This window comes from Paramormyrops kingsleyae, chromosome 1, assembly GCF_048594095.1.
Source record: "Paramormyrops kingsleyae isolate MSU_618 chromosome 1, PKINGS_0.4, whole genome shotgun sequence".
NCBI lineage: Eukaryota > Metazoa > Chordata > Actinopteri > Osteoglossiformes > Mormyridae > Paramormyrops > Paramormyrops kingsleyae.
The window spans coordinates 53,856,649-53,928,737 of record NC_132797.1 but is presented as its reverse complement, the minus strand read 5'-3'; the positions used below and the strand labels follow the sequence as shown (position 1 = coordinate 53,928,737).

The window sequence follows — 72,089 nt, the reverse complement described above, 5'->3', positions numbered from 1 at the left end:
TTTTTTTAGAAATTCTTGATGAGCTCAGAGTTCTGATTCGTTTGACACCTCATTTGTCTGATTTGGTAGGAGAAGCTATGACTTTAAGAGATAAGTAGTATTTGCAAAATATGCAAATTAGCAAAAAATCGAAGTAGGCGGAGCTTAATGGTCCCATTGACTTTTTGGTAGGGCATGGCCGTCTGTATCAGCAGAAAAAACAATTTCGGTTGTAGGACAAACAGGACAGGAGATATCGACCGAAATGTGTTGGGGGGCGCTACGGCGCCCCCCTCTGGCTGAGTCGGACGGGTCGGACAACCTGAGTAGTGGGTAGGAATTCCAATCATCCTACCAAATTTGGTCGGCCTAGGACTTACGGTTTAGGCTGGGCATTCAGTTTTAGGGAAGAAAAATAATAAAAACTAGAAACTGCAGGCAGTTACGAAAGGGTCCAAAGCGCAGGACGATCGGACTGGTCGGACAGTAGAGGAATAACGGCAGTGAACCGGCGGCCATGGTAGTAGAAAGTCAGACAGAATTAGACTGCCATAACAGGATAGGAGATGTAGGACAGACCTGGACGGTCTCAGTAGTAGGCAGACATTAGGATGGAGATGCTTTTAGTGCAGGTGTAACAGGCCAGTCAACATCAGAGAGTACACTGTGCACATCAGGATACCTAGCTGAAATACCAAAATACTAAGCTGGGTTCGAACCGGCGATCCTCTGATTACAGGCACACAGGATTAGCACACTGAGCCACCCGCTGCTGTGGGTAAGATGACTGAGATCAGTAGACACCTTCCCACCTGATCTGGTAACTCGTTTTAGCTCAATGAGCCTAGGTGGGTCTTAGATGTATATAGACAGTGGCGTAGCGCTCCCGATTGACCGATCGACACGGAATTTGGAGGTTATCTCTGGGGTACAGTCCTACATCAGTGAGCCAAATTTTGTAATGATTGGCTGAAGCATTCCTGAGATATAGCTGTCTGATTGAAATGGGCAAGACAACAGTACAGTCAGGGTGTGGCTGGAGGCTGTATCTTACCGAAAGTTTAAGTTTTTTCTCTAAATCTTTAAAAGGACTGTCTCCTGATTTTAATGACAACAGAATTATGTATGTTGGGCAAAAATCTTTGGAGGTTAACAAAACAACCTGTTTTCAAACAACTATAAATCATGCAAAAAGGCAAAGATGTAGAACCAAGTTCTATATGCAGTTGAAATTCGTCATGACATAGTGAATTGGACTGGCAATAAATTTCAACTGTTGGCTTGACAGGTCTGTAGATATAGGCAGAAATGCAAATCGGGGTGCTGTAGCGCCCCCATTTGACTGACTGGGACGCATCAGTGAGACTGAGTAGTGGGTAGGAATAGTAATCTTGTTGCCAAATTTGGTCAGTCTAGGACTTACGGTTTAGGCTAGGCATTCAGTTTTAGGGAAGAAAAATTATTATTGTTCAACCCTCTGTAGTAATGCCTGAGCACATCTAAATTAACAATAATAGAAGTTTCATTGATCCTCGTGGGGAAAACGCCTTCACGTCTCCCCAGCTCACTTCACGGAGGGTATGCTGTGCACATCGGGCTGCCTAGCTCGAGTACCCACCGAAGCTGGGTTCGAACCTGCGACCCTCTGATTACAAGCATACAAGTTTAGCCCACTGAGCCACCCGTTGCTGTTGTTAAAACAGGTGAGATCGGTAGACAACTTCCTACCTGATCTGGTAACTCATTTTACCTCAATGAGCCTAGGTGGGTCTTAGATGTATATAGACAGTGGCGTAGCGCTCCCAATTGACCGATCGACATGAAATTTGGAGGGTCTCTCTGGGGTACCGTCCTACATCAGTGAGCCAAATTTTGTAATGATTGGCTGAAGCATTCCTGAGATATAGCTGTCTGATTGAAATGGGCAAGACACCAGTACAGTCAGGGTGTGGCTGGTGGCTGTATCTTACCGAAAGTTTAAGTTTTTTCTCTAAATCTTTAAAAGGACTGTCTCCTGATTTTAATGACAACAGAATTATGTATGTTGGGCAAAAATCTTTGGAGGTTAACAAAACAACCTGTTTTCAAACAACTATAAATCATGCAAAAAGGCAAAGATGTAGAACCAAGTTCTATATGCAGTTGAAATTCGTCATGACATAGTGAATTGGACTGGCAATAAATTTCAACTGTTGGCTTGACAGGTCTGTAGATATAGGCAGAAATGCAAATCGGGGTGCTGTAGCGCCCCCATTTGACTGACTGGGACGCATCAGTGAGACTGAGTAGTGGGTAGGAATAGTAATCTTGTTGCCAAATTTGGTCAGTCTAGGACTTACGGTTTAGGCTAGGCATTCAGTTTTAGGGAAGAAAAATTATTATTGTTCAACCCTCTGTAGTAATGCCTGAGCACATCTAAATTAACAATAATAGAAGTTTCATTGATCCTCGTGGGGAAAACGCCTTCACGTCTCCCCAGCTCACTTCACGGAGGGTATGCTGTGCACATCGGGCTGCCTAGCTCGAGTACCCACCGAAGCTGGGTTCGAACCTGCGACCCTCTGATTACAAGCATACAAGTTTAGCCCACTGAGCCACCCGTTGCTGTTGTTAAAACAGGTGAGATCGGTAGACAACTTCCTACCTGATCTGGTAACTCATTTTACCTCAATGAGCCTAGGTGGGTCTTAGATGTATATAGACAGTGGCGTAGCGCTCCCAATTGACCGATCGACATGAAATTTGGAGGGTCTCTCTGGGGTACCGTCCTACATCAGTGAGCCAAATTTTGTAATGATTGGCTGAAGCATTCCTGAGATATAGCTGTCTGATTGAAATGGGCAAGACACCAGTACAGTCAGGGTGTGGCTGGTGGCTGTATCTTACCGAAAGTTTAAGTTTTTTCTGTAAATCTTTAAAAGGACTGTCTCCTGATTTGAATGACATCAGATTTATGGATGTTAGGCGAAAATCCTAGGAGGTTAACAAAAAAACCTGTTTTCAAAACATCTGTAAATCATGCAAGAAGGCAAAGATGTAGAACCAAGATCTATATGCAGTTTGATTTGTCAGGACATAGTGAATTGGACTGGCAATAAATTTCAACTGTAGGCTTGACAGGTCTGTAGATATAGGCAGAAATGCAAATCGGGGTGCTGTAGCGCCCCCATCTGACTGACTGGGATGGGTCAGTGGGACTTAGTAGTGGGTAGGAATAGGAATCTTGTTGCCAAATTTGGTCAGTCTAGGACTTACGGTTTAGGCTGGGCATTCAGTTTTAGGGAAGAAAAATAATTATTGTTCAACCCTCTGAAGTAGTGCCTGAGCATGTCTAACTTAAGAATAATATAAGCTTCATTGATCATCGTGGGGAAAACGCCTTCACGTCTCCCCAGCTCACTTCACGGAGGGTATGCTGTGCACATCGGGCTACCTAGCTCGAGTACCCACCGAAGCTGGGTTCGAACCTGCGACCCTCTGATTACAAGCATACAAGTTTAGCCCACTGAGCCACCCGTTGCTGTGGTTAAAGCAGGTGAGATCGGTAGACACCTTCCTACCTGATCTGGTAACTCATTTGAGCTGAATTGGCCTAGGTTGGTCTTAGTAATATAAAAACAGTGGCCATAGCCACTGTTTACAGGGTAGGCTGATGGTCAGAGGACAAATGTACCAGCTAAATTTGATTTAGATTGGTCATCATTAAGCCAGTCAAATTGCTGCTTGATTTTGATTGGCCGATGGCGGCCACTGTTTCAGGACTCATGACTGCCGTTGTATGTGACTGACCTCAGGCTGCGTCCTAGTACATACCTTCCAAATTTCAGTTGGATTGGCCGAGGCAGTCAGAAGATATTGGCAGTTTTTAGTTGTAGCGCCCCCTATGGACGAAATGCGGCCCGCCTTGCACCGTGCCCCCAAAATGGTGTACGGAGGTAGGATTTCAAATTTGGTCAAGGTAGGCCAAGGCACGGCCAAGTTATAGTAGTCAGACCACAATGTGTCAAATTTAGATATTGTTTGGGCTAGGCTAATGGCTGTAGGACATAGAAATGTCTGAAATTTGTGGATGATTCTTGATCAGCTCAGAGTTCTGATTCGTTTGACACCTCATTTGTCTGATTTGGTAGGACAAGCTAGGACTGTAAGAAAAAAGTATGATTTGCAAAATATGCAAATTAGCAAAAAATCTAAGTAGGCGAAGCTTCATGGTCCCATTGACTTTTTGGTAGGGCATGGCTGTCTGTATCAGCAGAAAAAAGAATTTCGGTTGTAGGACAAACAGGACAGGAGATATCGACGGAAACATGTTGGCTGAGTCGGATTGGCTGAGTCGGATGGGTCGGACAACCTGAGTAGTGGGTAGGAATTCCAATCATCCTACCAAATTTGGTCGGCCTAGGACTTACGGTTTAGGCTGGGCATTCAGTTTTAGGGAAGAAAAATAATAATAATAATAATAACTAGAAACTGCAGGCAGTTACGAACGGGTCCAAAGCTCGAACAAGTAGGACAGGTAGGACAGGTAGGACAAGTAATAGAGAAATAACGGCGGAAAACTGGAGGACTGTCACTGGCGGCCAGCATAGTACAAAGTCAGACATAACTATAATATTATAACAGGATGTAGATTAAGTGTAGTTCTAATGATATTGTAGATGAAAGACAGAGCAGGAGTGGTTTTGATGAGATGGTCGTAGTATTAGGTAGAACTTTTGATGAGATGCTTTTAGTGTAGCTGTAACAGGTCAGTAGATGTTGGATAGAATGTTGAACCCTCCGGTGAAGTGCCTTTGCCTGTCTTAATTATAATAAAGAAGCTTCATTGCCTAAATAAACAGTACAGGCATAATTTGCAGAACATAATGTAAGACCTGGAGGAGTGACTGTTACTGGTGGCCACTGTAGTAATATGTCAGATAGTAGTAATCAGTGCTTGGACAGGATAGAGATTTTTGAGTCTAGGCCTAATGTCTGAGGAGATATAGGACAGAATGTAGAAACCTAGCAGCTCCCTCGCTTTGGATGTCTGATTTGGTTGAGATAGTCTGAGTAGCTGAGTAGTACAGTAGGTAGAAATAGTCAGCTTCTTACCTATTCTGGTAGGTGTAGATCATACAGGTTAAGCTTTGTTTGTGCTGCTGTGTAAGCTTAGACTTTCTTGCATATTCTGCACAGCATTGCTCTGTTGGGACATGGCCCATATAATAGCAGTATGATCATACTTTGTCCTTCGTACAAACTGTTCATCTAGACATGAGATGGCCTTAAAGTACTTAATGGCATTCATGAAATGTAGCACTGACTCTGTCTGCTAGCCAATTCACTTACAAGTGTTACATGTCCAACATATTAAACAGTCAGACAGTAGTATTCCGAAATTGACAACTTCCTACCTAATTTGGTAGGTGTAGATGTTACAGGTTAAGCTTGATTTATGCTGGCTGTGTAAACTTAGTCATGCAAATTTACAGCAATATTGCTGACCTGGGGCGTTGGTCAATATAACAGAACTACAGTAATGCTTTGTCGTTTTTGTAGGCTCTTCATTTAGATGTGATTTTAGCCTCATATATGCAGTAGTATGTTAGTTGTGCTGTTACCAGTATTGTGACTATGAAATCCTTTATCAGCTGCCTCAGACAGTAACATAAGCATAGTAGTTTGTTTCAGACAACTATAGTCTATTTTCATTTTACAATGTGTATAATGTGTTTTCCATTATGTCTCTAATGAATAATAATAAATATTATAATCATTAATAAAGTCATCATTCTTAAGCATGTTAAATACACATGTAAATGTCACAATAAATTTCAATTACGGTAGGTGAAACAGGCAGTAAAGGAAATACACATACAGAAAGTATTACAATGTCCTGAGCAACATTTAAAGAAAAACACAATACACTATAATGACATTATATTGTAAATGGCCATAATGTATAAAATTAGCCTGCTGTATGCATGCAGTCCCTGGTGTGGCAGTTTGACTACTGCCATTTGCAGAAGCAGCATTAGTACACCAATATAGGATATAATATAGAACCCTTTGGTGAAGTGCCTTAGCCCAAAATAATGTGTGGTTTGTGTCAGATGGTCTAAGTAGTCGGTAGAAATAGGCACTTGCATACCTAATATTTTAAGTCTAGATCATAAAAGTTAAGCTTACTTTATAATACCTCAATAAACACATGCTGTCTTGTATATTTAAAACAACAGTGGCTTATTCCATTTGTAAAGTATTCTTTTAGACATGAGAAGCCCTGAAATAATTAAATGGCATTAATGAAATAGAGGACAAACTCCACCTGCTGGCGAATCCATAAAAAATAATCCAAAAAAGTGCAACATAAATAGAGCAACATCTCCACCTACAGTACTGGCCAATTTAATACAAAAATGCAAAAAATCTGCAATATATTCTGCCTGGCTTATAAATAAAATCTGATAATTTTCTATAAGGCAAATAGCAGAAAAATTAAAGGAGCTTAAAAATATGGACTGAGGTGAGGAGAAAGTTAACAATTCTTTGAAAGTATTATGAAGGATATTTCAGCTGAATTAGCCAAGGTAGGTATTAGACATAGTAGGACAATAGCTGAACCACTCCCGTTTGACTGATCGCCACCAAACTTGGAAGGTCTGTCTGAAGTCCAGCGATACCGAAGTGAATCAAATTTTGTATGGATTGGATGAAGCATGCCTGAGATTTAGCTGTTTGAATGAAATGGGAATGGAAATGGTGTGGCCAGCAGGTGGAGTAAGCGCTCCATTTTAGAAATGCTATTAAATGCTTTCAGACCTTCTCATTTGAAATGAAGTCTGATAATGCTGTATAAGGCAAATTGGTGAAAAATTAAAGGAAATTAAAAATATGGACTCAGGAGAAGAGAAAGATAATTCTTTGAAGGTTTCATGAGGAATAAGGACTTTTCAGGTGAATCTGCTAAGGTGGGTCTTAGACATATATGGACAGTGGCTGTCGCGCCCCCAATTGACTGATCGGCACCAAACTTGGAGGGTCTGTCTGGGGTCCCCTGCTGCATTAGTCGGTAAAATTTGATGAGGATTTGATGAAGAATGCCTAAGAATTAGCTGTTTGATTGAAATGAGCATGGAAATGCTGTAGGTTCAGTGTGGTTGGTGGCCATACTGTACAGGCAGGTGAAGTTATCTTTATAAATTATAGATAAGGGCAGTGTCCTGATTGATCTACTACCAGAATGACCTACTTCGGCTGGACATTGCAGTAGTGATAGTAATATGTTATTTATTAAGTTTTTAAATATGACAAGGGAATGCAAATGACTATCATGCGACATTGCATATATCTTGATTTGGCATGAATCACTGAAATTGCTGGACAAATGATTTTAACCAGTGAAATGTCACTGGATCAACAATTAGATAAATGTAAGATGAACTGATTTTGCAGGTTTACACAGACATGTTATGTTGCTGTAGCGCCCCTGTTTGACCGATCGGCACAAAATTTGGAGGGCCCTTCCGCAGTAATGTCTTACATTATGGATTTAAGTTTGGTGATGATTTGGTGAGACATGCCTGAGATATAGCTGTCTGATTGAAATGGGCGAGGCACCAGTACAGTCAGGGTGTCCCTGGTGGCCATACCTTACCGAAAGTTTATGTTTTTTCTGTAAATCTTTAAAAGGACTGTCTCCTGATTATAATGACAACAGACTTATGTAGATTGGCCGAAAATCCTAGGAGATGAATGAAAAAGCCTGTTTTTATAAAAATATAAATTGTGCAAAAACACAAAGATGAAGAGAAAAGCTCTATATGTTGTTTGATTTGTCATGACATAGTGGATTAGACTGGCAATAAATTTCAACTGTAGGCATGACAGTTCTGCAGATATAGGCAGAAATGTAAATCAGGGCACTGTAGCGCCCCCATGTGGCTGAGTGAGGTGTCCTTCGTATAGTGGGCTGCGGGTCGTAGGCCAAATATACCACCAAAATTTGGTCTTGATTGGTCATTGATAAGCCTGTCAAATGGCTGCTCGATTTTGATTGGCTGATGGCGGCCACTCTTTAAGCAATAATGACTGCCATTGTATGTGACTGACCTCAGGCTGGGCCCTAGTACATATCTGCCAAATTTCAGTTTGATTGGCCAAGGCAGTCAGGAGATATTGCCAGTTTTTAGTTGTAGCGCCCCCTATGGACGAAATGCAGCCCGCCTTGGACCGTGTCCCCAGAATGGTGTAGGGAGGTAGCATTTCAAATTTGGTCAAGGTAGGCCAAGGCACGGCCAAGTTATAGCCGTTAGACCAAAACAGGCCAAATTTGGATATTGTTTGGGCATGGCTAATGGCCGTAGGATATAAAAATGTCTGAATTTTGTTAATGATTCTTGATCAGCTGAGAATTCTGATTCGTCTGACACCTCATTTGTCTGATTTGGTAGGACAAGCTTTGACTGTAAGGAAAAAGTATGATTTGCAAATTATGCAAATTAGCAAAAAATCTAAGTAGGCGGAGCTTCATGGTCCCATTGACTTTTTGGTAGGGCATGGCTGTCTGCATCAGTAGAAAAAAGAATTTCGAACGTAGGACAAACAGGACAGGAGATATCGTCCAAAACGCATTGGGGGGCGCTACGGCGCCCCCCTTTGGCTGAGTCGGACGGGTCGGACACGCTGAGTAGTGGGTAGGAATTGCAATCATCCTACCAAATTTGGTCGGCCTAGGACTTACGGTTTAGGCTGGGCATTCAGTTTTACGGCAGAAAAATAATAATTATAAAAGAGAACAAGCAGTTACGAAAGGGTCCAAAGCGTAGGACAATCGGACTGGTAGGACAGTAGAGGAATAAGGGCAGAGATCCGGCGGCCAAGGTAGTAGAAAGTCAGACAGAATTAGTCAGCCATAACAGGATGGAGATTGAGCATAGGTCTAATAAGATATGACTATATATGTTACTGGATTTGGCACGACATAGTGAATTTGACTGGGAATAAAATTTAAGTGTAGGACAAGTAGGACAGGTGATATCGACCAAAACGTGTTGTGGGGAGCAATGGCGCCCCCCTCTGACTGACTGGGATGGGTCGGAGAGGCTCAGTAGTGGGTAGCAATAGGAATCTTACTGCCAAATTTGGTCGGCCTAGGACGTACGGTTTAGGCTGGGCATTCAGTTTTAGGGAAGAAATATAATTATAATCGAACCCTCTGGAGTAGTGCATAAGCCTACAAAAATAGATGCTTCATTGACCTTCATGTGGAAAACACCTTTACATCTCCACAGCTTGCTTTACGGAGAGTATGCTGTGCACATCGGGCTGCCTATCTCAAGTACCCACCGAAGCTGGGTTCGAACCTGCGACCCTCTGTTTACAAGCATACAAGTTTAGCCCATTGGGTCACCCGTTGCTGTGGAAAAAATGGCTGAGATTGGTAGGCACCTTCCTACCTGATGTGGTAACTCATTTTAGCTGAATTAGACTAGGTGAGGTTTAGACATATATGGACAGTGGCTATAGCGCTCCCGTTTGACCTATTGACACGAAAATTGGAAGGTCTCTCTGCGGTACAGCCTTTCATCCGAGATAGATATTTGGAAATGATTGGCTGAAGAGTGCATGATATATAGCTGTCTGATTGAAATGGACGTGGCACCAGTAGAGTCAGGGTGTGGCGGGTGGCCATACCTTACCAAAAGTCATTTTTTTCTCTAAATCTTTAAAAGGACTATCTTCTGATTTGAAGGACAACAGATGTATGTAGGTTTGTTGAAAATCAAAGGAGGTTAACAAGAAAAGCTGTTTTCAGACAAATATAATTTATGTAAAAACAGAAAGAGGGAGAACCAAGTTATATATGTTGTTAGATTAGTCATGACATAGTTAATTGTAGTCGCAATAAATATCAACTGTAGGCTTGACAGGTCTGGAGATATAGGCAGAAATGCAAATCGGGGTGCTGTAGCGCCCCCATCTGACTGACTGGGACGGGTCAGTGGGACTGAGTAGTGGGTAGTAATAGGAATCTTGTTGCCAAATTTGGTCAGTCTAGGACTTACGGTTTAGGCTGGGCATTCAGTTTTAGGGAAGAAAAATAATTATTGTTCAACCCTCTGGAGTAGTGCCTGAGCACGTCTAAATTAACAATAATATAAGCTTCATTGATCATCGTGGGGAAAATGCCTTCACGTATCCCCAGCTCACTTCACGGAGGGTATGCTGTGCACATCGGGCTGCCTAGCTCGAGTACCCACCTAAGCTGGGTTCAAACCTGCGACCCTCTGATTACAAGCATACAAGTTTAGCCCACTGAGCCACCCGCTGCTGTTGGTCAAACTGGAGAGATCGCTGGACACCTTCCTACCTGATCTGGAAACTCATTGTACCTCGATGAGCCTAGGTGGGTCTTAGATGTATATAGACAGTGGCGTAGCGCTCCTGATTGACCGATTGACACGAAATTTGGAGGGTCTCTCTGTGGTACAGTCCTACATCAGTGAGCCAAATTTTGTAATGATTGGCTGAAGCATCCCTGAGATATAGCTGGCTGATTGAAATTGGCAAGACATCAGTACAGTCAGGGTGTGGCTGGTGGCTGTATCTTACCGAAAGTTTAAGATTTTTCTGTAAATCTTTAAAAGGACTGTCTCCTGATTTGAATGACACCAGATTTATGGATGTTAGGCGAAAATCCTAGGAGGTTAACAAAAAAACCTGTTTTCAAAACATCTGTAAATCATGCAAGAAGGCAAAGATGTAGAACCAAGATCTATATGCAGTTTGATTCGTCAGGACATAGTGAATTGGACTGGCAATAAATTTCAACTGTAGGCTTGACAGGTCTGGAGATATAGGCAGAAATGCAAATCGGGGTGCTGTAGCGCCCCCATCTGACTGACTGGGACGGGTCAGTGGGACTGAGTAGTGGGTAGGAATAGGAATCTTGTTGCCAAATTTGGTCAGTCTAGGACTTACGGTTTAGGCTGGGCATTCAGTTTTAGGGAAGAAAAATAATTATTGTTCAACCCTCTGGAGTAGTGCCTGAGCACGTCTCAATTAACAATAATATAAGCTTCATTGATCATCGTGGGGAAAACGCCTTCACGTCTCCCAAGCTCACTTCACGGAGGGTATGCTGTGCACATCGGGCTGCCTAGCTCGAGGACCCACCTAAGCTGGGTTCGAACCTGCGACCCTCTGATTACAAGCATACAAGTTTAGCCCACTGAGCCACCCGTTGCTGTGGTTAAAATGGGTGAGATCGGTAGACACCTTCCTACCTGATCTGGTAACTCATTTGAGCTGAATTGGCCTAGGTTGGTCTTAGTAATATAAAAACAGTGGCCATAGCCACTGTTTACAGGGTAGGCTGAGGGTCAGAGGACAAATGTACCAGCTAAATTTGATTTAGATTGGTCATCATTAAGCCAGTCAAATTGCTGCTTGATTTTGATTGGCCGATGGCGGCCACTGTTTCAGGACTCATGACTGCCATTGTACGTGACTGACCTCAGGCTGCGTCCTAGTACATACCTTACAAATTTCAGTTGGATTGGCCGAGGCAGTCAGAAGACATTGGCAGTTTTTAGTTGTAGCACCCCCTATGGATGAAATGCAGCCCGCCTTGGATCGTGTCCCCAGAATGGTGTAGGGAGGTAGGATTTCAAATTTGGTCAAGGTAGGCCAAGGCACGGCCAAGTTATAGCAGTCAGACCACAACTGGTCAAATTTGGACATTGTTTGGGCGTGGCTAATGGCTGTAGGACATAGAAAAGTCTGAAATTTGTGGATGATTCTTGATCAGCTCAGAGTTCTGATTCGTTTGACACCTCATATGTCTGATTTGGTAGGACAAGCTAAGACTTTAAGAGATAAGTAGTATTTGCAAAATATGCAAATTAGCAAAAAATCTAAGTAGGCGGAGCTTCATGGTCCCACTGACTTTTTGGTAGGGCATGGCTGTCTGTATCAGCAGAAAAAAGAATTTCGGTTGTAGGACAAACAGGTCAGGAGATATCGACCGAAACATGTTGGGAGGCGCTACGGCGCCCCCCATTGGCTGAGTCGGACGGGCCGGACAACCTGAGTAGTGGGTAGGAATTCCAATCATCCTACCAAATTTGGTCAGCCTAGGACTTACGGTTTAGGCTGGGCATTCAGTTTTAGGGAAGAAAAATAATAATAAAAACTAGTAACTGCAGGCAGTGACGGAAGGGTCCAAAGCGTAGGACTATTGGACAGGTAGGACAGGTAGGACAAGTAATAGAGGAAAAATGGCGGAGAACCGGTGGCCAGGGTAGTAGAAAGTCAGACAGAATCAGACTGACATAAGAGGATGGAGATTGAGCGTAGGTCTAACGGGATAGGAGATGTAGGACAGAGCAGGACTGGTTTCGGTGAGATGGTCTGAGTAGCCTAGTAGGTAGAAATTAGGATGGAGATGGTTTTAGTAACTGAGGGAATAATTCTATAAGGCTGAAATAGAGAGAATGATTCTATAAGGCCATACTTAATTAAAACAAGGACTGACTGGCGCCGGCAGGGCAGGGTGATTGAAGGCATGGCGGCGGCGCGTGTAGACGCAGTGGCTCGGCGCTCTCGGTACATAAGCAGCGTTCTAGTACTTTCTTGTTTTTTATGTCTTTTTACTCAACATATTCGCGCTTATATAGTCTACGAACATGCAGAACTACTGAAGTTTAACAGATTTCACACGGAACAGGCATATGATGCATCGAACTTCATATTACCAGACACCCCACTGGAGATCCTGCGTTCAACAGGTGAAGTTGGACCCACTATCCCACTAAAGAGGCGGCGCAGGCGGCGCAGGGAGAGGAAGCAAAAGCGGGGAAAGAGAGCAGGCCTACGAGCTAGGCTAACGGCGACCCCCCACAAACCGGACCTTCCAAGTCTCTTTATTTCAAATGCTCGATCATTGATCAACAAGATGGATGATATCAGACTCAGGATTACGTCGCGTAACAGAAACAGCTGTGGGATTATTATTACGGAGTCCTGGTTAGACAGCACAGTTCCCGACGATGCTGTGCAGCTGTCTGGCTACTCTGTCTTTCAAGTGGACAGAACGGCTGAATCGGGTAAGAGGAAGGGCGGGGGTGTGTGCAGTTTTGTTCATAATGCTTATTGTACATCAGTAAAAATCATGGAGAAGCACTATTTGCAAGACGTAGAGTTTCTCATTTTGAAATGCAGACCTTTCTTTTTACCGAGGGAGTTTAAAAGCAGCTTACATTATGTCCAGAAGGAGCTGTTGTTGTGGCTGGCGATTTTAATCATACAGATCTAAGGAAAGTTCTGCCTAAATTTCACAAAAACGTGCACTTTCCCATGAGAGAGAAAAAGACTTTGGACCAGGTGTACACAAATGTTCCAGATGCCTACAAGGCTAAACCAGCCCCACATTTAGGACTTTCAGACCATGTCTCTCTGGTTTTAATACCATCATACAAACCACTTATCGGCAGAACAAAGCCAACTGTTAAGATAGTTCAGGTATGGTTTGAGGAAAGCATATCAAAACTGCAAGACTGTTTTGAAGATACAGACTGGGACATATCTGCTCAGGATACAGATTTAGAGAATTACACCATGTCTGTACTAGACTATATCAATTTCTGCACTGAGTCTGTCCTAGAACAGAAAACAATAAGAGTGTTTCCAAATCAGAAACCACGGATGGATAACAATGTACGTTTACTTTTAAGTGAACGTGACATGGCTTTCAGAGCAGGAGACACACAGGCCTACAGCATTGCACGGAGAAACCTCAAGGCTGGCATTAAAAATGCCAAGCAGAAATAAACAGTATATTGAGCAGCACTTTAATGGCAACAACTACCGTAGCATGTGGAAAGGCATCAAGACCCTGGTGGATTATAAAAATAATATCTCACAGATTAGTGATGACACTACCCTTCCTGATACATTGAACCAGTTCTTCGCCCGCTTTGACGAGCAAAGTAGTGATGCCAGAGCAAGTGTCCTGGTTGAGTTTGAGATAAACCACGAGGCGAATCAGGAGGGAGACCAGATACTGGTTCTACAGTACCACCAGGTGAAATCTACACTGTTCAGGATAAATTCTAAGAAGGCTACAGGACCAGATGGTGTCTCCGGTTGTGTACTTAAAGAATGTGCTGACCAGCTGGCAAAGGTCTTCACAAGTATATTCAACCTTTCATTGCAGCTATCTATTGTCCCCCACTGTCTTAAATCTACCACCATTGTGCTGGTGCCTAAGAAATCAACAGTGAATGAGCTCAATGACTACAGACCGGTAGCCCTTACCCCAGTAGTCATGAAGTGTTTTGAAAGACTCATTCTGTCTCATGTCAAGTCAATCATCCCCCCCAGTCTGGATCAATACCAGTTTGCTTACCGTGCCAACAGGTCGACAGAGGATGTGGTATCGATCGCACTACACACTGCCCTCACACATGTGGACAAACCAAATACATGTCAGGATGTTATTTGTCCATTTCAGCTCGGCATTTAACACAATTGTCCCACATAAACTGGTCTGCAAGCTTGGGAAGTTAGGACTAGGACACTCACTATGTACCTGGATAACAAATTTTTTATCAAACAGACCTCAGAATGTGAAAATAGGACATCTTATTTCCTCTACCGTAACTTTGAACACTGGAGCACCACAGGGCTGTGTTTTAAGCCCAATTCTTTTCACCCTCTTTACCAACGACTGCCAACCAATACACACCACCAATACTATAATTAAATTTGCGGATGATACCACCGTAATTGGACTTATATTGGGAAATGAGGAAACTGCCTACAGGGAGGAGGTGCAACATCTGGTGGAGTGGTGCACAGAAAACAACTTGATCCTGAACACCAATAAAACAAAATAAGTAATTGTTGACTTCAGAAAGACAAAGAAGGCTAACCATCCCGCATTGCTCATCAACGATGAGGAGGTTGGAAATGTGAAGAGCATAAAATTTCTAGAAGTCTACATTACAAAAGATTTGTCCTGGGCTCTTAACACCTCCTACCTAGTGAAAAAAGCTCAACAAAGGCTCTTTTTCCTGAGGAAATTAAAACATGCTCAATTGCCCAACAAACTGTTGATAAACTTTTACCGCTCTACCATAGAGAGTATTCTGTCCTACTGTATTACAGTGTGGTATTCCAGCTGCACTGTAGAGGACCGAAGGGATCTACAGAGAGTGGTGAAGGCAGCTCAACGGGTTATTGGGTCTGAACTTCCAGAGCTGGACTCCATCTATGCTAGTCAGCTGAGACAGAAAGCTAACGGCATTATTGTGGACATGCATCATCCTGGACACAGTCTATTTGTTGCTTTGCCATCAGGCAAACGTTTCAGGACAATTAAAGTGCACACAAACCGACTGAAGAACAGCTTCTTTCCCAGAGCTGTAGTCTCAGTTGTCCCATCACAACCCCACCCCCCCACACTTAGACCATAGTAAACCTGGTTCCATGTAGACTTTTTAATTACTGCTCATACTTTACCATAACTACCTCATTTGCACTACAGCAATTGTTTATTGTTTATCATCCTAACTGTATATGCAATTGAAGGGAAGAACTCACTGTGTTTACACTTTTTGCTCTCTTTTTATTTGATTGGGTATTCCTTTATTGCAATTATTTCTCTACTGTGTAGATTATTATTACTATTATTATTATTACTACAACTTTTAATCACAGTTTTTGCTTTTTTTGTATTTTCTTATATTTATATTGTATATCGCTGCTGCTTAAATGAGAGTTGCCAACTGAATTTCGTTGTTAATTCAAATTACAATGACAATAAAGTGTTTTCTATTCTATTTCTATTGAGACAGATAGAGGGAGCAGACAGAGAACGCAAGCGGCCTTCACTTATCTTTAGCCTTCCAGAAGGATAAGTACTAACCAGTTAACTAGAGCAAATGTCAAACATGTGGTTGACACGTAGTCAGAAGGTACCGAGAGGGGGGGGGGAAGGCCCAAACGAGCTATAAAGGAATCAAGCTGATACATATGGTTGAGCTTCTTACTGTACATGCTGAACGTATGTCAGATGGTCGCTACCTGATTGCAATCTGTCAGAGAATAAACTTGGAACTGCAACTTCTCCACGTCTCGCCTGTGAATCTCTGCCGATCAACGGACCCGGTGGAGACGGCGTACTCCAACATAACACGTCAGTAGATGTCGGACACAATGTAAAATTATCCGGTGCAGTATCTGAGCCCGTCTGAATTAATAATAATTGAAGCTTCATTGATCCTCGTGGGGAAAACGCCTTTACGTCTCCCCCAACTTGCTTTACGAAGAGGGCGCTGTGCACAACTGGATACCTTTCTTAACCCTCTGGAGCCTAGTATGTCATCGACGACATAGAGTACTTTTCGCGTCTGTTTCAGTTTATATCTCGCTGAAATCTTAATGTACAATCATGAAAAAAAACGATGGCTAAATCCGTAATCTGTCTTCTTTTCAAAACGTCCATTGTTGGAAGTATTAAAGCTTTTTAAATTAGGTTAAATCGGCAAAAAAGTAAACCATGTCATCTTACTTTGTTTTACCTGCATTGGGGCGTGTAGTACCGCTCTCACCCGAAGATCGCTATTCACATTCTAAATAGCCGCATTAGCGCGTATTCAGATCGCATTCGCATGGTAATTTGATTAACAGCGCAGCGGTGAAACGTGATCCAGATACGTCCCCATCAGCGCCATAAAAGGAGAAGCCTCTGGCTGCAGCCTGCGGGAGGGCAGGGCCACATCCAACCCAGCCTATCCTACGTCAACCCACGAGCCCGTCAATCATGCTGTTCATTCGTCCTTCGTTTACGCAAATCACGCTGATGTTCTGAAGAAGCATTTTACGGCGCCTGGTTTACGCTTTAAACCAGCAGTTTGTTTTACAGTAACCTTTTTTTCTTTTTAGTAAGTGGAAAGAGTACGCTCTAAAAATATATAAACTACAGTATAGTAAACACATAAACCAGTAACATAACTGTTTATTATCAATTACAGTATTATTACGAATTATGATTTTTTATAATTGTATAGGAGCACCCTCATGTATGCGGTCCGAAACGTCGCTATGCGGTGCATGACGGTGCTTCATTCATGGTCATAACGGTCACATGGTGGGCACATCAGGACAGTATTTAAACGTTTTAGGACTATTTACCCTTGTTTATGTTGCTGTAGGATGTCCATAATATAATTTCAATCCAATATCAATCTAATGCTTGTCTGTGTTGATTGGTTAATATATTGATTGGTGTATTAGTATAGCCGGAGAGTAATAAAACCCATTGCAATCAAGTATACAGTGCCTTATAAAAGTATTCAGTTTTTTACTCAATTACAAAGGATAGTTAAACGTTTTCCAAATGAGCATTTTATTGCATTTCCAAAGGCACTGCAAGTTATTTCTGTGCCAACATTAACATTAAATAAACTTATAATTTAATGTCGATATAGATGACAAATTATTCAATAATGATACAGAGAACAAAAAAAATATATTTTATATGATTTATTCAAATTACATTTCAGTCTTTTCTGAATCTAAGGGCAATTCTTAAGGGCATTTCAAGCAAAAATGGAGCACTCATAGTGATAAAATAATGACTTGAATTACACTATGATAATTATCAATATCGTTTGATATGATCATGATAAAAATATTTTGCTATATTGCACAGCCCTAATGCATGCTACCACAGTGGCTTTGCTAACTAGCTAATGACTAGTAACCCATAGGAAGCATGCTGAACAGTCGTTTGAGCAGACAGTAATATCTGATGACGCATAAAGTCTTTAAGTGTTAAATCTTGTTAACTACACGGAAGCTATATTATCAGCAAGAAGGTCTTTACCTAGTTACCATAGTTTTGGTAGTGAGTCGGCTAGATAGTCAGCTAACCGATGGAAACGTTTAACCAGCAGCAAAACAACCACAAACAACCATGCGGGTCCCACAGTAAAATCTTTGTGCAGTAATTGACAGTCAATAGTGTGTCTAGCAGAAACATTAACAAACAAAATAATAAATAATAGATAGCACTGTTATTACACTGGAACACTAAAGATTTTTAACTTAATGACATAACAGGTACTACAACGATTCCGTTCTGCGAGTTCGCTTTGGCTTCCGCTTTAATTAAGACGTGTTGGACGAGGGCGTGGCTTTCGCGGTACGAATGGGCCGGGTTGGATGTGGGCGGGTTTGGCGCTTTGGCTTCTGCTTTAATTAAAATGTATTGGACAAGGGCGTGGCTTTCACGGTACGAATGGGCCGGGTTGGATGTGGGAGGGGTTGGATGTCCAACCCCGCCCTCCTGCAGGCTGCAGCCAGACATACTTGCATAAAAGGGGGGTAGGGAGGTGGCCAGGTGAAAATGGCTCATTCAGACACATGAAAGTTGCTACATATTCAACGAAAGGAGCCAGAAATAGTTACATGAGTTAGGTTTTTCTTATTTATTTATCCAAATGAATGTCACAACTACACCATTTAGTCATCTTCATGTAGCTAAGACTTTGCTGATTAGATATCTGGGATCAAAACAAACTGACAGCATTGCTTACTATGTACTTTTATAATGCTTCTGCAAGTGTTCCAAACTGCATTTTGCAATGTCTATACTTTGATGTCAAATTACAAACTTAAGAAAAATCTGACATATTTACAATATACATTAAAATAAACATGAGTGTAATGGCAAAACAAGTATATAAAAAATAATTGATTTGCCATGAATTTAAGTTCATGATATTTGAAGAAATGCGTGATCATGCCCCAGTCAGTGAAAGCATATTTTCTGGGTTCCAGAGGGTTAAGTACCGACCCGAAGCCGGGTTCGAACCAGTGACCCTCTGATTACAGGAACACAGGCTTAGACTACTGAGTCACCCGCTGCTGTGGGTGAAAGGGGTGAGATCGGTAGACACCTTCCTACCTGATGTGGTAACTCAATGATCCTAGGTTGGTCTTAGACACATATAGACAGTGGCCGTCTATATGACACGAAATTTGGAGGGTATCTCTGTGGTTCAGCCCTACATTTGCGAGAGAAATTTGGTAATGATTGGCTGAAGCATGCCTGAGATATAGCTGTCTGATTTAAATGGGCGAGGCACCAGTACAGTCAGGGAGTGGCTGGTGGCCGTACCTTATGGAAAACCTGGAAAAGTTTTCGATTTTTGAAATAATTTTTCCAGGCCCTGGATAAGTTTTGGAATTCTTGGATAGAGAGGAAAAGTGATGGAAAAGTTTTGGAAACTAGCCTTGTTCATTTTTGTTTACCGCTAATAGAAATGTAGGAGTGGAAGTCAATAGTTAAATACCTTGGTAAACATTCGTTTCTGCGCAGATTTCACGCATTTGAGATCGCTGTTTTTTTGCTCGCTATTCCAGTTTTTATAGTTTTATTTTTTTTGCACGTATTTGAATTTTATTGATCATAGTTTCCCGTTTTTGACTACGTTTTCCTCTACCAATCGTAAGGTACGTCTCATTTTAATATTGCGATTAATTGTCTTAATACTTGAACGCTATTTGTATATTAGGTAAGCAGATTGGCTATTATCGTACCAAAAATTGTAGTATTACTCTATGCGGGACGCTGAGCGGAGACAGACGAGCGGCAGTCAGGAAATCGGGGTACACAGATTTTTTATTAATTTTTTTTAAAGGGCAGGCAAGAAAACACACAGTTATATTACAATGACTGGAATGGGGAAACAAACTGAAACGCTGACTAATTACAGAGGACAAATGACAACAACCAGAAATAGCTGATCACACGGGGATTCCACGCTAGGTTAACGAGGGGGAGTCAAATCTGTGTCAAATAGTTGGACAAGGGGAGGGGAAAGGTGTGTCTGAGGAGTATAAATGTTGGCATGTTTTACGTGTTGTCCTAATTGCTTTTTTTTGTTCGTGATGGAGAGTCCGGCCAAGAAGCAAAAGATCGACACAGACACGGTGACTGGTTATATCCACTCAGTGTCGGCAGTAAAATTTACCAACAAAAACAAAGGATTTTTCAATGCCGTCTTACAGACTGGCCGAGAAAATTTCCACGATATAATTATGTTCAGTACAAGAAAGCGTCAAATGTTCACGCAAGCTGCGGAGTGTGGCACTCCCGTGAGGCTTACCAATATTCGAAAGGCTTTGAGTGAGTATCGCTTTACGGGGTTCAGTTGTATGGGATTTGTTTGTTACTGTGTATGTTGATGTGTTACATTTTTTTGGTAGGTTTTAAAGGTACGTCTGACTTTGACGTTGTCGGTAACCAGTCAACGGAGATGTCCGTCGTTAAAGTGACATTTCCTTTGCGGAAGCCTGCGGCCCCAGCCAGACAGATGCTGCTGGATGTGGCAGCTTTGCCGGCAGGGAGGAAGGTGCGTTCATGAATGTTTTATGATGGTAATGTAGGACTTTTGTAAAACTTCGAAATTTGTGGATGAGCAGTTTGGTAAAGCAATTACTTTTATTTCCTATAGGTTCACTTGGTGAAGGTGAAAGTCCTGGCAGCATCGTTAGAGAAACTTGTACCTGTAAGAGGGACGAAGAAGGAGGTAAAGCGGTACACTGTCTCTGATGGTACTGCGCAAATGACTCTCTGTGTTTGGGAGAGGCAAATCAATGCCGTGGAGGTGGAGTCGTCGTACTCATTTACGGACGTTTCAACGCGGGTGTTTGAGGGAACAGTTGAATTAACGACAACCACCGAGACCACTATAGAGAAAATTTGTGATCTGGACATTGGAGAGGCAGAAGCTGCAGCGGAGGAGTCGGTGTTGACGGTTCAGGCTTCCATCGTCGGCGTTGAAATCAAAGCCGGCATTAAATGTCGGCTTTGTGGTAGCCGACAGGACGGCTGGGACAACAAAACACGGTTTGTCAGATGCCAGGGTTGTAGAATGCTGCAAAAGTCGGGGTTGTTTGGAAAAGCGCTACATGGGACGCTAAGAGTTGTGAATAACGAAGGGACGTATTATACTCTAAATGTTGGGCATTGTGTATTAGTTGACTTCTTAAAATTGCGAAACATACAGACTGTGATAGATAATGAAGAAGCTGTGGAAGAACATCTTCTTTCCGAGGACGTTCTTGAGTTTGCCTTTGATGATGATTGCAACGTCTGGCATATTAGAGATGTTGGCGATAATGCAGTAGCTAGCTGCAGCAACGCGGCAGGGAGCATGTCTTAGTTTCACCGTTTTTCCCTGTAAAGTTTTTGTTGTTTATTTGACCCTTCATTGTCTGTTATGTGAAGCTAATTTGGATGTTTCTGTTTTGTGTAATAAAAGAGAACCACGACATATTGACTGCATTTTTTTTCTCCAAGTGGTTTGGTTTACAGGCTACCAAGTACACTAACTATGGGAGGTATTTTCTGCAAAAAATAAAATGAAAATAAGTACAATCTACACTTTGCCATTTAGTTTCCAAAGTCTGTGCGCTAAAATTTAAATGAAATAGCACCATTTGCTTTTTGATTTTCCACTTGTGTCATGTGAAATTAATAAAATTAAACCCAATTGGCTATTTTCGATTTCCAATTAGCTATTTTCGATTTCCAATTAGCTATTTTCGATTTCCAATTAGCTATTTTCGATTTCCAATTAGCTATTTTCGATTTCCAATTAGCTATTTTCGATTTCCAATTAGCTATTTTCGATTTCCAATTAGCTATTTTCGATTTCCAATTAGCTATTTTCGATTTCCAATTAGCTATTTTCGATTTCCAATTAGCTATTTTCGATTTCCAATTAGCTATTTTCGATTTCCAATTAGCTATTTTCGATTTCCAATTAGCTATTTTCGATTTCCAAGTCTGTCTCTTGACCATGGTCAACCTTGTCGCCTAAACTAATGGCAAAGTTACACTTAAGTTGGCGACTTATTTGCAACTTCCGATTCGTTTAGCTTTTCATTCGTAGCGTTTTATTTCGGTGCTTAAGTTAGCTTCTTATTCGCAGCACCGCTAGAAGGGAATGTTGCATGATGCAGTTTCCACGACATTTTGGAAATTCAAATTAATGTATTAATAAAAGGTTTGAGCTATAGTACGTACATTTATTTCATATCAAAGTCTTCCTGTATTGAAAATGGTGGAATTACCGGGGCATAATGTGATTTTTCATTTGTAACAGTAAACTGGTTACACATTTGAATAAGAAGCAATATTTCCAAATGGAATGCGAAGGTCTTATTCATTTTGGGTAAGGCAAATATGAAATGCATAGTACACAGCAGGCATGCTACTCTAATGATACTGAAATAAGCCTAAGCCAGATAGCTACCTAGCTGAAAACATGGCAGTCTGACCCAGGCTAATTTCAGTGTTTCCTTACAATGGTATACCTGCCATTATATCGCACTACATATCTTATTACGTATTTTAAAAATGTCTTGGCTAAAAACTGTACAGCATGTGCAGCTGCGAACACTCCCCTATAAAGAAGCTGCAAGTAACTTAAGCCGTGAAATAAGTCGCCACGAATAAGAAGATAAACGAATCGTTAGTTGCAGATAAGTAGCTAACTTAAGACGCGTGTGAATTTGCCATTAGTTTGGGCGACACCATGGCAAGAAGGGGCGCAAAGGATTACTGTAATACTAATTGGTCAGTGTCACAGTAGTAATTCACTACTTTGCATTTTAAGAGTTTGGTTATGTTCTTTGTCAGTGAAATTTGTTTTTGTATATTGAAGGTTTGCTGCTATATGTTTGAAGAGTTAGGTGTGTATAATTTAGCGTAAAGAAATAACTTCATAAAGTGGCAAGCTGATTAAGCATTAATTCAGAATAGCCGTAAAGAGGCGTTGTAGCGGCAGCCATTTTGTTTCTTGGTTTCGCTGAGGTAGGTTGACAAAGAGGCCGGGAGCTGTTTTTACGGTTTTGATTGGCTGACGTACGTGACCACTCCCAGGTCTCAGTCATAGGAAGGCTCCTGCCTTGCATTTCACTTCTGGCCTTGCAACAGGTAAGATGCTACATATGTATAATGGTATGGTTTTATTCGTCTGTTGACGCTTTGCTGTTTTTTTAAATTGTAGGTGGTTTATTTTGGGGTAAGGTTTTTTAAAAAAATATTTTTAGTTCAGTTTTGGGCAATAGTGTTTGAGCACTAACGTAAGCGTTTGTTTCTGTGGTGTTAAATGCGCCACGTAGAGCTGTGGCGGCCATTTTAGGTGTCTTGTTTTTGCTAAGCATGTTCACAAATACAGAATAAAAACAGAATGGGATTAAATTAAATAGGTCTTAAAGTAAAATATACTTTTATTCAGCTTAATTTTATTTGTATAGCGCACTGTCAGAATATTAAATTGTCTGAAGGCGCTTTACATTATCCCCGTTCATATAGGCCTATGTAATTTTATAATGCAGCCTATAAGGATTTGGCAGCAGTAAATCACATGCAAGTGGTCAAAATTAATTTTGGTGCAGAAGCGCAGAGTGTATTTTAAACGCTGTGTGTCTGTGGCATATCCTAGTTTTATGTTTTAACATTTATAATTACGGTAGACTTATCTGTTTAAAGTTAGGCGTATATGTAATCCGACGTTATCGGGGTAAGGAAAAAAATAATGTATTTTGAAAGAGGTAGCTGATGCTCGAAATGCTTCTGTTATTAAAATTTGATAAATGTTTTTTATAATCACAAATTTAAAGCATAACTGTGCGCAAGGCATTACTGTTATAGTGGTTAGTCAGTGTCGCAGTAGTAATTTACTAATTTTGTGTCTTAAAGAGTTGGGTTATGTTGTCAGCCAAATCTGCTTTTACCTGTTGATGGTTTGCTGCTGTGTTTGGGGTGAGGGTAAAATGCAGACCGTTTACAAACAGCGGAATTCATGTTTATAAACAGACGTGTCGCAAATGACGCACGCCGCGTACACAGATCACGTGACATAGAAAGAAACCCATCCGACGTTACCTAATCACGGGGTCCGTTCGAGATGTGTCTGCAGCTGACGTGAGGTGGAGCGCGATCAGCCGGCGGCTGCAAGGGTGGAGTATACGCTGAGCTCCTCCAATGCCCCTTTGTTTACGTCCGGCGGAATCCGCATTTTACCCTCACCCGTGTGTTTGTAGAAAGTTTGTAGAATTTAGCGTAAACAACTAACTTCATTAGTTCTAAGGAGAGGGACTGTTTTTACTCGGAAGTGACCACGCCCTGGCCTGTGCACTAGGGAGGCTAATCCTCTGCATTTTACTACTGGTCAAGCCAGTAAGCCTGCGTATGAATATAATGGTCTATCTATTACTAGTTTGTTGGTGGTATTGTGTATTCTGCTTTTAGGTTACTTTGTTGTAAGTTGTTTATCTTTTTGAGTTCGGTGGTAGATTTATAAATGCGATAGTTGCTGAGGTGCGTAGGCGACTACCGTTGGGAAATACCTGTTAGATACGCGTTCTTATTACAAATTGTTTGTTGGTTTGTGACCGACAGTTTTATGTGTGTGGTGTATTTTTATTTTAAGAGAAAGCAGTACTGGATGTGGACGTGTCTACATTAGCCTGCTTTGAAATATCTATTTTTATTGAAGTGCATAAAGACTTGCGTATAGACACGAGTGGAAATAGACTGTTTTTCAGACAATGGCAGTTTCATTAACTTCTCGTTCGGCATTTGAGACTAAGGAGAGTTTTGTTTGTTGTTCTGCAATAATGTTTTCCAAAGTCAACATATGTAAAATTTAAGTGTGTGGAACAATGGTCCCTTGTAGATCATAATAGTTAAGTTTGTATTTTTAAGTTTTGTTTGTTATTGGTCATTCCATGTCAGATCATCAGTTTTGGACCTCCTCATCACGGATTTCAATGAAATTTGGCATGCTGGTTTGGTCAGATGAGTGACTCGTGAAATTGAAATTGGGAGTGTCTTGGATCACTATTGAGACGTTTTAAATAGTTTTAACTTTTTTCGGGGGGGGGGGGGGTGGAGAATGAGTTTGAATGTAAATTTTCCTTAATGTAAGCTACACAGAAATGGTACTCATCGTTTTAAAGCTAATGTCCAGCTCTATAAATTGAGCAAATTTATATGCCATCCCCATATAACTGATTAAAATATTAGGCATTCAATACCAAAAAAGACCTATTTCAAAATTGATGATTTTTTTGACTGCAGTTAGCTCATAATGTCATGAACATCTCCAGAAAATTTGATTTTGAGTTGTTGCTGAGATACGGTTACTTATCTGAAATGTGTATCAAAACCACAATTCCTCACAATGCTGTTAGCTTTTTTTTTGGGGGGGGCAGACGGACACCAACAGGATTCATGGTGTTCATGGACAGCAGTCAATATAACAACTGAACTAATCACCAGAACGTTTATTTTATGAGATGTTTGTCTGCTTTTCAGGTGGTTGATACAACATATTTCCCGATGTGCGCTTTCTGTCCACTGGTGGGAATGTGCTCGCGTATGTGTGCATGCATCGGAGCAGCACTCCACCATGCACGATACAGAGAGCAGAGAGCAAAGTTAAAACTTTAAGTGTGCCTTAATATTAATCCAAGACATGCCCAATTTCAGTTTCATGACTTGATTATCTGACCAAATCACCATGCCAAGTGTCTTGAAATCCATGACGACAAGGTCCAAAAGTGTTATTTGACATGGAATGACCATTATGTTCACTGTGGCTATAAAAAGGTTTAATTGGACATTAAAATGTTCTGTTTGATCTATTTCATCACTCATGTTAACTTGTATATGCAATAAGCTTCCTTAGTTTAATGCTCATGCTTTGTTTAGTACTGATTATGTTATTACCATTATATTTGGGCAAAATCAGCTCAATCTTTTAATAATGGTTAGTCATACCAAAAGAGCTGTTGAACTAATTAGGTTTTTGCCCACTATTGCCCAAAACTGAACTAAAAATATTTTTAAAAAAACCTTACCCCGCAATATACATCGCAGAAAGAATAAATATTGTGTGTGTCCCCCTTCAATATCATGCAACCCTAACCAGCGTGAAACAAATCTGTGTGGCTGCATAACGTCCCAGCCATGTTTGTTCACTGCTCTTTTGTCAATTTGACTGCTGTGGCTAGATGTTAGTGAGAACCTAATTTGTCCTTTTTTAAAACTTTTATTACTAGTTACGCATGTTGATAAAGTTCATACCAACCACACTGCTATGATTGGTACAGTGGAAAATGTTTCTGTATCTGTATGGGAAGTTTATCACACTGCTGCATATACTAATGAAATGCTTGTACAATAAATGCACGTCAGTCATTAACTGATGCATGTTTTCTTTGTAGACTTTGAAGAGCTGTCGCATCAATGGTGAATATTTTTAAGCCGATGTCTTTATCACCAATTATGTTTTAGCTTAGGTCAGTCAGCTTGAATGACCTTAAAAGGCATATCAAGTTTACATGTTTTCAATAAAGATGACTGGTTTGAAATGTTGACGCAAAGAAACTTGCTTGTCTTTTTTCTCTGCAGATTTCTGGTGGACTTACACACTCGAAGACAGTGATAAGAGGTATGCTTTGTGCACTTGAACCCTGCATTGCTTGTTCATGTCATACTATTTTACTGCATATATTTGTTATAGCAGTAGAATCGTAGTATTCCAATGGTAATTATCTTACTGCTTAACATGAAACAGCTGTGCCATTGTGTGTTGCATAGACATTGGATGTGTAGTGACAGAGAAGCTGTCACACAATATGAGAAATGGCCACGATACTAATGTTAAGCAGCCAAAGTGTATTTGTATCGATGGGATTAGCAATCTGTAGGTCTTTCAATAAATTCTATTAGATTGACGGGACAAATTGGTATACATGTGAAACATTTAGGTCACTGGGTGTTGAGGCAAAACTTGCTGATGTGTGTGATATGGATGTTTGGCAGTGTGACTTACCTGTTGTAGTGTTTTCTGTCTCTGTTTTAAAAAAATCAAGTCATGTGAGACAGATGTATTATAGGTTAAGGAGTGTAAACAGGGCAGAACGTTGTTGGTGTACAGTCTCACAGAAGACCACCATTGGAACCACTCCTGACAAAACACATCCATGTATATGCATTTGACATTATGACTGCAAAGTAAAGTTGGAAGGAGGTGTGTCTTGTATTTTTTTTTTCTCCCACCTGTTCATCTGTAGATGCCTCGCACCAAGGCATCCCGCCGTTCAGCAGCAGCGAAGAAGAGGCTAATGGATAGGCGTCTAGCTACTTGTAGCAATGTTGTGGCTGAGACTGTTGACGGGGTATGCCCTTTTCCCCGACCCAAAATGGAGTTGACCGTGACTAATCTGACGAGCCACAACCAACAGCCTGCTGCTGCCATCCATGTCGTGGCTAGGACTGATGACGGGGTTAACCCATTTCCCCCCTACCGGAATACCAAAATGGTGATGACTGCGACTCGGCGGACGAGCCACGACCAACAACCTGACCAGGCCGCACAGTCGCGGCCTGTGTCTGTCATGGCTGTGACTGATGACGGGGTTAACCCATTTCCCCCCTCTCGGAATACCAAAATGGTGATGACTGCGACTTTGCCGACTAGCCATGACCACCGGGTTCCCGCCCTGGGTGCCATTTATACGACAGTTGACGAGTTTTGTAGGTCTTCTCCTTCCCCTGGTGAAGGAAAGGCACCGACGGACGAGGTACCGCAGCCCCCTCACAAAAGAAAGGCTGTTCTTGTGACGGACCCCCTTGATTTGAAACTTGATTTGAAACTTGATTTGAAACTTGATGTGAAACTTGATGTGAAACTTGGTTGCCTACCCAGTTGCCTACCCGGTTGCAAACTTGAGATGAAAAGTACCCCGGCAGGGCCAAACCATTACCCAACCCTGGATCAGCAACAGCATGTGAACCCTGTAACTATCAGTGTATCTCCTCATTTTCCTCAGGCACCTACAGTTAGAGGCTCATTCCATCAAGGAGACCGACGATTTGGAATCAACGGTAACAAACAGTGTGTGGCTAATAGTTTGATGGCTATACTGATGTGTAAAATAAAGAATGTCTTAAGCTGGTCGGTCACAGACCTTGATCAAGTGCTGCTGAACGGAGACGACCTCTACAGTACCATCAGAGACGCTGGGAGAATTCGAGATGCTTCTGGGTATCTGTTTGTCAGAGATCTACCAACAGAGTACACATTGAATGGTGTTACTTTTGAAATAAAGTACCACGATGACATGTTTGTTGGATTGTTTGGTGTGAGTGAGTATGGAGGTATGCGTGATGTTCTTATGTCTGCTGATGAAGCGGTAAGAAGAGTATTCTCACAGTTTGATGCATGTCTTTTTACCATAAAAGTCAATACCTGTGCTCTCATTAAGCAAGGGTCATGGTATGTGGTGATCGACTCGCATTCCCGACGGGAAGATGGCACAAGCGAAGCGTTGGGCAGAAGCATACTGGCTTACCACTGTAGCCTAGACTCTTTGTTGAACCACATTGCTATCCTGGGCCTGTCTTTAGATGCAACGGGGGAGCAGTTTGAGATTACAGCTGTGAGTGTATCCACCGAAAGCATCCTGCAGCAGCATTCAGAAGGTAACTCCTCATCAGTCACCAGACTCGACCAGTTGACCAGCACACCAGAGACTGGATATGGTATGGTAAGGCTGAATGTGACAGATGATGAAGCGCGTGAGGATGATGTGTATGCTGGTAATGAAGGTGATGTGGTCTTTATTGGTGAGCTGCACAGTGAGCAGTTTTCCTTCAGTCCTTTGACGACGCAGCAGCAAAGACGCCTGTCCTGTAAACTAGGTGTGGTGTACGTCGAGCATGGTCATGTAGACGTGACTGCAGAGTTTCCAATGGGTGATCCTTGCAGAACGATGCCTATCACTGGTGATGGTAACTGCTTTTTCAGGTCTTTGGCTTTTGCTATAACTGGAAGCGAGAGAGAACACAGGAAAATCAGGTGTGCTATTGTTGCCCACATACTTAGAAATGAATCCAGGTATGCCGCTTGTCTGAGAGAAGGTCACTCTTCCGTCACTCAGTATGTCGCCACATCACGGATGAAGTACGTTGGTACTTGGGCATCTGAGTTAGAGATTCAAGCTGCCGCCGATCTGCTTGGTGTGCATATTTTCACATACTCTGATGACAGATGGTTAAAGTACTCCACGTGTCTTGGTTGTGGTAGTGGTCAGATGGGTATATACCTGAAACATTGTAATGAGTCACATTATGAGGCTGTAACTTGTGTGAAAAGGCATGATGCTGATGGTTGTGCTGCGACCTGCTCTCAGATTGCCACTTCTGATGTGCCTTCATCGTGTCGTCGGAGACTGGAACGACAGAAAAGACGGTATGAAGTAAGTAAGGTGTACAAGGAGGAACAACTTGAGAGGAGCACAAAGCGCTACCGTGAGAATGAAGTGTACAGAGATCATGTGAAGCAGTCGAGCATCTGTAAGTATGCCACAGACACTGAGCATAGACAATGTGTGAAGCAGTCGAGCATCTGTAGGTATGCCATAGACGCTGAGCATAGACAATGTGTGAGACAGTCGAGTGTCAATAAATATGCTGCAGACATTGAACACCGGGAGTGTGTCAAGCAGTCGAGTGTGAGTAAATATGCCACAGACATTGAACACAGGGAGCGTGTCAAGCAGTCGAGTGTGAGTAAATATGCTGTAGACATTGAACACAGGGAACGTGTCAAGCAGTCGAGTGTGAGTAAATATGCTGTAGACACTGAACACAGGGAACGTGTCAAGCAGTCGAGTGTGAGTAAATATGCTGTAGACATTGAACACAGGGAATGTGTTAAGCAGTCGAGTGTGAGTAAATATGCTGTAGACATTGAACACAGGGAACGTGTCAAGCAGTCGAGTGTTAGTAAATATGCTGTAGACATTGAACACAGGGAACGTGTCAAGAAGTCGAGTGTGAGTAAATATGCTGTAGACATTGAACACAGGGAATGTGTCAAGCAGTCGAGTGTGAGTAAATATGCTGTAGACATTGAACACAGGGAACGTGTCAAGCAGTCGAGTGTGAGTAAATATGCTGTAGACATTGAACACAGGGAACGTGTCAAGCAGTCAAGTATTGATAAATACAAAACGAACACCAATTTTGCTACTGCAGTAAAAAGCAGAAATATTGAAAAACGGGTGAAAGAGAAGGACAAGAGAAAAGATATTGGGTATGTGATTGAACAGTTTAGAGAGAAAATTAATAGAGGACCTGTGCACATTTGTTCAGTGTGTCATCGAATGCTGTTTAAACATCAAGTTGTTATATGCAGGAAAGATGAGTACTTGAGAAAATCAGAAGGGGTTGCTTTAGTGGCCTTACGTTGTATCACAGATACATACTTGCACAAATGTGTAGATGCCTGTTCTGAAAATTGTAGTGATCTGAGGGGCCCTGCAGGTTCATTGTGGATTTGCTACACGTGTCACAGAAAGATTCTTCATGGGAGAATTCCAGCTGAGAGTGTCACAAACAACCTAGCCCTACAACCAGTCCCTACTGAGTTGCAATGTTTAAATTCACTGGAACAGCATCTGATTGGTATGCATATTCCTTTCATGAGGATTGTGTCTTTGCCAAAAGGTGGACAAAATGGTGTTCATGGTCCGGTGACTTGCGTCCCATCTAGCGTTCCAAATGTAGCCCAAGCTTTACCGAGAGTGAACAACGATGATCTTATGATTCGCGTGAAGCTGAAGAGGAAGTTAACTTACAAAGGACACTACAAATATGAATTTGTGCACCCAGAAAAGATAAAGAAGGCCTTGGTGTATCTTAGAGAGCATAACAAATTTTACAGTGATGTACAGTTTAACAATGATTGGATTAATCCACTGCAGAGAACTGAAGAAGTCCCTGCTGATTTAAGTGACATACATGATGAAGAGCCTGCTGAAAATAATGAAGATGAGGACATGGATGAAACTTTGCATGATAGACAACAACATGGCATGTATATGGATACGTGCCTTCAACCTGTTGACATAGCACAAGAGATCCTGGATCAGCACTTTGACGGAATAATGTCTGTGGCACCTGCAGAAGGAAACAATCCAGTGAGGCTTTTAACTGATGAGTCTAATGAGGCTAAATGTTTTCCAGTTCTATTCCCAAAAGGCACAGGCACTTTTCACGAGAGGAGGAATGAGAAACTGACATTGTCTAGATATTTAAATACAAGGATCCTTAATGCAGATGGACGTTTTGCAAAAAACTTGGACTATATTTTTTATGGGCAGTATTTGTCTGAGCTTCAGCAAGTTGTGTCAAATGTGTCCATTGCTGTGAGAAAAGGGTATGATGTCTGGGACAAAAGCACCATCACGTCAGAAACTTTGACAAACGCGGAGTCTCTACGAAGGATGTTGAATTTTGATGAAGGCTACAAATTTCTGAGACCCATCAGAGGCACCCCTGTTTTTTGGCAAAGTGTTCAGAAAGATTTGTTTGCGATGGTGAGACAGCTTGGTATTCCCACATGGTTTTGCTCCTTTTCCTCTGCCGATTTACGCTGGATGGAACTGATGACGGCAATCTTCAAACAAGATGGTATTGATGCACAAAGCGCCGAGCTAGAGTGGTCAGAAAGATGTGCCCTGTTGAAGAATAATCCCGTAACGGCCGCTAGAATGTTTGATCATCGATTTCACTGCTTCCTGAAAGATGTGATCATGTCAGAAGCGCAACCCATCGGCAAAATAGTTGACTACTTCTACAGAGTAGAATTTCAGCAACGGGGATCACCTCACACTCACTGTTTGTTCTGGGTGGAAGATGCACCAAAGGTTGGTAAAGGTGAGGACGACGAAGTAGCAGCTTTCATTGATCGGTATGTGACATGTGAAATGCCCGAGGATGATGATGAAATGCATGAAATCGTATGTAGTGTACAGCAACATAGTAAGAGACACTCGAAAACATGCAAGAAAAAAGGGACAACTTGTAGATTTAATTTCCCACGTCCACCAAGTAACAGGACATTTCTGTCATCACACAAACTTGGAAATGCTGAGTCAGATGGAAAACACCTCAAAAAAGAAGTAGCAGCGGCCATCATGAAGAAAGTGAAGCATGCTCTGCTGAACACTGAGGCCAACTATGACTCTGTTGATTCTTTGTTTGATGCAATTAATCTAAATCAAGAAGTATTTGAAGCTGCTTACTCGAGACTAACAAAGAACACTAGCATCGTTCTGAAGAGAAGACCATGTGAAGTCTGGGTGAACCAATATAACAGAGACCTCCTACGATGTTGGAATGCAAACATGGACATTCAGTTTGTGGTTGATGCATATTCATGTATTGTATACATCATCTCCTACATTTCCAAAGCTGAGAGAGAGATGGGACTGCTCCTGGCAAATGCTCAGAAAGAGGCCTCCCAGCAAGGCAACCTTGATGCGAAAGAAGCTCTTCGACAACTGGGCAGTGTGTTTCTGCATAATCGTGAAGTTTCAGCTCAGGAAAGTGTGTATCGTCTGACTAACATGAGGTTGAAAGAGGGATCACGCAAAGTGCAGTTTATCCCAACTGGAGAGCATACGGTGAGAATGAGTCTTCCACTACATGTCATACGGAAGAAAGCAGAGTGTGAGGAGGAGGATGAGCAGAACATTTGGATGAACAGTATCACTGACAGATATAAAGGCAGACCAAAAACAGAAGACTTTTCAGAAATGTGCCTGGCGAGATTTGCTTCTGAATACAGAATTTTATCAAAATCTGAGAGCTCGTCTGCTGGCAGTATAGAGTTGGACAGGAAATTAGGATTCGTGAAGAAAAGGACACGCACAGATGCAGCTGTTGTTCGGTATGCTAGGTTTTCGCCCACAAAGGACCTAGAGAAATACCATCAAAGCATTTTGCAGCTGTTCCTACCACATTATTTTGATGGCCAACTAAAACCACCTCCTTTTGGCAGTTACCAGGACTTCTACGAGACTGGCTTTGTGAAGTTTTTCGGTAATGAATTACATTCGGTGAAACGGGTCGTCGACTCCAATATGGCAAGTTTTGAAAAGGAAGCGGATGTGATAGACAAAGCTGAGGAAGATCTACAGTTGCATGGTGTAATGGAGGATGCATGGGCACTGATCTGTCCAGAGACTGAACGTGAACGGTTGGAGTGCCTCGCCAGCAAATCCAGTGTAACACCAGAAATGAGCGAAGACCGTGATGAGATACCAGATTTGTTACCGAGACCGGGTCGCCATATGTTCCAGGACAATCCTTGTGGTATGTCAAGGCAGGAAGCTCTGGCTTTGCTTCGCTCACTGAACAAGAAGCAGTCTGAGATCTTTTACAAAATAAGAAGCTGGTGTTTACAGAAGACACGTGGTGAAAATCCAGAACCATTTCATGTATTTATATCTGGACCCGGAGGTGTGGGCAAGTCTGTCTTGATCAAAGCAGTACATTATGAGGCATCTTGTATCTTGTCAAAGTTGTCAGATAACCCGGATGAGAGGCATGTGTTGCTGACTGCTCCGACTGGGGTTAGTGCCTACAACATCAGTGCTGCGACGATACATGCCTGTTTCCACATTGCAACGGATGTGAAATTGCCTTATCAACCACTTGGAGATGAGAAGATAAATTCATTGAGAGCTGAACTGGGAAACCTGCAGATATTGATTATAGATGAGATTTCAATGGTAGATCACAAACTGCTTTCGTATATTCATGGCAGATTGAGGCAAATCAAGCAAACTGGAGATTATTCTGCTTTTGGTAACGTCTCAATAGTTGCCGTTGGAGATTTCTACCAGCTTTGTCCCGTGAAAGGGAAACCTTTGTATGCTGAGACTAAAGGTGTCAATCTATGGCAGAATCATTTTGCTTCAGTGGAGCTGACGGACATCATGAGACAGAAAGATATGGATTTTGCAGAGTTGCTGAATCGGCTAAGGAAACGCAAAAGGGGTGATGCAATGCTAGAGGAAGACATTGCTATGCTGAAACGACGTGTGACAGGCCAAGGAAAAGACAGTACTGCCCTTCATATCTATGCGACTAATAATGAAGCCGATCTGCATAACCATCTCATGCTGCAGAAGGTATGCTCAGACCCTGTCATCATTCACGCTCAGGACTTTGAAAGGGTCGCTGCAACTGGCCGACTGCAAAAGAAAGCTGGACATCACGCACAAGTTTACAAGACGTGTCTGTCAGAAACACTTCACGTAGGTGTTAACGCACGGGTAATGCTGCTGAAAAACATCGATGTTTCAGACGGCCTGGTAAATGGTGCATTTGGTACGGTAAGTGAGGTGTGCTTTGGTACTGAGGACGATTTCCCATCCGAAATATACGTCACGTTTGACAATGAAGCAGCTGGTAAGTCACTAAGAGCAAAGAAGCCGTGCTTAATCGAAGGGTTGGACAGAGCGACACGAATCAAACCAGAGGAGGAGAGAGTGGGTAACAGCGGTGCAGCACGACGTCAGTTTCCATTGAAATTAGCATGGGCTTGCACAGTACACAAAGTACAAGGTCTGACTGTGGATAAGGCTGTTGTATCGCTGAAGAAGATATTTGCAGCTGGACAGGCATACGTAGCGTTAAGCCGTGTGACTTCTCTGGAAGGCCTCATAATAGAAGACTTCAAGGAAAGTGTTATATACGCAAAACAGGACATTGAGAGTGCAATGCAAAGCATGCCTGCTTTTATTGAACCTGTCACTGAAGTGCCATCATTATGCCGAATTCTCCTCCACAATGTTCAAGGACTCGCATGTCACCTGGATGACGTAAAGCAAGACAGAAGGTATATGGAAGCCGATATCATCTGCTTGACAGAGACGTGGTTATATTCAAAGGAAGACACAGAGGAGATACACCTGAATGGATTTTCATTCTATGGGAAACCGAGACATCTCGCGTACGACGGTGACAATTCAATCTTTGCCGAACTGAAGAACCAACAGCATGGTGGTGTGGGCGTGTATTATAAAGAACATACCAACTGTAGCGTTGTTGATTTGCAGTGTGTCAACATTGAGTTTCTCCAGTTCAATGTGGGCCTACTAAAAACAACAGTCTCTGTACTATACAGACCATCCTCGTATACTGTGTCAATCTTTCAGAAGAATCTCATGCAGTTGATCACTCACATGGACAGCATGGAAGGAGGAAAAATCATCATGGGAGATTTTAATGAAAATCTTTTCACGGGAAGTACGATCGCCACTTTTATGGAGGAACATGGCTATGCTCAACTTGTGAAAGACGCGACCACTGGGAATGGCACTTTGATTGATCATGTGTATGCAAAGGACATTGTCAAAAACGGTATATGTGTTTCTGTAATGCCAACATATTTTAGCCACCATGAATGTGTTATCCTACATTGTCTGTAAAATTGTATGCAAACTGATAATAAAATTTGTGATGGACTGAGTCTTCTGGGGAGGGGTCTACTGGGGCTGGGACTAAGCTTGGGGTGGCTGGCACAGGGGTGAGGTTAGGGGGCTGGGTCTGGGGGGACATCATCATCATTTGTGTTAATGTTCTAGTGCAGGGGTGTCAAACTAAAGTCCTGGAGGGCCAAAGCCCTGCACATTTTTGAGTTTCCTCTCATTTAACACACCTGATTCAACTCCTTGTGCTAATTAACACGTCACTCTTGAACTGAATCATCTGTGGTGGAATGGAAGCAACTAAGCTAGACAGAGCTCCGGCCCTCCAGGACTAGAGTTTGACACCCCTGTTGTAGTGCGTTCCATTTGCTGTCAGAACTCTTTCTGAGTCGTTTTCTGAGGACTGAAGCTGGAAGTGACAACATGCACAACTTATCTGTGGTCACTACAAAGTTTTATGTGTAAAGCAGCCTGACATTTTCAGTTCTGACCTCCAACGTAAATAGAATGCTGCATTCCTCCCCCCAGCCCCAGCCGCAACCATTTTTGTTCAAACCATTTTTGTTTATTTGTAGTCTCTCTTCCTACTAATTACCCAAGACTACCAATGTACAATTATCATGTGGCACTCTGAGGATCAAGCTAAGGGACCTTGTGTGCACGTTTGCATGCATGTTCCCTACCTATGTCCACCTCTGCCTGCCACCAGCCGTCTGTGTATGCTCCCCACCCTAAGCCAGATCACCACCTGCAGTTCTTATAGCATCAGATTGGGACAGTAACGCATCATACTGCCTGCAACCTGGCCAGAGTATGCTGGGCTGGATATGTGAGTTTGCCTCTTCCGAAGGTTTCTTCCTCTTTGAGGCACTTTTACTTGGCCACTGTTAATATTTGCCTAACTGTCATGCAAATTTCTGGTTTTTCTCTTTTTCCAATGCCTGCTGTTTACATCACTCACCCCATGGCCACCACCTGAAGATTACCTTCACCCCTTGTGCTAATAAGGCAGACCTTGTCTGGAGCCTTCAAGGGTAAATGACCACAGACATCTGTAGGCCACGGTAAGCCCTTATACTCACATCTGTCTGTGTAGTGTCTTACAGAAAAGTTTCAGGCTATGGAAGGAAACATTGGATGTAGGTCTGCTTTTCCTGTTTTGTCATAAAGTATGTGATGCAATCTCTAGGCTGGACTTCATTTTGTTTGTGTTTCTGTTCTACAGTTGATAAAGCTGCATTCCATGTTACTTGCTTGTAGTCATACATATGGATGAGTGAGGAACATACCTGGAAAAGCTGTGCAGTGTGTTGCCAAGAATATTCATCTAGACGCAGTGGCTGTGCATGACCGTGTGGGCATAGCAAAGGTGCATGATTCAGTGTCTCCCTTACCGTCGTTGTCGTAGTTATTCCACCACAGTTGATGGTACAAAAGCTGAGACATTAGCCAGCTGAACATTGTCAAAATTATCTGCTATATCCTGGTGTTCCAGATCTTTAACCTGACTTTTTGTACGAATCTCCTCAGGTCACCATTGTAAAATCATCATCTACCACCATGAAGATCAACCCAAGGGACCTTTGTATAAATGTCGCTTGCGTATCTCAATCTCTGCTTGCTGCCGCTCATCTGTCTATGCAGCCTGTAGGCTACTGCATTATCCACTGTTCTTTCTGAGCCAGTTTCACGTCGCATGCTACTGTTGTTGCTGACTCCATGCCCACTACATGAAGTTCCCGTAACACATTGCACTCCCTGCTACCTGACCAGAAGATTGCTTGCCCTTGTGAGTTTTCCTCTTTCCAAGGCTGCTACTTCTCTGAGGTAGTTTGACTTGGCAACTGTCAGTCTCTTGTTCACTGACATGCATGTTTCCTGTTTTTTCCAGTGCCTGCTGTCGATGTCACTGACCTCATTGCCACTGCATCAAGTCTCCCTTCGCCCTTTCTGCCAATAAGCCAAGCCATGTGTGGAGGACTCAGGCCTAGTGTGCAGTGCGCACAAACCTCCTCAATTGAGCACTGATACCTGTAGTGAACCCTGCCACACATAATCTTCAAACACTATAGAATGACACCCAGGCTACCTTGATTATAATGTGCCATTGCTCCTATATGTTTCTTGTTATGGTGTGCCAGTTTTATTTCTTGGGGTTCTATTCTTCTGCCCTTCTGCCTGTGATGTCTTCCCCCTCTGCCCTGCTGCCATACTACTGTTTGCCCCGCCATCTGGAACAGCTCCAGCACTTGCCTACCATCAACTGCCTGCTCTCTGCTTGCATCTCAGGTTTCTTCCTTCTAGGGAGTTTTTCCTTGCCACTGTTGCCTCCGGCTTGCTCACTGTGGGCTTTTGGCAGGGATGCTGTAAAGCGCTTTGACACTATGAAATGTCGCGAGACAATATTACAATTTCAATGTGTATTTGTATATGTCATTTTTTAAATAGATAAAAATCATATCAATGTTTTATATGTCAATGTTCCATCTATCGTATATCTATCAGTTTCATTGTGTATTCATTTATTTCTTTTCACTTTTACTCTGCAATACCAAAGCATTAGTCATGTCTCCTAAGATATTTCTACTTGGGGACATATTGCAAAATTTCTGTGTTTACTTGCACTAACGTGTAGTAAGGTCACTTGTATATTTGGAAGAACATCGCCATGTTGCAGAATGGCACAATTGCACTTTATTTGTAGACTGTTCATTTAGTAATGATTTTATCCTCATACATGGAATATTTTATGTCAGCTGTGCTGCATCCACTGTTGTGACTATGACGTACCTCAGGAGACCCCACAAACAATAGCACAAGCATGGATTTGTAAGACCGATGTAGTATCTTGAAATTTTCAGATGTTTATTATGTGTTATGTGGTTTGCCTTTCATAAAGAATAAGTATGATAACCAGTATTATTGTTGTCATTCTTAAGCATGATGAGTACACCTATGAAACTGAGAATGCTTTTCAACTAGGGTAGGTCCAGTCTGGTTCCTCCATTTCAACATGCATGCATAGTAAGATGATTCACATATGACAAGTATTTCAATGCTGTGCTAAACATTAAGAAAAAGACCCACTGGACTATAATGACATTTGACGGTAAGTAGCTGCAACTTATACTAGCCTCCAATATGCTTGCAGTCTGGTGTTTCAGATTGACTAGTCCCATTAGCAAAAGTAGTCCAAGAATGCAGCAGTAGTCCTATGTTTAAAAATGCTAGCAGACACGGCGATGTAGTGTAAGAGTACCAAGAGCCAAAACTATATAATTCACACAAAATCCCAGGATTAATTGCACTGTCTGTACATCATGAAGGACTTCATGGAAAAGATGGAACAGAGCACATCCATGTGATGCATTATGTTAAAAAACAAACCTAAAAAATCAAAAGATAAGTGTATGACTATGGAATGGTGTTTTTAAAAGCACAAAAAATGGATTGCTGACTACACGTCTGAGCCACCCGCCAATGTATGGAAAAGTCAAACAATACTAAGCACTTCTGGGACAGAATGGAGATTGAGAAGTCTAGGCATATCAAGTCAGGAGATATATAGGACCATATGTACACATCTGTGGTGTCATGCAGTCCAATGGAATGTCTGGTTTGGGTCTGATGGTCTGAGTAGTAGGTAGAAAACAGGATGGAGATTGTTGAGTCTTGGTCGAACAGGTCAGTTGAAGGTAGTAAGACAGAATGTAGAACTGTGTGGTGCAGTATCAGCCTGACTGAATGTTTGTTTTGGGTCTGATGGTCTAAGTAGTTGGTAGAAATAGGCGCCTTCCTACCTGATTTGGAAAGTTTAGATCTTACAAGTTAAAGTTTGTTTGTACTGGCTGTGTGAACATAGGTTGTGTTGCATATTCTTAACAACAGTGTCAAGTTGAGAAACTGCTGCATGCAACAGTAGTAATATCATACTTTGTTTTTTTTTTCTAGGCTGTTCATTTAGACATGAGAAGGCCTGAAAGTACTGAATGGCACTGGTTAATGGAGCACTGACTCCACCTGCTGGCCAATGTATTGAAACATTGAAATTGTTCTAGTCCACACAAGCTGAAGCATCATTGAAGTCTGATAAATTTCTAAGAGTGAAATGGCAGGATAATAACAGTCAATTAAAAACCTGGAGGCAGACGAAGAGAAAGGTAATTCTTGGAAAGTTTTATGAGAAATAAGGACATTTCAGCTGAATTAGCCAAGGCGGGTGTTAGACATATATGGACAGTGGCCATAGCGCCCCCATTTGAATGATCACCAGGAAATTTGGAGGGTCTGTCTCTGGTACACTGCTACATTAGTGAGAGAAATTTGGTAATGATTGGCTGAAGCATGCCTGAGATATAGCTGTCTGGTAGGGCATGGCTGTCTATATCAGCAGAAAAAAGAATTTCGATTGTAGGACAAACAGGACAGGAGATATCAACCAAAAAGTGTTGGGGGCGCTACAGCGCCCCCCTCTGGCTGAGTCGGACGGGTTGGACAATCTGAGTAGTGGGTAGGAATAGGCATCTTTGTGCCAATTATAGTCGGCCGAAGACTTACAGTTTAGACTGGGCATTCAGTTCTAGGGAAGAAAAATAATAAAGGTACTTCACTGATCCTCATGGGGAAAATGCCTTTACATCTCTCTGAACTTGCTTTGCGGAGAATACACTGTGCACAAAGGGCAGACAACTGTTGGGAAGCCTAGGTTAAATACCCATCAAAGCTGGTTTCGAACCGGTGACCCTCTGATTACAGACACACAGGCTTAGCCCACTAAGCCACCCACTGCCATGGACAAGATGGGGAGATCGCTGGACACCTTGCTACCAGATCTGGTAACTCGTTTTAGCTTAATGAGCCTAGGTGGGTCTTAGATGTATATAGACAGTGGCGTAGCGCTCCTGATTGACCGATTGACACGAAATTTGGAGAGTCTCTCTGCGGTACAGTCCTACATCAGTCAGCCAAATTTTGTAATGATTGGCTGAAGCATCCCTGAGATATTGCTGTCTGATTGAAATGGGCAAGACATCAGTACAGTCAGGGTGTGGCTGGTGGCTGTATCTTACCGAAAGTTTAAGTTTTTTCTCTAAATCTTTGAAAGGACTGTCTCCTGATTTCAATGACACCAGATTTATGGATGTTAGGCGAAAATCCTAGGAGGTTAACAAAAAAACCTGTTTTCAAAACATCTATAAATCATGCAAAAAAGCAAAGATGGAGAACCAAGTTCTATATGCAGTTGGATTCGTCATGACATAGTGAATTGGAATCGCAATAAATTTCAACTGTAGGCTTGACAGTTCTGTAGATATAGGCATAAATGCAAATCGGGGTGCTGTAGCGCCCCCATCTGATTGACTGTGATGGGTCAATGGGACTGAGTAGTGGGTAGGAATAGGAATCTTGTTGCCAAATTTGGTCAGTCTAGGACTTACTGGTTAGGCTGGGCATTAAGTTTTAGGGAAGAAAAATTATTATTGTTTAACCCTCTGAAGTAGTGCCTTAGCACGTCTAAATTAACAATAATATAAGCTTCACTGATCCTCGTGGGGAAAACGCCTTCACGTCTCCCCAGCTCACTTCATGGAGGGTATGCTGTGCACATCGGGCTGCCTAGCTCGAGTACCCACCGAAGCTGGGTTCGAACCTGCGACCCTCTGATTACAAGCATACAAGTTTAGCCCACTGAGCCACCCGCTGCTGTTGGTAAAACGGGAGAGATCGCTGGACACCTTCCTACCTGATCTGGAAACTCATTTTACCTCAATGAGCCTAGGTGGGTCTTAGATGTATATAGACAGTGGCGTAGCGCTCCTGATTGACCGATTGACATGAAATTTGGAGAGTCTCTCTGCGGTACAGTCCTACATCAGTCAGCCAAATTTTGTAATGATTGGCTGAAGCATCCCTGAGATATTGCTGTCTGATTGAAATGGGCAAGACATCAGTACAGTCAGGGTGTGGCTGGTGGCTGTATCTTACCGAAAGTTTAAGTTTTTTCTCTAAATCTTTGAAAGGACTGTCTCCTGATTTCAATGACACCAGATTTATGGATGTTAGGCGAAAATCCTAGGAGGTTAACAAAAAAACCTGTTTTCAAAACATCTATAAATCATGCAAAAAAGCAAAGATGGAGAACCAAGATCTATATGCAGTTTGATTCGTCAGGACATAGTGAATTGGCCTGGCAATAAATTTCAACTGTATTCTTGACAGGTCTGGAGTTATAGGCAGAAATGCAAATCGGGGTGCTGTAGCGCCCCCATCTGACTGACTGTGATGGGTCAATGGGACTGAGTAGTGGGTAGGAATAGGAATCTTGTTGCCAAATTTGGTCAGCCTAGGACTTACTGGTTAGGCTGGGCATTCAGTTTTAGGGAAGAAAAATAATTATTGTTCAACCCTCTGAAGTAGTGCCTGAGCACGTCTAAATGAACAATAATATAAGCTTCATTGATCATCGTGGGGAAAACGCCTTTACGTCTCCCCAGCTCACCTCACGGAGGGTATGCTGTGCACATCGGGCTGCCTAGCTCGAGTACCCACCGAAGCTGGGTTCGAACCTGCGACCCTCTGATTACAAGCATACAAGTTTAGCCCACTGAGCCACCCGCTGCTGTTGGTAAAACGGGAGAGATCGCTGGACACCTTCCTACCTGATCTGGAAACTCATTTTACCTCAATGAGCCTAGGTGGGTCTTAGAAGTATATAGACAGTGGCGTAGCGCTCCTGATTGACCGATTGACACGAAATATGGAGTGTCTCTCTGCGGTACAGTCCTACATCAGTGAGCCAAATTTTGTAATGATTGGCTGAAGCATCCCTGAGATATAGCTGTCTGATTGAAATGGGCAAGACATCAGTACAGTCACGGTGTGGCTGGTGGCTGTATCTTACCGAAAGTTTAAGTTTTTTCTCTAAATCTTTAAAAGGACTGTCTCCTGATTTGAATGACACCAGATTTATGGATGTTAGGCAAAAATCCTAGGAGGTTAACAAAAAAACCTGTTTTAAAAACATCTATAAATCATGCAAGAAGGCAAAGATGTAGAACCAAGATCTATATGCAGTTTGATTCGTCAGGACATAGTGAATTGGCCTGGCAATAAATTTCAACTGTAGGCTTGACAGGTCTGGAGATATAGGCAGAAATGCAAATCGGGGTGCTGTAGCGCCCCCATCTGACTGACTGGGACGGGTCAGTGGGACTGAGTAGTGGGTAGGAATAGCAATCTTTTTGCCAAATTTGGTCAGTGTAGGACTTACGGTTTTGGCTGGGCATTAAGTTTTAGGGAAGAAAAATAATTATTGTTCAACCCTCTGAAGTAGTGCCTGAGCACGTCTAAATTAACAATAATATAAGCTTCATTGATCATCGTGGGGAAAACGCCTTCACGTCTCCCAAGCTTACTTCACGGAGGGTATGCTGCGCACATCGGGCTGCCTAGCTCGAGTACCCACCGAAGCTGGGTTCGAACCTGCGACCCTCTGATTACAAGCATACAAGTTTAGCCCACTGAGCCACCCGTTGCTGTGGTTAAAATTGGTGAGATCGGTAGACATCTTCCTACCTTATCTGGTAACTCATTTGAGCTGAATTGGCCTAGGTTGGTCTTAGTAATATAAAAACAGTGGCCATAGCCACTGTTTACAGGGTAGGCTGATGGTCAGAGGACAAATGTACCAGCTAAATTTGATTTAGATTGGTCATCATTAAGCCAGTCAAATTGCTGCTTGATTTTGATTGGCCGATGGCGGCCACTGTTTCAGGACTCATGACTGCCATTGTATGTGACTGACCTCAGGCTGCGTCCTAGTACATACCTTCCAAATTTCAGTTGGATTGGCCGAGGCAGTCAGAAGATATTGGCAGTTTTTAGTTGTAGCGCCCCCTATGGACGAAATGCGGCCCGCCTTGCACCGTGCCCCCAAAATGGTGTAGGGAGGTAGGATTTCAAATTTGGTCAAGGTAGGCCAAGGCACGGCCAAGTTATAGTAGTCAGACCACAATGTGTCAAATTTAGATATTGTTTGGGCTAGGCTAATGGCTGTAGGACATAGAAATGTCTGAAATTTGTGAATGATTCTTGATCAGCTCAGAGTTCTGATTCTTTTGACACCTCATTTGTCTGATTTGGTAGGACAAGCTAGGACTGTAAGAAAAAAGTATGATTTGCAAAATATGCAAATTAGCAAAAAATCTAAGTAGGCGAAGCTTCATGGTCCCATTGACTTTTTGGTAGGGCATGGCTGTCTGTATCAGCAGAAAAAAGAATTTCGGTTGTAGGACAAACAGGACAGGAGATATCGACGGAAACATGTTGGGGGGCGCTACGGCGCCCCCCATTGGCTGAGTCGGATGGGTCGGACAACCTGAGTAGTGGGTAGGAATTCCAATCATCCTACCAAATTTGGTCGGCCTAGGACTTACGGTTTAGGCTGGGCATTCAGTTTTAGGGAAGAAAAATAATAATAATAATAATAATAATAATAATAATAATAATAATCTTAACAAAAACAATAAGGTTCCATAGCACTACGTGCTTTGGACCCTTAATAATCCTAACAAAAACAATAAGGTTCCATAGCACTACGTGCTTTGGACCCTTAATAATAATAATAATCCTAAGAAAAACAATAATGGTCCATAAGGACTTCGTCCTTTGGACCCTTAACTAGAAACTGCAAGCAGTTACGAATGGGTCCAAAGCGTAGGACAATCGGACTGGTAGGACAGTAGAGGAATAAGGGCAGAGATCCGGCGGCCAGGGTAGTAAAAAGTCAGACAGAATTAGACTGCCATAACAGGATGCAGATTTAGCATAGCTCTAATGCGACAGGAGATGTAGGGCAAACCGTAGAGGAGGATACTAACAAGTCAGACAGAACTACAGGTCAGCAGATGTCAGACAGAAGAGAACTTGTTTCGGTCAGATGGTTTGAGTAGAAGGTAGAAATCATGATGTAGATTGTTTAGTGTCGGTCTAACAGGTCAGGAAATGTAGGACAGAATGTAGAACCCTGTGGTGTAGTGCCTGAACCTGACTGAATGCATTGTTTTGGTCAGATGGTCTGAGTAGTAGGTAGAAATCAGGATATAGATTAGTTAGTATCGGTCTAACAGGTCAGAAAATGTAGGACAGAATGTAGAACCCTGTGGTGGAGTGCCTTAGCCTGACTTAATGCATGGTTTTGGTCAGATGGCCTGACTAGTTGGTAGATTTAGGCACCTTCATACCTGGTCTGGTAAGTCTAGATATTACAGAGTTGATTTTTTATACTGCCTGTGTAAACATAGGCTGCGTTGCATATTCTTAACAAAGTGCTGAGTTGCAGGAGTGTGACATGTAACAGCAGTAATATCATGCTGTATCATATTCTAGGTTGTACATTTAGACAGGAGAAAGGCTAAAAGTATTGAAGGCATTATTTAAATGGAGCGCTGACTCCACCTGCTGGCCAATGTATTATAAAATTGTAATTGCTGCAGTGTACACAGCCTGAAGAAAGATCAAAGTTTGAAAGATTTGTAAAAGTCAAATGGCAGGAAAATATAAGCAGATTAAAAATATGGACTTAGATGAAGGGAAAGGTGATTAATATTTTAATTTTTAAATAAACAATAAGCAGATCTCAGCTGCATTAACCAAGGTTGGTCTTAGACATATTAGAACAGCGGCTGTAGCACCCCAATTTGACCGATTGCCACCAAACTTGGAAGGTCTGTCTGTAGTCCAGTGACACAGAAGCGAGTCAAATTTTGTAAGGATTTGATGAAGCATGCCAGAGATATAGCTGTTTGATTGAAATGTGTATGGAAATAGTGTGGCCAGCAGGTGGAGGCAGCGCTCCATTTTTGAAATTCCATTTAATACTTTCAGGCCTTCTTATGTGTAAATTAAGTCTGATAATGTTCTATGAGGCAAATCGGTGAAAAATGAAAGTGAATAAAAAATATGGACTCAGGTGAAGGGAAAGGTAACAATTTTTTCAAGGTTTTATGAGAAATAAGGACATTTCAGCTGAATTTGCTAAGGTGGGTCTTAGACATATATGGACAGTGGCTGTAGCGCCCCCATTTGACCAATTGGCACCAAAATTGGAGGGTCTGTCTGATGTCCCTTACTACATTAGGCTGTCAAATTTGATGAGGATTGGCTGATGCACGGCTGAGTTTTAGATGGTTGATTGAAATGAGCATGGATATGGTGCATGTTTGGTGTAGCTGGTGGCCATAGCATACAGGTAGGTCAAGATATTTTTATGAATTATCCATAAGGGCAATGTCCTGATTGATGTACTACCAGAATGACCTACTTGGGCTGGACATTGTAGAAGTTACAGTAATATGTTATTTATTAAGCTTTTAAACATCACAAGGGAATGAAAATGACTATCATTGGGCATTGCATATGTCTTGATATGGCATGACTCACAGAACTGGCAGTACAAAATATTTTAACCAGTAATATGTCACAATAACAGAAATTAGATAAATGTAAGTTGAACTGCTTTTCAAGGTTTATACAGACATGTTATATTGTTGTAGCGCCCCCGTTTGACCGATCGGCACCAAATTTGGAGGGCCCTTCCGGACTACTATTCTACAGGATATGTTAAAGTTTGGTGATGATTGGCTGAGGCAGGCCTGAGATATAGCTGTCGGATTGAATTGGGCATGGCACCTGTATGATTTGTGTGTGGCTGGTGACTATACCTCATGGAAAGTTTATGATTTTTTTATGAATTATTTATTATGACTGTCTCCTGATTTAAATGATACCAGATTTGTGTAGGTTTGGTGAAAATCCTAGGAGGTTAACGAAATGTCTTGTTTTCAGACCAATATGAATTATGAAAAAACGCAAAGATGCAGAAGCAAGTTCTACATGTTGTTTGATTTGGCATGTCGTACTGAATTGACCTGGCAATAAATGTCGATTGTAGGCTTCACCGTTCTCGAGAAATAGTCAGAAATGCAAATGTTGTCACTGTAGCGCCCCTATCTGGCCAAGTGAGGTGTCCTTTGCATGGTGGGCTGCGGGTCAGAGGACAAATATACCACCAAAATTTGGTATAGATTGGTCATTTATAAGCCTGTCAAATGCCTGCTTGATTTTGATTGGCCGATGGCGGCCACTATTTAAGGAATGATGACTGCCATAGTATGTGACTGACCACAGACTGGGTGCTAGTACATATCTGCCAAATTTCAGTTAGACTGGCAAAGGCAGTCAGGAGATATTGCCAGTTTTTAGTTGTAGCGCCCCCTATTGACGAAATGCGGCCCGCTTTGGACCGTGTCCCCAGAATGGTGTAGGGAGGTAGCATTTCAAATTTGGTCAAGGTAGGCCAAGGCACGGCCAAGTTATAGCCATCAGACCAAAATGGGCCAAATTTGGACATTGTTTGGGCGTGGCTATTGGCCATAGGATATAAAAATGTCTGAATTTTGTTGATGATTCTTGATCAGCTGAAAATTCTGATTCGTCTGACACCTCATTTGTCTGATTTGGTAGGACAAGCCAGGACTTTAAGGAAAAAGTATGATTTGCAAATTATGCAAATTAGCAAAAAATCTAAGTAGGCGGAGCTTCATGGTCCCAATGACTTTTTGGTAGGGCATGGCTGTCTGTATCAGGAGAAAAAAGAATTTTGAAGGTAGGACAAACAGGACAGGAGATATCATCCAAAACGTGTTATGGGGCGCTACGGCGCCCCCCTCTGGCTGAGTCGGACGGGTCGGATAACCTGAGTAGTGGGTAGGAATTCCAATCATCGTACCAAATTTGGTAGGCCTAGGACTTACGGTATAGGCTGGGCATTCAGTTTTAGGGCAGAAAAATAATAATAACTAGAAACTGCAAGCAGTTACTAAAGGGTCCAAAGCGTAGGACAATCGGACTGGTAGGACAGTAGAGGAATAAGGGCAGAGATCTGGCGGCCATGGTAGTAGAAAGTCAGACAGAATTAGTCAGCCATAAAATGATGGAAATTTTGGCATAGGTCTAATGCGATATGACTATATATGTTCCTGGATTTGGTACAAGATAGTAAATTTGACTGCCAATAAAATTTAAGTGTAGGACAAGTAGGACAGGAGATATCGACCAAAACGTGTTGTGGGGTGCAACGGTGCCCCCCTCTGACTGACTGGGATAGGTCAGAGAGGCTCAGTAGTGGATAGCAATAGGAATCTTACTGCCAAATTTGGACGGCCTAGGACTTACGGTTTAGGCTGGGCATTCAGTTTTAGGGAAGAAAAATAATTATAATCGAACCCGCCGGAGGAGTGCCTAAGCCCGTCTGAATGGCTGGGTTAATAACAAAAACAGAAGCTTCATTGACCATCATGGGGAAAATGCCTATATGTCTCCCCAGCTTGCTTTACAGAGAACATGCTGTGCACATCGGGCTGCCTAGCTCAAGTACCAACTGAAGCTGGGTTCGAACCGGTGACCCTCTGATTACAAGCACACAGGTTTAGCCCACTGAGCCACCCGCTTCTGATGGTAAGATCAGTGAGATCAGTAGGCACTTTCATAACTGATCTGGTAACTCAGTATAGCTGAATTGGCCTAGGTTGGTCTTAGTAAGATATAAACAGTGGCCGTAGCGCTCCCGTTTGACTGATCGACACAAAATTTGGAGGGTCGCTCGGTGGTATAGCACTACATTAGTGAGAGAAATTTGGTAATGATTGGCTGTAGCATGCCTGAGATATAGCTGTCGGATTGAATTGGGCATGGCACCTGTATGGTTTGTGTGTGGCTGGTGACTATACCTCATGCAAAGTTTATGATTTTTTTATGAATTATTTATTATGACTGTCTCCTGATTTAAATGATACCAGATTTGTGTAGGTTTGGTGAAAATCCTAGGAGGTTAACGAAATGTCTTGTTTTCAGACCAATATGAATTATGCAAAAACGCAAAGATGCAGAAGCAAGTTCTACATGTTGTTTGATTTGGCATGTCGTACTGAATTGACCTGGCAATAAATGTCGATTGTAGACTTCACCCTTTTCGAGAAATAGGCAGAAATGCAAAAGTTGTCACTGTAGCGCCCGCATCTGGCCGAGTGAGGTGTCCTTTGCATGGTGGGCTGCGGGTCAGAGGACAAATATACCACAAAAATTTGGTATAGATTGGTCATTTATAAGCCTGTCAAATGCCTGCTTGATTTTGATTGGCCGATGGCGGCCACTATTTAAGGAATGATGACTGTCATTGTATGTGACTGACCACAGGCTGGGTGCTAGTACATATCTGCCAAATTTCAGTTAGATTGGCAAAGGCAGTCAGGAGATATTGCCAGTTTTTAGTTGTAGCGCCCCCTATTGACGAAATGCGGCCCGCTTCGGACCGTGTCCCCAGAATGGTGTAGGGAGGAAGCATTTCAAATTTGGTCAAGGTAGGCCAAGGCACGGCCAAGTTATAGCCATCAGACCAAAATTGGCCAAATTTGGACATTGTTTGGGTGTGGCTAATGGCCATAGGATATAAAAATGTCTGGATTTTGTTGATGATTCTTGATCAGCTGAAAATTCTGATTCGTCTGACACCTCATTTGTCTGATTTGGTAGGACAAGCCAGGACTTTAAGAAAAAAGTATGATTTGCAGATTATGCAAATTAGCAAAAAATCTAAGTAGGCGGAGCTTCATGGTCCCATTGACTTTTTGGTAGGGCATGGCTGTCTGTATCAGGAGAAAAAAGAATTTTGAAGGTAGGACAAACAGGACAGGAGATATCGTCCAAAACGTGTTATGGGGCGCTACGGCGCCCCCCTCTGGCTGATTCGGACGGGTCAGAAAACCTGAGTAGTGGGTAGGAATTCCAATCATCGTACCAAATTTGGTAGGCCTAGGACTTACGGTTTAGGCTGGGCATTCAGTTTTAGGGCAGAAAAATAATAATAATAATAATAATAATAATAATAATCCTAAGAAAAACAATAATGGTCCATAAGGACTTCGTCCTTTGGACCCTTAATAATGGTCCATAAGGACTTCGTCCTTTGGACCCTTAATAATCCTAAGAAAAACAATAAGGTTCCATAGCATTTCATGCTTTGGACCCTTAATAATAATAATAATCCTAAGAAAAACAATAATGGTCCATAAGGACTTCGTCCTTTGGACCCTTAATAATCCTAAGAAAAACAATAAGGTTCCATAGCATTTCATGCTTTGGACCCTTAATAATAATCCTAAGAACTAGAAACTGCAGGCAGTTACTGAAGGGTCCAAAGCGTATGACAAGTAGGACAGGTAGGACAGGTAGGACATGTAATAGAGGAATAATGGCAGAGAACCGGTGGCCAGGGTAGTAGAAAGCCAGGCAGAATTAGACTGCCCTAACAGGATGGAGATTTAGTGTAGGTCTAACGGGATAGGAGATGTAGGACAGAGCAGGACTGGTCTGGGTGAGATGGTCTGAGTAGTTGGTAGAAATTACGATGGATAACCCTCCCTAATACACAACGCCGGGAAATAGAAGGTGATATCTGAGTACACAAAGCATGCAATTACACTGGAGGAAATGTATAATGGGCAATACACATGGAGTAAAATAAGCATTACACTCCATTATAATGCCCCCCTCCTCCCCCTCCTGCTCACCCACAAACCCTGCTAAAGACCTTGGCCAAAACCTCCACACACATCAACACCAAAAAGGTAATTAAGAAGGATGGTTACTCCTTTGAAGTGAAGGAATACTAGCTTTCCCGCCGAGAAGGGACAAGTTGTGTCGTGGTATCGCCCTAGTCACAGTTCACAGTACGTGGCTCCGTATTAGTCAAGGAGCTACGTGACTTTTATTCAACATGAAAGGCGTGGAAGGTCTGTAGTATCAAAAATGTTTATTAGGCTAAACTGTGCCAGGAAATTTGATTCTTAAGTTTCACAAGTGGTGGGTGTGGCTAAGGGTCACACCGAAAGTACTCCCCAAAATGGGTTTATTTAAGATGGGAGGTGCAGACTTCGTTCCAATGCCAGTTGATGCAGGTGTATATACTGGATGGAAAAATCCAACTTAAGAAGATTTTTTTGGTGGAAGCACTAAGTAAGAACACAATTAAGTAGTGCTAATTTGAGTTTTATTTAACATAAAAGGTGCACAGTTGAAACTAACTTCATTACATAGTGTTACATCTCAGTAGTTAGAAAAATAAACTTAAGAAGAAAAATGATGGTGGAAAGACCCCTTAAGAAGGGCCACACCCTGCCACACCCCCCAAAAATGGATTTATTCAACATGGGAAGTGCAGACTTTATTTCAGTGCCAATTGATGCGGGACTGTTCACTGAATGGAAAAAGCCAACTTAAGAACATTTATTTTGGTGGAAGGACTAATCAAGACACAATTAATTAGTGCTAATTAGAGTTTTATTTAACATAAAAGGTCCGCAGTTGAAACCAACTTCATTACATAGTGTCACATCTCAGTAGTCAGAAAAATGACCTTAAGAACAAAAATGATGGTGGAAAGACCCCTTAAGAAGGGCCACACCTAGCCCTAGCTCCAAAAATGGATTTATTTAACATGGGAAGTGCAGACTTTATTTCAGTGCTAGTTGATGTGGGACTGTTCACTGAATGGAAAAACACAAGTTGAGAACATTCATTTAATTATGAATGTTTGATATATACCTACTACTACATTTTTAACAGTTCAAAGAATAGCAATTTATGTACTGTGCATGTAGTTAAGCCATCTGGATCTTATATCCCTTTCATCATGAGATGTCTTTAGAATGTAGGCTACGATTATGCAATCACATCAAGATATCAGATATACACCTAGTGGGATGCAGTACATGTTACACAGATGCCTACCGGAAGTCAGGCCATGTGGGCAGAGCTGTGGATTCTATGGAGGAGGATCAAATTTTAGAAAGGTGGACAAATACACATGTACATGTACCTTATGTAAACAGCCTCGTAAAAGTGAAACTATATCATTGAAGAAACAGAATATTACCCTGGAAATGAAAATAACAAGTACAGGCAAGATTTAGTTTTTTTTCAAATATGTGAATGATCTGGTCACTGCATGTATGGTGGCTAAGATATACTGTAGCCTTTCATGTCAAAATCTTATTGAGACATTGCAACACCGGATACACTGGTTGCAAAATTTCTCATTCCCTCCACACATGTATATACTGTATAGAAATTAGTGTCAGGTGCGCTGAATCAATGACATCATGTACGATTTCTATCAAATTTCCATTGCACAACATCCATAATACCAGGAGAAGTTTCCCCGCCTCCCAATACCACGACAATTGTCCACTGGCCAACTGCCCCCCCCCCTCCAGCAAGTAGTTAACCCCCTTGGATAAGGGTTCGGGCTAGCAGTCGTCTGTATTGGAGGCAATCACCCAGTCTAGGGGGAATTGTTGGTGAAGTTCACTCTGTTGGGGGCAATGACTAGGGGGGGATTGTCCTCGAACTGCTCTATATATCTCTTAGTATATCTTGAATGTTTTAAAGTAAAAGAGAGAATAATTGAAAGGCATAGATGGTAGTATGCTTCCTCCTTGTGAATCTGAGTCATCTCAACATATTAAACGAGCATGGTTTGTAGCAAGGATGTGGGCCACTGCTACTGCAACGAATATAATGCAGATACAGCATCCTTCGCCAGATGATGGATGGGACCTGAAGGATGGACATTATGAAATCATTTGGTTTGAAGGTCCTGAACTACCAGAATCATTGATTCCAGCAGAAGGTGGCCTTCCTGAAGAAGACTCTGATGAAAACTTTGAGATTTCATCCTCTGATGGAGAAAGCTGCCTATCATCAGATGAAGAGCAAGAATGTCTTCAGCTGCATTATGGGAAAACGAACATTCACCAGACAGGGTACTGTGTATAAAACTGTATAGAAAGCTAGCATAGTTAATACCATATGCTCAGGTAGTATAATATTGATTGGCTGATTTATTATATCCTTTTGGCAGTTTTCCGCATTATATCAGGGTTATTTGTAGGTGTCTACATGTATTTTGGCCCTTGCTGCTGGTGTATATTTGACATTCAGTATTGAGGATGGCTGTATATCTTCACCCTTTCTCACTACGAGAATCATTCTGAAATGGTCATGTCAGTAAGTGGATTTGCTTGATGATATCAAATTAATGCATTTTACACTTTATATAGATGTATTCAAACTTTGAAAAGTGAATAGAAAACTTAAACTGTGTTTTTCAATCTTGATCATTAGGTAAAAGTGCAATTTACTACACGTGTTCAATAATTTGTTGTCCAAGTAAGTAAATGCTGTAATCAGAATGGAGCAAACCAAAAACACAACTTTTTTTCTAACTAATTTTGATTGTGATTATGTTGTTGAGACTCAGAGACAAATGTATTCTGAGATATTTCGATTGTGAATATGTTGTTGCGTCAAATGTATTAGATAGCTTGCATATGCCAATATTTACATGGCTTTAGTTACAGTCATACATATTTCTTGCAAACTACAATGCTAAAAGGCTGGAAGACTATCCAATTTGGTCTTCTGAACAAACCATTTTTTGCCCAAAATAGTAGTTATACCTTTTTTCCTCTAATTACCCAATGGTCATTCAACATATTTTAGAAAGCATGGCATTTGAATGTACCAATTGCACAGGTAGGAGCATCATGATGTCTGGCATTTAATACTTTAAGGAGAATGATTTGTTTAAAAGCATATATTATATGCGAGATGTGGTATAATGCAATGAAGTAGGTTTCAACTGTGACCTTCCAAAAGGATTCAATAGGGTTTCAGTGAATACCCCCTTAAGTGATTGAAATTAAGTTTAAACCTATTGTGTTATATAATACCATTTGGCGGTATCTTGGTATTACCATTCTAAAGGGGTCTTTCTGCCATCATTTTTGTTCTTAAGTTCATTTTTCTGACTACTGAGATGTGACACTATGTAATGAAGTTGGTTTCAATTGCGTGCCTTTTATGTCAAATAAAACTCTAATTAGCACTAATGAATTGTGTTCTTAATTAGTGCTTCCACCAAAATAAATGTTCTTCGGTTGGCTTTTTCCATTCAGCAAATACACCTGCATCAACTGGCATTGGAAGGAAATCTGCACCTCCCATGTTAAATAAACCCATTTTTTGGGGGCACTTTGGGTGTGGCCCCTAGACACACCCACCACTTGTGAAACTTAAGAATCACATTTCCTGCCACATTTTAGCCTCATAAGCATTTCTGATACTGCAGACCTTTCACACCTTTCATGTTGAATAAATGTCACCAAATCATGCACTATATGGACAGCACAAGACTTCTACAAACTCACTGGAAACCCACCCCCTGCACTTACCTTGCAGTCATCAGCGGCCAACCTAGTATCAGTGACAGGCACACCATGTTCCCCAAGGTGCATTGACCAGAAGTGAACAGAGCGGTCTCTCCAGGCACACGCCAGCGCTGCCTCCCGTCAGTCAACCCGATCTCCCTTTCTGTCCCAGCCTCTTTTAAATACACATTTCAAAACTACGCCAGTGTCAGCTGTTCAACTAATCCTTGCAATGGAGGAAAAAAAGCCACTCTAAAAATTACCAAATGAAACTTGGTCTGTAGTATGTGTCGGTCACAAGCCAACATGCTATTTCTACAACACATGCCCATTTCACAACTACTTACCAAAGCTATGTGCAAAAGATGAGTAAGTGACTATTGCCTTTTGAAAACCCAACATCTGAGAACATTAAGCTTACCAGAACTTGGAACACAAGAACCGTCTGCAAACTACTAAAGAAATGTATTACACATTGGAGTTGCCTATAACCTGAAATGAAACGCAGTCAATTTCGCATGGTTTTATTTTTTAAACCAAAAAGCCTTGCAGATACAATTTTTAAACCAAAAAGCCTTGCAGATACAATTTTTAAACCAAAAAGCCTTGCAGATACAATTTTTAAACCAAAAAGCCTTGCAGATACAATTTTTAAACCAAAAAGCCTTGCAGATACAATTTTTAAAAACGGAAAAGCTCTGCAGATACAATTTTTAAAAACGGAAAAGCTCTGCAGGTACAATTTTTAAAAACGGAAAAGCTCTGCAGGTACAATTTTTAAAAACGGAAAAGCTCTGCAGGTACAATTTTTAAAAACGGAAAAGCTCTGCAGGTACAATTTTTAAAAACGGAAAAGCCCTGCAGGTACAATTTTTAAAAACGGAAAAGCCCTGCAGGTACAATTTTTAAAAACGGAAAAGCCCTGCAGGTACAATTTTTAAAAACGGAAAAGCCCTGCAGGTACAATTTTTAAAAACGAAAAAGCCCTGCAGATACAATTTTTAAAAACGAAAAAGCCTTGCAGGCACAATAAAAATGAAATAAACTACGCTGAGCTGCTACAGCCAGGGACCTCGCTGGGCGGAATATTTATTGATAGGATGTTACATTCGTCGTCGAATGAAAATAGGAGATACTCCTCACCCAGGAACTGCTCCTCGATCGTCTCTTGTACTGGATCCAGGTGGCGTAGCTGCAAATACGGCAATAAGACTGAGTGTCCTGCCGTCAAGGTATATTCTGTGCCGTCGTTGTCTTTGACCTTTAAGGTGCCGCGCCATTCCTTGGTGAAGGAGTCCGATTTCTGTAGCATTTTACAGCTATTGCACCTTGCAAAGCGGGTCCGCTGGTCCCAAGCCTCTTGCCGGCTTCTGCACAGGGGACATTTGAAAGCGGCCTTCATTTCGACGCCCGAGACCGCGGCGCCAACGGAAATAGCCGACTCCTCTGCTACATCCTCCACCTCCCCGACATCCAAGTCGGGGATCCTGTCAATGACGGTTTCCCTGGTCGAAGTCAACTCGACCTTCCCCTCGAAGACTCGAGTCGTTAGGTTTGACAAGGCATAAGACGCCTGCAGCGTCACGGCATCGGCTTGTTTCTCCCAGATGTGGAGAGACATCTGGGCAGTACCGTCCCGCACGGTACACCGCCTGACCACCTTCTCTGTGCCTCGGACGATGACGGACTTTGCCGGCGCCGCCGCCACCACCTTTGCTTTCAACAAGCCTACCTATAGGAAAGAAAACCAGTCATTGATTTACCAAATTGCTTGCCCAGAAATTGCGTTCTTAGAAAACATTGCCATTACAAGCTTATTCATAGCGCACCTTCCTGCCCGCTGGCAAAGTCGCCACATCAATAAGCATTTCCCTTGCAGGTGCTGTAGGCTTCCGCGGCGAAAACGGCAGATCGGTGACAGATATCTCCGTTGACGGATTGCCCAGCACATCAAATTCAGACGTGCCTTTGAAGCCTAGAAGGAAAAATGACACACACACACACACACACACACACACACACACACACACATACACATAAATGCTCAGTAATACATGTCTTCTCAAACTGCGTTGTGTAAAGAGATACTCACTCAAAGTCTTTCTGATATTGTTTAGCTTGACTGCAGTGCCATTATTAGCAGCCTGAATAAATGCTGGTCTTTTCTTTTGGCTGAAAACCACAAGATCGTGGAATTCCTCCTTGCCGGTCTGAATTACAGCACTAAAAAAACCTTTATTTTTGGCTGTGAACCTCAGCGCCGAAACCAAGTGGATATATCCACTGATGACCTCAAAATCCAACTTTAGTTTTTTGGTGGGGTTCTCCATAATGGCGGGTAGAAGAGAAAAAAACCTCACACAAACCACCCCCATATTTATATTCCGTGGAGAGTAGCGGTTAATTGATTACTGATGAGTTGCATGTGTGATGGGTGGAAGAATGTCTAACTTGGCCATCGTGTTAGGATTGGCACCGACCTGTCTGTAAGTTTAAAATGCATCGAAACACCACATAAGTCTGCATACTGAATCAAGGCCTTTTCACTTTGTCAGGGACGTCTAGCAAAAAAAATTAATTTTAAAATCTCACTAAATGATTGTCATTCCCCGCTCTTCTGATCCTCCCGTGTGCCACGCCCCCTCGCACGGAATCCCGATTGTTCAACAAGCAATGACGTGAATGACCGGGCGCGGAATGACAATTAACGCAGACTTCAATAAATTGGACTAATCAACAAGGAGAAAGGCAAATACTAAGCTACATTCCGCACGAGGTGGCGAGGCACACGGGAGGATCGTGAGTAATCTCAGTATCAATTGTTGTTGATTAGTCCAATGTATTGAAGTCTGCGTTAATCATGTCATTCCTTGTCAAACAATCGGAATTCCGCACGAGGTGGCGATCGAGGGGGCGTGCCAGACGTCACAGCTTTGCCGGCAAGGAAGAAGGTTCGATCATGAATTTGTATTGGCAATGTACACCTTTTCTAAAATGTCACGCTTTCTGGACGAGTAGTTCAGGAAAAACAATGACTGGTTTACGTTCCTGTAGGTGGCTTTGGTGAAGGCGAAGGTGGTGGCAACGTCACCGGCAAAAACTATGACCGTCACAGGCACCCAGAAAAAGGCGAAGAGGTACACGGTGTTGGACGGCATTGCCTACATGAGTCTCTGCGTCTGGGACAGATCGATGCCGCGGCGCTGCAGTCCTCCCGTCGCCTTCAATCTTTCCCCCAGTCTCTTTGAAGGAAAGCTGGAGCTGACGGCAACGACAGACACACAAATGGAGAAGGTCGGGGACTTGGATGTCATGGAGGTGGAAGGTATACCGGAGGAGGAATCGGGTGTTACCGTTAGGGCTTCTGTCACTGGAGTGGAGATTAAGGCGGGTGTCAAGTGTGCCCTGTATAGAACGACTTGCAGCGCCACGGCATCGATCTGTGTCTCCCAGACGTAGAGGTTGATCTGGGCAGTGCCATTGCATTATAAACTTATTCATGAACGAACCTTCCTGCTTGCCGGCAAAGCTGTGACGTCTGCCACGCCCCCCCCCCGCCACCTCGTGCGGAATCCCGATTGTTTGACAAGCAATGACGTGAATGACCGGGCTCGGAATAACATAATTAACGCAGACTTCAATATACTGCACTAATCAACAACAAGGAGAAACACACGGCAAATACTAGATTCCGCACGAGGTGGCGAGGCACACGGGAGGATCGTGCGGAATGTCAGTATCAATTGTTGTTGATTACACAGGAAAACAAGCTGTGTATATCTTACATGTCATTAACTTTTTCTGAATCAGTTTTTGATGCTGATTTCGAATCTGAAAACCGTTTTGCTCTATCAGGCCAAATTATTAAGATATTGTCGAACGAAGTTTTGTATTTGCCCAAACACGACTATAAACTGCTGACAGCATAATTAGTTGTTCATCATATTATGTATGTCATATATATAATTTCATTAGCTATAGCTGAGTTCATGCTTATGCTTAATATTTTATTTTGCAATAACTGCTGAAGAAAATTTGGGTGTAAAAATACGTGTTGAAGTATTATAACTGGAATAGAAATTTTTAGATTGCGGATATCTTGAGAATGGAGGGTAATAGAGACAAATGGTTTACATATTCGAAATCAGCATGTTTAAAATGAGTAAGAACAGATATTGGATACCAAGAGTTTTTTTTTTGTTTTCCTGTGTTAGTCCAATGTATTGAAGTCTGCGTTAATCATGTCATTCCGAGTCCGGTCATTCCTTGTTAAACAATCGGAATTCTGCACGAGGTGGCGATCGAGGGGGCGTGGCAGACGTCACAGCTTTGCCGGCAAGCAGGAAGGTTCGATCATGAATTTGTATTGGCAATATACACCTTTTCTAAAATGTCGCGATTTTCTGGACGAGTAGTTTAGGAAAAGCAATAACTGGCTTGCGTTCCTGTAGGTGGCTTTGGTGAAGGCGAAGGTGGTGGCAACGTCACCGGCAAAATCTGTGACCGCCCGAGGCACCGAGAAAAAAGCGAAGAGGTAGACGGTGTTGGACGGCATTGCCCAGACGAATCTCTGCGTCTGGAACAGATCGAAGCCGCGGCGGTGCAGTCCTCCCGTCTCCTTCAATCTTTCCCCCAGTCTCTTTGAGGGAAAGGTGCAGCTGACGGCAACAACAGACACAGAAATGGAGAAGATCGGCGCACGAGGTGGCGAGGCACACGGGAGGATCGCGCAGAATCTCAGTATTAATTGTTGTTGATTAGCCCAATGTTTTGAAGTCTGCGTTAATTATGTCATTCCGAGTCAGTTCATTAGCGTCATTGCCTGTTAAACATTCGCGATTCCGCGAGAGGGGCGTGGCAAACGGGAGGATCGAAACAGCAGGGGATGACAATGATTTGGTGATTTTTTTTTTTCTTTTCCCAAATAGAGGTTACTGACAAAGTGAAAAAGCTTTGATTCAGCACACAAATTTATGTGGTGCTTCTATATATTCTTGAGAGGCTATTTATAAAGTGCTTCATGTAAGCTGTCGCAAGTTCATGTCATCATTTATGTCGTGATGGTCCTTTATGGATTGTGCCTTAATGAATGCGTTTTTAGGATTTTATCCATTTTCTTTTTATTTTTTTACGCCAGTGTTTGCTGTGGGGGAGGCTTTTAAATTAATTTGTTTCCCTCTATTTTTAGTTGAGGAAGATTGAGGAAGAGTAATATGTACACACTTGAACAAGCTCATATAAAGTGTGTGTGTGTGTGTGCGTGTGTGTAGAATATTTGCATTGTTTGTGGATAAGCATGCATAACCCCACTGCGACCAGTTTAATGAAATTGTCGATTTGAATTGCTGTGATTTACTTGGTGTAATTGTAGAGTGTTTTGCTCTGCGAATAAATTATTTTAAATGCAGCTATTAAAAAAGGCAAATCAAACGTTAAAAAAGCAGTGAACATTACCTATTTTTAAAGGATTGATTTACATTTAGAAAGCAGGCAAAAAATATAAATATGGAAGAATATACGTATGCTTTACCTAATATATTTTTGTGAAAGATATACGAAGTCTGTGTGCATTTTACTCAAGAAAGCCTAGCATTAAATTTACATGAAAAAAGTGTTTAGAGAGAGCTGCCAAGGTTTTTCATATAAATCTTTATGTAGTCATTTAAATATATTTTTTATTGAGACAGATGATATGCACGGAGAGATCGGCCCGTTTTCACGCTTGTCATGTGGCTGCCGTGACCACGCCCTGATCTCCGCCCTCGTGAGGCCAACGCTTCGCATTCTACTGCTGGCCTTCGAAGAGGTAAGACGTGCATATGTGTAATGGTTTGACGAGTCACCTTCGCACTTGTTTGTTTATGGCTTGTTGTGTGTTCTTTTTAGACAGTTTTAGTTCCTGGCATGGTTTTGTCAAATATGATTTTCAGTTTGTGACCTAAACGAAACACGGAACACTAAATTTTCTAGTAGTTTTTAGAGCGGCTGTTATTGGTTTATCTCCCCCTGGAAAGTGTGGCAATGGACTGGTGAAGCACTAATTGTGCACAGCTGTGACGAGGCGTTTTTGTGGCGGAAATGTTATGTTGTTTTTGCAAAACATGTAATATATATAAATAGTGCAAATGATACAATAGCACAAAAGTAGTCGAAACTGGTTTTATTGAAAGAGGGACGTGCTTTTGTCATTTGCAGTTTGGTGTTAGAGTTATAACGGCAATAGTGGTTTAGGCGCCTAAGGCTACCACTGGGAAGCATGTTAAGTCGCCATTTTTAGTACAAATTTATTTGGTTTGCGACCGATACTAAACAAATTAGTCACCTTTTATGATTTTTAGTAGTTTTTAGAGAGGCTGTCATTACTTTTTCTCGAACTGGAACAAGAGCTGTGTGGTAATTAGCAGAAGGACTTGAATCAGGTGTGTTAAATGAGGGGAAACCAAAAAATGTGCAGGATTCCGGCCCTCCAGGACTGGAGTAAAACACCTCTGGTGTAACGAGTTGTCTTTGTTTCATTGTTGATGATTTCGTGTGTTGTGGGTTTTAGATGGCATAGTCTGTGGTAAGTTGTTTTAGATGTCTTTCAGTTCGCTGTCAGATTTATATAGGTTGTAGTCGCTGAGGCGCGGACGTATCGACGTTAGTCTGCCTTTAAAAATATCCGTGTTTATTGAAGTACATAAAGCTTTGCATGTAGACATGGGTGGGAATACTGTTTTCAGAAAACGGCAGTGTCATCGCCTTCTCATTCAGCATTTGAGACCAAGGAGAGTTTTGTCGCCTTTGGTGCATCTGCAGTATGCCGACTTTGTCTCACATAAACAATGTAGACTCTTACTGGTTGCTTGTTTTGCAAGTAAGCTTGCCAAAGTCAACATATGTAAAAGTTAATTTGAGTTTGTGGAAGATTGTGCTGGCGATAATTTTTAAGTTTGTATTTTCAAGTTATATTTTGTTTAAGTTATGGGTCATTTCATGTCAATTTCTCAAATCAGTTTTGGGCCTCCACGTCACGGATTGCGATGAAATTTGACATGCTGATTTGGTCAAATGAGTAACTCGTGAAACTGAAATTAGGCGAGCAAAGTTAACTTTTTCCCGGGGGGGGGGGGGGGGGGGGATGACTTTGACTGGCTTTATCTTAATGTAATCTGCACGGAAATGGCCGTCATATCGTTTTAAAGGCATTGCACAGCTCTATAGATTAAACAAATATGCCATCTCCATATACATAGTCTCTATGTAACAAATACTTACATCTGTGCTTGCTATACTATTTCATGTCAGTTTGGCTGCCATCAAAAAGGCCCACTAGTGATATGAAGCCATGTGACGCCATGTCTAAGTCATAAGGCTTGTTATTGAGTTTTCAATATTTTAATCTGCTATTGCATAGTAATTCATTTGGGCGATGGCATATTTGTCCAATCTATGGGCTGGACAGTAGCTTTAAAACAATATGAGGACCACTTCTGTGCAGCTTACATTAAGGTAAATATAGCAGTTGTAGCCCCGCCGGGAAAAGTTAACTTTGCACGCTTAAATCTCCCTCTCAATATTGATCCAAGACACGCCCAGTTTCAGTTCCATGAGTTTCTTATGTGACCAAATCACCATGCCAAGTCTTGTTACAATGCATGACGACGAGGCCCGAAAGTGTGATTTCACATGGAATGACCCTTATGTTCACTGTGGCTATGGAAAAGGTTTAATCGGACAATAAAATGTTCTGTTCTATTTTGTCACTTTGTCACATTTTGTCATGTTAGGCCACTTAAAATTAATACATTGTTTTACATGGCCGCCCGCCTCAATTTTTTGGTGCCGCCTCGATTTTTTTTAATATTTTATATTTGCTGTTTTGCTATTGTCAGGATGACTCTTTTATTGGGCCATTCTGTGGCAAGACCATTAAACACTTAGACTAGGCATTTGTTTTGAAGGTTTCTCTTTTCTTGTAATTGTTTGAACTGTTGAGAGTTTAAAATGTTGAGATACTGACAAATTAAAGTTTAATTTTCTAGTTTTAGTATATCTGTTGCCGTTCGTCTTCGCTAAAAATATAAAATCCCCGACTCACCAATATTTTAGAAGTTTGAGTCATGTAAAACAATCTATTAATTTTAAGTGACCTTAGCTCCCATATGTGATAAGGCTAATTAGTGTGATGCTCATGCTCTGTTAACTTGATCAGCATGCATCATTACCATTATATTTGGGCAAAAACAGCTCCGTCTTAATAGAATGATTGATTATGCCAATAGACTGAACTTATTAGGCTTTTAAAAATCCTAAAATTGCAATATATATATCACAGAAAGAATAAAAATTGCAATGTAATTTTTCTTTCCCCAATATTGTACAGCTCTAACTGGCATGAAACAAATCTATGTGAGGCGACATGACGTCTCAGCCATGTTTGTCCTCTGCACTTTTGTCAATTTGACTGCTGTGGCTAGATCTTAAAGTAACAATGTAATATATCCTTGATAAGAAACAAACTTCATACCAACCACACTGCTACAATTGGAACAGTGGAAAATGTTTCTGTATGTGTATGGGGAGTTTCATTGCATACACTAATGAAATGCTTGTACAATAAATGCACGCCAGTCATTAACTGATGCATGTTGTCTTTGTAGACTTTGAAGAGCTGTCACATCAAAGGTAAATATTTTGAAGCTGATGCCTTCATCGCCAATTATGTCTTAGCTTAGCTTAATGAGCTTGGTTGACCTTAAAAGGCATATCAAGTTTATATGTCGTTTTCAACAAAGATGACTGTTGGGAAATGTTGACGCAAAGAAACTTGCTTGTCTTTTTCCTCTGCAGATTTCTGGTGGACTAACACACTCGAAGACAAAGTGATAGGCGGTATGCTTTGTGCACTTGGACAGCGCTGCATTGCTAGCTCATGTCACACTATTTTACTGCATAGATTTGCTATAGCATTAGAAACGTAGTATTCTATGGGTAATTATGTAACTGCTTACCACGAAACAGCTGTGCCATTGTGTGTTGCATAGACATTGGATGTGTAGTGACAGAGAAGCCGCCGCACAATGTGAGAAATGACCACGAAACTAATGTTAAGTGGCCAATGTGTATATTTGAATTGATGGGATAAGGAAAGTCTTTCAATAAATTTGTATTTGAGTGACAGGACAAATCGGCATACATACGACAAACATTTAGGTCAGTGTTGAGGCAAAACTTGATGTGTGTAATATGGATGTTTGGCAGTGTGACTTAACAGGTAAGCTGTAGAGTTTTGTGTCTGTCTTAAAAAATCAAGTCATGTGAGACAGATGTATTATAGGATAAGGAGTGTGAACAGGGCAGAACGATGTTGGTGTACAGTCTGAAAAGACCACCGTGGGAACCGCTCCTGACAAAACACATCCATGTATATGCATTTGACAGCATGACTGCAAAGTAAAGTTGGAAGGAAGTGTGCCTTGCATTTTTTTCTTTTTTTTCTCGCCCCTGTTCATCTACAGATGCCTCGCACCAAGGCGTCCCGGCGTTCAGCAGCAGCGAAGAAGAGGCTAATGGATAGACGTCGAGCTACTGGTAGCGATGTTGTGGCTAAGACTGTTGACGGGGTTACCCCTATTCCCCGACCCAAAAAGGAGCTGACCGTGACTAGCCTGACGAGCCACAACCAACAGCCTGACCCCGCTGCTGCTGCCATCCATGTCGTGGCTATGACTGACGGGGTTACCCCTATTCCCCGACCCAAAAAGGAGCTGACCGTGACTCAGCGGACGAGCCACGGCCAACAACCTGACCAGGCCACACAGCCGCGGCCTGTGTCTGTCATGGCTATGACTGACCACGAGGTTATCCCATTTCCTCCCTACTGGAATACCAAAATGGTGATGACTGTGACTTTGCCGACGAGCCATGACCACCGGGTTCCCGCCCTGGGTGCCATTTGTGGGACCGTTGACAAGTTTTGTAGGTCTTCTCCTTCCCCCGGTGAAGGAAAGGCGCCGACGGACTAGGTACCGCAGCCGCCTCATAAAAGAAAGGCTGCAATTACTGACCCCACTTACTCGTCTGAATACGTGAACTTACCTGAACTTGAACTGAAAAGCACCCTGGCACTGCCAAACCATTACTCAACCATGGATCAGCAACAGCATGTGAACCCTGTAACTATACCTGTATCCCCTCATTTTCCTCAGGCACCTACAGTGAGAGGCTCATTCCATCAAGGAGACCGACGATTTGGAATCAACAGTAACAGACAGTGTGTGGCTAATAGTTTGATGGCTATACTGATGTGTAAAATAAAGAATGTCTTAAGCTGGTCGGTCACAGACCTTGATCAAGTGCTGCTGAATGGAGACGACCTCTACAGTACCATCAGAGACGCTGGGAGAATTGGAGATGCTTCTGGGTATCTGTTTGTCAGAGATCTACCGACAGAGTACACACTGAATGGTGATACATTTGAAATAAAGTACCACAATGACATGTTTGTTGGATTGTTTGGTGTGAGCGAATATGGAGATATGTGTGATGTTCTTATGTCAGCTGATGAAGCAGTAAGAAGAGTATTCTTACAGTTTGATGCATGTCTCTTTACTCTTAAAGTAAATACATGTGCCATCATTAAGCAAGGGTCATGGTATGTGGTGATTGATTCCCATTCCCGACGAGGAGATGGAGCAAGCGACGCATCAGGCAGAAGTATATTGGTGTACCACTCTACCATAGATTTTTTGCTAGGCCATGTGAATACCCTAGGACTGTCCTTAGGTGCAATAGGGGATCAGTTTGAGATTACAGCTGTGAGTGTGACCAGTCGAAGCATCCTGCACCAGCATCCTGATGGTAACTCAGTCAGCAGTGTCAACCAGCTTACCAGTATGTCAGACCATCCAGATGGTAAGTCCTCAGCCAGCAGTGTCAACCAGCCTACCAACATATCAGACCATCCCGACGGTAACTCCTCAGTGACCAGAGTCCAGCAGTTTGCCAGAATGTCAGAGAGCCAATGTGGCATGGTAAGGCCAAATGTGACACATGATGCAGAACCTGAGGTTGATATCCGTGTGAACAATGAAGGTGATGTAGTTTTTGTCAGTGAGCTATGCAGTGAGCAGTTTTTCTTCAGTCCTTTGACAACACAGCAGCAAAGAAGCCTTTCCTGTAAGCTTGGTGTGGTGTACATTGATCATGGTCATGTAAACATGGCTGCAGAGTTTCCAATGGGTGATCCTTGCAGAATGGCACCAATTACTGGTGATGGTAACTGCTTTTTCAGATCTCTGGCTTTTGCTATTACTGGAAATGAGAAAGAACACAGGAAAATTAGGTGTGCTATTGTTGCCCACATACTAAGAAATGAATCCAGGTATGTTGCTTGTCTTAGAGATGGTCACTCTTCTGTCACTGAGTATGTCACTGCATCACGGATGAAATATGTTGGTACTTGGGCATCTGAGGTAGAGATTCAAGCTGCCGCTGATCTGCTTGGTGTGGATATTTTCACATACTCTGATAACAAATGGCTGAAGTACTCCACATGTATTGGTTCTGATCAGAGAGGTATATACCTGAAACATTGTAATGAGTCACATTATGAGGTTGTAATTTGTGTGAAAGGGCGTGATACTGAGGGTTGTGCCACACGATGCTCTGAACTTGACAACACACCATCTGGAATGGCATCAAGTCGTCGAAAACTGGAATGTGAAAAAAGACGGTATGAAGTAAGTACAGTGTACAAGGAGGAACAACTTGAGAGAAGCATAAAGCGCTATCGTGAGGATGAAGTGTACAGAGAACATGTGAAACAGTCAAGTGTTACTAAGTACGCAACAGACTTGGGTCACCGCAAACATATACAGCAGTCAAGTGTGAGTAAGTATGCGACAGATAATGAACATAGGCAACGTGTGAAGCAGTCAAGTGTGAGCAAGTATGCGACAGACACTGAACACAGGCAACGTGTGAAGCAGTCGAGTGTGAGCAAGTATGCGACAGACACTGAACACAGGCAACGTATGAAGCAGTCGAGTGTGCAGAAGTATGCCACTGACATTGAACACAGGCAACGTGTAAAAGACTTTATGGTTAGTAAGCATGCCACAAATGAAAGTTATAGAGAAGTTGTGAAGAAACAGAAATTTGAAGCCTACCATTGTAATCCAGTATACCAATCAGCTCAGAAGCAAAGTTGCAGTAATAGATATAAGACAGACAGCTGTTATGCCACCGCAGTGAAAAGCAGAAATATTGAAAAACGGACTAAAGAGAAGGATAACAGAAAAGACATTAAGTATGTGATTGAACAGTTTAGACAGAAAATAACTAAAAGCCCAGAATACATTTGTTCAGTGTGTCATCGAATGCTATTTAAACACCAAGTTCTTATTTGCAAGAAAGATGAGTACTTCAAAAAATCACAGGCAATTGCGTTAGTGGCATCACAGTGTATAACTGAGACATACTTGCATAAATGTATAGATATGTGTTCTGATGATTGTAGCAGTGTTATTGGCCCTAGAGGTTCCTTGTGGATCTGCCACACGTGTCACAGAAAGATTCTTGATGGGAAACTGCCAGGAGAGAGTGTTGCAAACAATCTAGCTCTAGACCCTGTCCCTGTAGAGTTACAGCATCTAAATTCACTGGAACAGCATCTGATTGCTATGCATATTCCTTTCATGAGAATTGTGTCTTTGCCAAAAGGTGGACAAAATGGTGTTCATGGTCCTGTAACTTGTGTCCCATCTAGTGTTCCAAATGTAGCTGAAGTTTTACCGAGAGTCAACAATGATGACCTTATGATTCGTGTAAAGTTGAAGAGGAAGTTAACTTACAAAGGGCATTACAAATATGAATTTGTGCATCCAGAAAAAATAAAGAAGGCTTTGGTGTATCTCACGGAGAATAACAAATTTTACAGCAATGTGCAGTTCAACGATGACTGGATTAATCCCCTGCAGAAAACTAAAGAAGTTAGTGATGTAAGTGACACACATGCAGATGAAGAGTGTAATGAAAATAACATGGAGGATGAGGAAATGGATGAAACTTTGCATGACAGACGACAACATGGCATGTATATGGATACGTGTCTTCAACCTGTCGACATAGCACAAGAGATCTTGGATCAGCACTTTGATGGAATCATGTCTATGGCACCTGCAGAAGGAAACAACCCAGTGAGGCTTCTAACTGATGAGTCAAATGAAGCTAAATGTTTTCCAGTCCTTTTCCCAAAAGGAACAGGCACTTTTCATGACAGAAGGAAGGAAAAACTGACACTGTGTAGGTATTTAAATGCAAGAATTCTTAATGCAGATGGACGTTTTGGGAAAAACTTGGACTATATATTTTATGGGCAGTATTTGTCTGAGCTTCAGCAGGTTGTGTCAAATGTGTCAATTGCTGTGAGAAAGGGCTATGATGCACGGGATAAGTGTCCTGTCACATCAGAAACTTTGACAAATAAGGAGTCTCTACAAAAGATGTTTAATTTTGATGAAGGTTATAAATTCCTAAGACCAATCAGAGGCACCCCTGTTTTTTGGCAAAGTGTTCAGAAAGATCTGTTTGCAATGGTAAGACAGCTTGGTATTCCCACATGGTTTTGCTCATTTTCTTCTGCTGATTTACGCTGGAGAGAACTTATGACAGCAATCTTCAAAGAAGATGGCATAGATGCATCAAGTGCTGAGCTTGACTGGTCAGAAAGGTGTGCACTGTTGAAAAACAATCCTGTGACAGCTGCCAGAATGTTTGATTATCGATTCCACTGCTTCCTAAAAGATGTCATCATGTCAGAAGCACAACCCATTGGCAAAATAGTTGATTATTTCTACAGAGTAGAATTTCAGCAACGAGGATCACCTCACACTCACTGTTTGTTTTGGGTGGAAGATGCGCCTAAGGTTGGCAAAGATGATGAAGATGAGGTATCAGCTTTCATTGATCAATATGTGACATGTGAAATGCCAGAGGGTGACGATGAAATGCATGAAATTGTATGTAGTGTACAGCAACATAGTAAGAGGCACTCAAAAACATGCAAGAAAAAAGGGAAAACTTGTAGATTCAATTTCCCACGTCCTCCAAGCAACAGAACATTTGTGTCATCATGTAAACTTGGAGATGGTGAGACAGATGGACAGCCCCTGAAAAAAGAAGTAGCAGATGCTATCATGAAAAAAGTGAAGGATGCTGTACTAAAGTCTGAGGCCAACTATGACTCTGTTGATTCCTTATTTAGTACAATTGGTATCAGTCAGGACATATTTCAGGCCGCGTACTCAAGAATCACAAAGAAAACTACCATTGTTCTTAAGAGGAGACCATGTGAAGTGTGGGTCAACCAATATAACAGAGACCTTTTACGCTGTTGGAATGCAAACATGGACATTCAGTTTGTGGTTGATGCATATTCATGTATTGTGTACATCATTTCCTACATTTCCAAAGCTGAGAGAGAGATGGGACTGCTACTGGCAAATGCTCAGAAAGAGGCCTCCCAGCAAGGTAACCGTGATGCAAAAGAAGCTCTTCGCCAACTTGGCAGTGTTTTCCTGCACAATCGTGAAGTTTCGGCCCAGGAAAGTGTTTATCGTCTGACTAACATGAGGTTGAAAGAGGGATCACGAAAGGTGCAGTTTATCCCAACCGGAGAAAATGTGGTAAAAATGAGCCTTCCATTGAACGTCATACGGAAGAAAGCTGAGTGTGAGAATGAGGATGAACAAGGTATTTGGATGAACAGTATCACTGATAGATATAAAGCCAGACCAGAAACAAAAGAGTTTGCAGGAATGTGCCTGGCGAGATTTGCATCTGAGTACAGAATACTATGTAAGTCACAGAGCTCATGCCCTGGAAGTGTGCAGTTGGACAGAAAATTAGGATTTGTGAAGAAAAGGACACGCACAGAGGCAGCCGTTGTTCGGTATGCTCGCTTTTCACCCACAAAGGACCCAGAAAAATATTACCACAGCATTTTGCAACTTTTTCTGCCACATTATTTCGATGCACAATTAAAACCTTCTACTTTTGGCAGTTACCAGGAATTCTATGAGACTGGTTGTGTCAAGGTCTTGGATGATGAATTGCATTCAGTGAAACTGGTTGTGCAGTCAAACATGTCAAGTTTTGAAAAGGAATCACATGCAATTGACAAAGCTGAAGAAGACATACAGCAGCATGGTGTAATGGAAGATGCCTGGGCAGAGATTTGTCCGGAAACTGAACGTGAACGGCTAGAGTGTCTTGCTAGCAAATCCAACACTACACCAGAAATGAGAGAACAACATGATGAGATACCAGATTTGTTACCAAGGCCGAGGCGCTATATGTTGCATGACAATCCTTGTGGTATGTCCAGGCAGGAAGCACTGGCTTTGCTTCGCTCACTGAATAACAAGCAGTCTGAGACTTTTTACAAAATACGAAACTGGTGTTTACAGAAGGCACGTAGTGAAAACCCAGAACCATTTCATGTATTCATATCTGGACCTGGAGGTGTGGGCAAGTCGGTCTTGATCAAAGCAATACATTATGAGGCAGCTCGTATCTTGTGTCAGTTGTCACAAAATCCAGATGAGACACATGTGTTACTGACTGCTCCAACTGGGGTTAGTGCTTACAACATCAAAGCTGCAACAATACACGCCTGTTTCCATATTGCAACGGACACAAAGCTGCCATATGAACCACTTGGAGATGAAAAAATAAATTCATTGAGAGCTGAACTGGGAAACCTGCAAATATTGATCATAGATGAAATTTCAATGGTCGATCACAAGCTGCTTGCATATATTCATGGCAGATTAAGACAAATCAAACAAACTGGAGATTATTCTGCTTTTGGAAATGTCTCAATCATTGCTGTTGGAGATTTCTACCAGCTTTGTCCTGTGAAAGGGAAAGCTTTGTATACTGAGGGTAAAGCTGTTGATCTATGGCAGAATCATTTCGCTATGGTGGAGCTGACTGAAATTATGAGACAGAAAGACATGCAGTTTGCACAGTTGCTGAATCGGCTAAGGAAACGCAAAAGGGGTAATGCAATGCTGGAGGCAGACATTGCTATGCTGAAACTACGTGTGACAGGCGAAGGACAAGACAGTACTGGTCTTCATATTTATGCAACCAATGATGAAGTTGATCAACATAACTACCATATGCTGCGGAAGATCTGCTCAGACCATGTCATCATTCATGCTCAGGATTTTCAAAGGGTTGCTGCAACTGGCAGACTGGAAAAGAAACATGGACATCATGCCAATGTTCAGAAGACATGTCTCCCCGAATCACTACATGTAGGTGTCAATGCACGAGTAATACTTCTGAAAAATATTGACGTTTCAGACGGCTTGGTAAATGGTGCATTTGGTACAGTTAGTGACATCTGCTTTGATACTGATGAGGATTTTCCATCAGAGATATACATCACATTTGACAATGAAGCAGCTGGAAAGTCACTCAGGGGAAAGAAGCCATGCCTAAAAGCAGGGTTGGACAAAGCTACACGAATCAAAGCAGAGGAGGAGAGAGTGACAAACAGTGGTGGAACACGACGGCAGTTTCCATTGAAATTGGCTTGGGCTTGTACAGTACACAAGGTACAAGGTCTGACAGTGGATAAGGCTGTTGTATCACTAAAGAAGATATTTGCAGCTGGACAGGCATATGTAGCATTAAGCCGTGTGACTTCTCTGGAAGGCCTTATAATAGAAGACTTTAAGGAGACTGCTATATATGCAAAACAAGACATTGAGACTGCAATGCAAAGCATGCCTGCATTTATTGAGCCCGTCATGGAAGTGCCATCATTATGTAAGATTTTACTGCACAATGTTGAAGGACTTACATGTCACCTGGATGACCTAAAGCAAGACAGAAGGTATATGGAAGCTGATATCATCTGCTTGACAGAGACATGGTTAAATTCAAAGGAAGACACAGAAGGTGTACAGCTGCCTGGATTTTCATACCATGGGAAACCCAGACATCAGGCATATGATGGTAGTGATGCTTTCTTTGCTGAACTGAAGGAGCAGCAACATGGTGGTGTGGGTTTGTATTATAAAGAACATACCAACTGTACTGTGACTGATGTACAGTGTGTCAACATTGAGTGTGTGCAGTTCAGTGTGGGCCTACTAAGAACAAGAGTCTTGGTACTATACAGACCACCCTCATATAATCTGGCAATCTTTCAGAAGAACCTGATGCAGTTGATCACTCGGTTGGACAGTGTGGAAGGTGGGAAAATCATCATGGGCGACTTCAATGAAAATCTTTTGCAAGTAAGTACAATTGCTAATTTTATGGAAGAACATGGGTATGCTCAACTTGTGAAAGAAGCAACCACTGGGAAAGGCACTTTGATTGATCATGTGTATGTGAAAGACATTGTGACTAACAGCATCTCTGTTTCAGTAATGCCGACGTATTTCAGCCATCATGAATGTATAGTGCTACATCATCTATAAGAAACTGTATAAAAAAATATGAAAAAATTTGTCATGCAGTAAATCATTTGACAGTAAGTACAATTGCTAATTTTATGGAAGAACATGGGTATGCACAACTTGTCAAAGAAGCAACCACTGGGAAAGGCACTTTGATTGATCATGTGTATGCATAAAATATTTTGACTAATAGAATTTTTATTTCAGCGATGTCGATGTATTTCAGCCATCATGAATGTGTAGTGCCACATTATCTGTAAGAAACTGTATAAAAGACATGAGTAAGAAACATAAATTTTTTGCTGCAGTGATAGTTTTCTGGGGTGCGTCAGCCTCGGGAGGCTGGCACTGCGAAAGGGGCTATGGCTGTACTAGGGGGGATTGGCAGGGAGGCTTGGCCTGGTGCCAAGCTTTGGGGGTTAGGCCTGGGGCTGGCCGTCAGCGGCTACCACTGGGGTTGCCGGTAGGCTGTGGGGGGCTAGGACTAGGGCTGGCCTTCAGAAGGCTGCAACTAGGCCTCAGAGGTTGGCAGTGGAGCTGGTGTTTCAGGGCTTGGCATTTAGCCTGAGGCTGATGTTGGGCTTTGGGGGTTGGGGTCGACCTTGAGGGGGCTGCTGCTGGGCCTGGGGCTGGCACCATGCTTTTGGGGGCTGCGGCTGGGCTTCAGGAAGCTGGCACTGGGGCTGAGGCAGGGGGTACTAAAGCTGGACATGGCGGCCTGTTGCTGGGGATAAGTCTGAGGTGGGCTGCTTGGGTTACCACTAGGCATAGGACTAAGGTTACGGTAGGGTCACTAGGGCTAGGCATAAGGGGGCTAGGATGGGGCACATGGCACTGGGGGTTGGTGTGGGGGCTAGGGGAAGTTTAGGACAGAGCAAGCAATGTGGTCTTTGAAAAGGGAGGTAATGTGCTCTGTCAAGTGCCTCACAACAGCAGTATGCCAAACTTGTTAATGTCA

The 72,089-nt window shown here is 42.2% G+C and overlaps 1 protein-coding gene and 2 long non-coding RNA genes across 4 annotated transcripts; all 3 read left to right on the top strand.

The window, feature by feature from the left end:
* Positions 1-22,899: 22,899 nt before the first annotated feature.
* Positions 22,900-63,401, top strand: LOC111843826 (uncharacterized). The gene is made up of 4 exons (XR_011983119.1): positions 22,900-22,978; positions 62,312-62,336; positions 62,502-62,543; positions 63,170-63,401. It is a non-coding gene; the product is annotated as an uncharacterized lncRNA (long non-coding RNA).
* On the top strand, positions 27,323-28,906 carry LOC140578840 (uncharacterized). Its single transcript, XM_072700868.1, has 2 exons — positions 27,323-28,600; positions 28,866-28,906. Exons 1-2 carry the CDS (start codon positions 27,376-27,378, stop codon positions 28,883-28,885), a joined length of 1,245 nt encoding a protein of 414 aa, XP_072556969.1. The 5' UTR covers positions 27,323-27,375; the 3' UTR covers positions 28,886-28,906.
* LOC140578839 (uncharacterized) lies at positions 35,944-37,009 on the top strand. Of its 2 annotated transcripts, XR_011983110.1 has the most exons (4): positions 35,944-36,172; positions 36,325-36,407; positions 36,604-36,712; positions 36,874-37,009. It is a non-coding gene; the product is annotated as an uncharacterized lncRNA (long non-coding RNA). The 2 variants fall into 2 exon arrangements; XR_011983111.1 differs by lacking the exon at positions 35,944-36,172 and having other exon boundaries at positions 36,300-36,407.
* Positions 63,402-72,089: the final 8,688 nt, after the last annotated feature.

Coding starts and splice junctions, on each gene's coding strand:
- LOC140578840 (XM_072700868.1), top strand. CDS start 27,376: ATGGTGATGACTGCGACTCGGCGGACGAGCCACGACCAACAACCTGAC. Junction 28,601..28,865: donor CACACCAGAGACTGGATATG/GTATGGTAAGGC, acceptor CTGCTTTTTCAG/GTCTTTGGCTTTTGCTATAA.